Source organism: Lytechinus pictus, chromosome 3, assembly GCF_037042905.1.
Source record: "Lytechinus pictus isolate F3 Inbred chromosome 3, Lp3.0, whole genome shotgun sequence".
Classification (NCBI taxonomy): Eukaryota; Metazoa; Echinodermata; class Echinoidea; order Temnopleuroida; family Toxopneustidae; genus Lytechinus; species Lytechinus pictus.
Genome location: NC_087247.1, coordinates 32281689 through 32353777, shown reverse-complemented (window position 1 = coordinate 32353777; position 72089 = coordinate 32281689). Strand labels below are relative to the sequence as shown.

The following is a 72089-nucleotide window of genomic DNA, read 5'->3' as shown; positions in this document are numbered from 1 at the left end:
ATATAAAATGTGAACGTCAAAGTCCAGTCATACCTTCCAAACATACTGTACATGTACAGCTTAGTATTGCAGTTATCATTTGTTACAAATGTACAGATGGGGAGGCTTGTGGCGCTCGCCCCCTCCCCACCCCCCCCCTCAAAAAAAAAATCACGACAAAGAAAAAGATAGAGACAAGGATATAATATGATCTTATTTTCTGGATATCATGTCAAAATCTATCACAAAAATTGATATTTGTAACAAAATTTCGAAATTTTTGCTCGCTCATTCCGCTGGCTCGCAGCTTTTTAATAGATTTTGCCCGATACGCCATATCTAGCCCCCTCAAAATGTTTGGCTCATTACGCAACAGCTCCAAACCAGCAGATGATTATGACACAGAGGCGGATCCAGGATTTTCGAAAAGGGGGGGCACATTTTTCCGGGGGAAAAAATTGACAAGCAAAAAAAAAGGTTTTTAAACCAAAATTAAGGATATTTCGTCCATGGAAAAATTTGACAAGCAAAAAAAAAAGGTTTTCATTTTCAAAGGGGGGGGGGGGGGTGGGCACAATTCTGTTTTAACGGCATTTTTACATTACAAATTTCAATTGTGCTTCTCAAAAGTGGGGGCACGGGCCGGCTTTGCCCCCCCCCCCCCCTGGACTCGCCAGTGATATGATTCTTAAAATAATGCAAAATCTCATACCGGTTTGGACTCGTGTGACTTTGGCATAAAAACCCGTTCGATGCCTGATTATACGTGCACTTCTGTGTCGCCAGAATCGCAACGAATACATGCAATCTCTCGGGCTGACATACATGTAGGTATATCATCCCACATAAGCCCTTTTTTGGCAACCAGATTCATTTTAATTAAAATCCCGTGAAAAGGGCAGACAGCAAGAAGCAGGTGCGAGGCGAGGGAAAGGTATAATTTCACGATATGCAGATTTGCCATTTTCTATCTCTCTCTTTTTTTTTACCTCTTTGACATGTTGAGGCAAAAAGTCACAGAGGAAAGAGGAGACTTGGAGAGTGTCAAAATGGTAGCCTGGGATTGGAAAGAAGATTCCATTATTAATGCCGGTGACTGATTCCATTAGCAAAAGGCTGAATACATGCTTAAAGCCCCCCCCCCCCATTCTCCCTCTCTCTCTCTCTCCTTTCGTCACGGCCAAGCAACATTCCCCTATGTATCTTCCAATGCTATACTGTTACACGTTAAATCGCCTTTACATGTTAATAATGTTTCCGCATTAAAACCACAAATAAACAACATGTATCATTTCTATACATCCTAGGTTACTGCTATGTGAGCTTTCAACTGTTCTTTGAGAGTTTATGAGAGTTAAAAAACTAAAAAACGAAACACCAATTTTGAAGCAATAGATATACAAATTAAAAATTGATGTATGAACTTCTCACATTTTATTCAATATTTCAACAGTACCTTATCAGTGGTATACAGGGGGGGGGGCGGAGCGAATTTAAAAGTAGGGGGCACAAGGAAAAGGGCACATTTTTTTCGAAAGGGGCACTATCTTAAAACAAAGAAAACAAATGACTTATTTACAGAGCGTAATGAGCAAAAAAATTTGAGGCGGCTACATATGTCGTATCACGTAAAATTTATAGAAAAGTTGCGAGCGAGCAAAATTTTTGACATTTTTATAACGAAAATCCAATTTTGTGATAGATTTTGACATAATATTCAGAAAATAACATCATATTTCACCCATCTCTCTTTCTTTTTCTTCCCTTTCTCTGTTTTTTCTTGGTCGTGATTTTTTTTTTGGGGGGGGCAAGAACCCCTAAGCCCCCCCCCCCAATCTGTACTCCACTGCTTATCTACCCCTCTCACATGACTCATGAAACTTAAGGCACGTATGAGTATTACAATTTTTTTTCTTCATAAGTAGTAACATATAAATATTTAACATATAATTTTTTTTTCTTGATCTAAAGGGGTGGAAGGGGGTACAGAACACGTTCGTGAGGGCACTTTTCTTGGGTAAAAAGGGGCACTGGTACGAGGGAGGTCGCCTATTAGAAGGCAAAAGGACACTTGCTAACGACATAAAACAGGTCATTCTCAGGTATGAAAGGGGCAAAGAACATGTTCGTGAGGGGCACTTTCCGGGGGTAAAAAGGGGCACTGATTCGAGAAAGGACACTTACAAGAAGGCAAGGGGCACTTGTTCACACATAAAACGGGTCCTTCTCAGGTGAAAAGGGGCACAGTACACGATCGTGAGGGGGCATTTTTCTTGCGTTAAAGGGGGCATTTTTCAGTGCTTCAAAAAGTTGGGGGCACTATGCCCTCCGCCCCGCCCCCAGGATCGCCGCCCCTGGTGGTATAGTAAACCGCTATATAAAGTGTTTTAGTGATAATTAATCTGTGCGTATGTTGATCATTGATTATGGATTAAAAAACATTGATATTATTATCTTTTAAATCTATAATTTCTTTTTTACTGTCAATTTGTACATTTTTCTCTAGAAAATCTATTTGTTTTGATTTTTTTCCCATTTCAGTATAATTTTCTATAATTTACTAACCTGATGTGATCATTCTATATGGTACTATCATGATTGTTAGACAACTGAGAATAAACATACTAAGTGGTGTTTTTTTTTAAGTACATAATTTTGAGCAAGTTTTATCCGTATTTTGCACATTACAGTACAACATAGGGAATAATAAAACAATAACTGATATTTCTGCGTATCAATACATCGCTTTAGAGAAATATGTTATTTGCCGATATGCTTGTGGCATAACATAATCACGATTCAGACTTATAACTACATTTTTTATGATAAAGCCGGTGCAGGCCAGGGGTGCAGGGGGCGACCGACCATATTTGAAAAAAAAACAAGCAAAAGTTTGAAAAATAATGAAGGTTGGGCCACACATGACTCCATAATTATTATTCAATTTTTTAGCCACCTTGCCCCCCCCCCTTCATAAATAACTCAGAGCCTCCCCTGTGATCACGGAGTCAGAGTTGACAAGTTGACTTTTTGCTATACTCAGATGCGGCGGATTCCGTCGAAAGTAACTGAAGAAAAGCTATCCAGTAGTTATCTTTTAAGTATGTGGTATTTCCCGAGTGTTTTGCTGATCGTTTTGCTAAAAAGAAGTGGCTCAAAACCATCAACATTCCATGCAATTCTTTTAAGAATGAGTAGAGAGAACAAGTTGGATGGATGTTAAGTGTTTTGATTATTTGTGAAAAGGAATGCAGCAAGACTATTTTAATGGTGTTAAGCAGATCAGGGATTAGTGTCAGGAAAAAGGACGTACACTGAAAAGTCTTGGATGAAACCAACTTCTCCAAAAACATAATAAACATGCTTGGAACCAACGTAATTTACAATTTCTTGGTGAATATTTTTATTTTAATGTATTTTGTACCTTGCATTGACATTGTGACTCCGTAAATCATGTACAATTTAGTTTTGCAAGACATGTCTTTTGATAAACCATGAATTTAATCGAAATGGATCGATTAATAAAAATAGGGCCGGTAGCAATCATTCTCACATTCAGGGTTACTTCGCATATAGGCCTACGTGCGGACATTAATCAGCTATTATATGACGATATTATTATTGGAGGTTTGCCGACTTATTTCACTTGTAGAATCTTGCAAATGACAAGGTGTCAATTATTCGGCATGATTGCATACTGATGACCGAATGAATATGGTCTTATCTGATGCTGACAAACAGTGCTCCGGTATACAGATGCATATCAGTATACATGAGATGCATCATATCATGCTCCAAACCGCGTGCTTGAGCTCATTATACGACACTCTATAATAATAATAATAATAATATTCCGCATTTATATAGCGCTTAACACATCTGAACGATGTCTCTAAGCGCTTTACAGATATATTATTACCCCGGTCATCGGATCCTTGCATGCCCGCATACAATGTATGCACCTTCTCCACTCACTGGGGAGCATTCCAACAAGAGTTCCAAGGCTCAATTGCTAGGCATACTACATAGGCTTTCGCATCCTATCGGGTACCCATTTAACACCTGGGTGGAGAGTGGCAAATTGTGGATTGACGCCTTGCCAAAGGACGCTAGGCCATGGTGGGATTCGAACACACGACCCTCTGATTACAAGGCGAGAGTCAGAACCGCTACACCACGGCGCTTCCGCATTGATTCATACAGAGGGGCAGCGCACCACCCCAATAGGTCGGGAGTGGGGGTGCGGGGAGGGGAGGTCGTCCCTATGATTTTGAAGAAATCCAAACATGACCGGGGTGCAGAGATGAAGGGAAGAAAAAAAAATATTGGGAAAAGAAGGCTGAGCGGAATAAGGAATAATTACACCCATCCACTGCAAAAAAAAAATAGTGGGTGAAATTTTAACCAGCACGAGGGTAATGATGTGTCCAACCAATTTTGGGCAGTATTTTACCCAATGCGGGAAACATTATTGTCCAGTAAGGTTACAAAATAAGCAGAAATTACTTTAGAATGGGCAAAAGTTTAATCACACTGGATAAATAAAAATTCCCAAAAGAAATGCCCAATGTTGGTTGGACACATGATTACTCTCATGGAGCATTTTTACCCAATATTTTTTAGAGTGCATACATTCGTAAAAATGATTGGTCAAAGTATTGAATCTGTATACAGTTTTTTATACTGATTCATTGACAAAAAAGAACTTGAATGGAATTTTAAAAAATTATTTTAAAACAATGGTGAATGTGATTGTGTCCGACTAAAATATCGAACTCACCAAGAAAAATCAAGAGATTCTAATCAATGAATTGATTAATTTTGACATTTTTTTCGGAAAGATTTTGCAAACACATTGGTTATTCTGTCCAATTCATAACATTGTATCTATTTTGATTGACAAAAATGGCATCATCTTTAGGCCCCGTGTCCCCCAACGAAATACTGTGGCACTCCCGTCGTGACAAAACAGCATCAGTAAATACAATGTTGTTGTCATATTTACATAGTTTTGAATATAGGCAAAAAGAAGCTGCTGAAAACTGCTTATCTAATAAAAGAGAGCCAATGGAGTAAATTAGAAAGTCAAAAAGGGGCCTAAGCTTTCGATCCTAGCAGAATCTTCGTCGGAGGCAAAATGACAAACATATAAAGTGGAACAACCATAATATAGACCACAAACAAGCTACAGCAACACTAGAAACAAGGAGACAAAGGGGCATTAGTGAGTAGAGAAGACCAATCAGGTTAGTGAAGGGGATGAAAGAAAAGGAGTAGGCAGACACAAAGGGAAGTTAGTGTAAGTAAGGCCAGTAAAAGACCTCAAGCCAAGAGGGATTAAGATAATGAGGCAGGCAACATCAAACAGGATCTGGAACAAAACAGTGATAATGGGATGAATAACAAGATAATTAGTGAGAGGAGGGTCAAACAGGTTACAAAGAAAGGCATAATTAACTGGTGCATAAGAGTGGGGGAAAAAGGAAAAGAATGGGGAACAACTGATAATGTGCAAAAGACATATAAGTATATATGATAAAGCATTAAACAAACTAAGAGAAGAAGGTAAGTGTAAATATGTATCTATAAGTGAAATGTATATAAATATATCCAAAAAAGAAATGTATATGAAAAAATATAAATACACAAATGGTGTAACTGATATTGTAATCCGCTAGGTGTGTCGGGAAAAAAACATAAGACTATATAGTAGGAAAAAAAAACCTGTATATGTGAAAAAGAGGAAGCAAATTGCCTAAAAAGGTAAAAGCAAATATAGAAGAGAGGGGGTGTATTATGAAGAAACCATAGTATACATGTAAATAAGCAAATGTGGTAAATCTAAAAGAGGTGAGTGGAGAAAAAACAAATATATATATATAATAATTATTATATCGCCTGCATAAGGAAGGAAAAATTGGAGCTGAGCTTGTATGAGATATGGGAGGAAAGTAGAGGAAGAAACTATAATGTAACTATTCAAAAGAGCTGAGGGGAAAAATTATATGTAAATTGAAAGTGGATAGGAAAGAATAATCAGTCGTTCCCCTCTTGGATGTTCAGGCCATGAGGTTGGGTGGTGCGAAGTCGTCTCATCCAGAGCTTCTCCCTGCTAGTACGGACTGAGTCAAGACGGGTACCTAATGATTCGATGCCCTGTAGCATCATGTCAGTGATGGAGTGGTTGGGGAGGTTAAAATGGCGGCCAACTGGAGTGTCCAGCTTTGCTGTGTTGACGGTGGATCTGTGCCCGTAGAATCGTTTCTTGAGTGTGGTCTTGGTTTCCCCTATGTATTGTACCCTACAAACTCTGCAAGTGATGAGATATACAACATTAGTGGTAGTGCATGTGATGTTGCTCTTGATTTGGTGAGACAGGCTGGTAGAGTTGCTGGTGAAAGTATCGCCCTCGTGAAGGTGTATTTCACATATGATGCACCTGTTGCTGGTGCATTTGAAGGTGCCATGCTGTATGGGAGAAGAATGGTTAGTGAGGGAGGGCACTTCAGCACGAACAACGAGGTCCCTGAGATTCGGTGGGCGTCGGTATGCTAGAAGGGGAGTATCGGGAACGGCCTGTTGGAGACGATCAGAAGTGTGTAAAATGTGGTGGTTATCACACAGGATTTTGCGGAGAGGGGGTAGATTGGGATGGAAGGTGGTCACAAGCGGTATTCTGTCGGTGGTCTCCTTGTCACTTTTTGGTTTGAGAACTTCAGATCTGGGGAGAGAACGAACTTTGTTAATTGCCAGTTGGACTGCCCTGGCCCCGTGGCCCCTGGCACAGAGATGTCTCTGCAAATTCCTGGCATGGAAGGAAAAATCAGGGTTCTCGGAGCAGATACGGCGAAGTCTGAGGGCTTGACTTGCAGTGACGGGGGTGGCAGCTGGATGAGTGGAGGTACTGGTGGGTATCTGTGGGTTTAGAGTATAGGGTAGTGGTGATACCATTAGACTTTTTGATAATATCAGTTACACCATTTGTGTATTAATATATTTTTTCATATACATTTCTTTTTTGGATATATTTATATACATTTCACTTATAGATACATATTTACACTTACCTTCTTCTCTTAGTTTGTTTAACGCTTTATCATATATACTTATATGTCTTTTGCACATTATCAGTTGTTCCCCATTCTTTTCCTTTTTTCCCCCACTCTTATGCACCAGTTTATTATGCCTTTCTTTGTAACCTGTTTGATCCACCTCTCACTAATTCTCTTGTTATTCATCCCATAATCACTGTTTTGTTCCAGATCCTGTTTGATGTTGCCTGCCTCATTATCTTAATCCCTCTTGGCTTGAGGTCTTTTACTGGCCTTACTTACACTAACTTCCATTTGTGTCTGCCTACTCCTTTTCTTTCATCCCCTTCACTAACCTGATTGGTCTTCTCTAATCACTAATGCCCCTTTTGTCTCCTTGTTTCTAGTGTTGCTGTAGCTTGTTTGTGGTCTATATTATGGTTGTTCCACTTTATATGTTTGTCATTTTGCCCCGACGAAGATTCTGCTAGGATCGAAAGCTTAGGCCCCTTTTTGACTTTCTAGTATTGAATATAGACAGTTATTTTTGTTGCTCTTTTCTCATTTTCAATTGTCAATACTTAATCTACTTAAAGCAGTTACAACAAATTTCCTTTTAATTCTTCTTTAAACCCATATTACATCACAATAATGTTATATTTAGGAGTGAATCATTTTTCCAACATATGTACTTTTTCAAAGCTTTCCAAAACTAAGATCACTTCTTCATTATTATCATGATTATACCGTATTTTTTTTTTAATTTCTTGATTGTTTTGTAACATTGCTTTTGTGTTGATTTTATGTGTATTTTTATGTTTTTTGGTAAAACATTTGCCAATTCAGCTGTAACAAGCTGCGATCATTTTTTTTTAATATAAATCTTGAATCTTGAATCTATAAATATGATACTGAAATCATAAGCACGGCATATTTATCACATTTGATTGGTCATGCATGAAAACCGTCTTCAATGAATAAATATAATAAATGGCATGGTTATAGAATAAAGATGCGATAATTTTTGTTTAGTTAAGAGCTTTTTGTACCAGCATAAGTATGAATATTTTTTTGGCGATTTTATTTGGTTTGTCTAGCAGATTAGACATTCGCGCGAGCCTGGGTAAGAGCATGAGCGTTTAAAACTATCATACGCGCTATTCAGTGTAAATGTTGCATATTATTGGAATTAACGTGATTATTATTATTTCATATAATTATGCTAGCTCTTAAGATTCATTTAGAGATGAATTAAAAATAGAAAAGTATTGCAGAGTCCTGATCTCTGCATGACTTATTCACAACCTAATTCTATTTCATAATATTTAGTATATGGTTTTCATATCAACCATATTAAGCAATAAATGACAACATGGAATTTCAGAATGACCTTTAAAATAACCTCAATCTTAACGACACAATTTAAGCTCGCACTAGTGATTTAAGAAATCTATATTTTTAAATGGACTACTGTCGCATTGCATTGAATGTATGGCGTAATCCAAAATTGTCAGGTATAGTACTTAAATTCAGAAGAAAGGGGGAAAGATATTCATGCGCGGTTCCATGGCGTAAGTAAAATGAAAAAGAAAAACCCATGCACATCACAAATGCTAAAATGTCACGAAATATCGATACATCGCTTTGTCCCAAGGTCACTTGAGTGATGTATTTCGTGTAAAGCTTAGCGCAAAGCGATATCGATACATGTATCTCGAGTGGCGGCGGTGGTGTGGTGGGGGAGGGGGCATTTTCCCCTTGAGATCGTTTGTCCCCAATAACCACCACGATTTTTTTAAACTAAAACAAAATTATTTAGTAATTAGTAAATATTAAGTAATAGCAGTCATACTCATTCCATTCAAGCTGCAAAGATTTTTATCTAAAATAAATTTCTTCACTCTACAATACATGATATTTTTCTCACTCGTTCGCACTATTCTCTTGCGCTTAAAATTGTATCAAACGCGATTTTTTCTTGACAGGCCCCGCCTACAGAACATTTTCATTTAATACCCTCTACTCCCCCCCCCCCCCCCCTCTAAAAAAAAAACAGTTGCCACCCTGTGCATATATCGCAATAATCCATTTCCAACAAGAATTTCTGCGCGGGTGTAGTTTTTTTTCCAGTCTCTCCCTGGAGGAAATAACAGTCATACCAACGATCCTTATACACCAAATCGACCGATGATGTGTCATTGAAGATAACATCATAGTTTTTATCGGTCTTGCGTCGGTTTCATTAGTGGGACAATCCCGTTAGCAGTGTATGGTAGGTGTCGGGGGAAGTCTGCAGCAGATTGCGAGTAAGTCAGTCATGAACAAGATGTATTTTAAAATAAAAGACTTGCTACAGGCTAATCATTACATACACTCCAAGACATTTTCTTCCAATTTTGCCACAATAATAATAATGACATAAATACCGATGGATTTTCTGCAGTCACCGAGGCCCGTTTAGACTCAAGAACCCGGCCCATAATCATACTCGACAGTGTTGCTCTACATGACCCCTTTAATTTAAATAAGAGAAAGTATGATGTCACATTTTATAGGTCATCTTGCCCCCTTATCAAACTACCCCGGTGCCGCCCCTTATATAAGAATAACAACAGAAGGATTATTGATTAGATAAAAAAGTAAATGTTACGAATCAATCGGAGACTTATATGAGTGATATTATTTCTTTAACCTTTCTTCTTTGCTTTGCACTTTTTCGTTCACACTTTTTCATATGAGTGGCAATGCGACAGTCACACCCTCGAAACCTACTCCAAATCGACCGATAATATTCCAATGAAAATAACGTATTAGCTCCGGTTGTTCTGAAGGCAGATTAGTCGGTGTGACCTGGCAAGCATTGAGGAGACAGTCAACAAGTTTCTTTAGGAGCGGAATTTTCGCCTCGTGATGCGATCAGGGAAATGTCTCTCCCGTTAAGGGGTTTATGCACCCGAGTTTAAGAAGCTTAGGCGAGGGGAAATCGGTCAAGCAATCGATACTCGGAGGGACAGGTTGGTTGGAGCAATTGATTATTCCGATTTAATGCCCTTTTGGGAGAAATTTCCTCCACGTACATGACGTACAGATGACAGCGAATTAATTTTTTTCACTCTTTTCACCCATATCAGTCAGTTTGATGTGCAATAATATTACACCAACGCAAAATTTACATTCAAATTCACATTTATTTCCCCAACTCATTCACATTAAACAAATTCACATGTGGAGGGGTCAAAGAAAGCACAACTGCTTGTATAAGTTGGCCCCATACTGATAACAAAAATCATGTTGATACATATTAGCACATGAACAACACACATTTTAATTTTAAAATGATTTTCAACATGTTCATTATACACGTATAGGCTTACACGCAATCATATTAGCCACACGTTATTATGCCTAAGTCACACACACCAACGAAACCGACTCCAAACCGACCTGTTGTATGGCATTGGAAATAACGTAATATTTAATCGGTCTAGAATCGGTTACGCGGGTTTGATCTATGTACTCCGAATGCGGTAAATCACAGTGTCCGCTGTCAATGCAACGCATGCATCGTTCATAATCTTAATAAGATATGAACGTAGCTTGGCTCTGCATGCATTCCTGTGGAGCGTTTCATCAACACTTTCATCTGACAACTTTCCTTGGTTTTGATTTGCTGAGAAGCACTGTAACTATGGTAACTATCGGATACCATAAAACGGGACTTGTCGGATAAATGGTCCGACAAGTCCTTTCATGAAAAAACGTTCCCCAGGGGATCGTTTCGTTTACATTTTCATAGGACAGGTTGTCAGATCCGACAAGTGACCTTAATTTAGTGGATGAAAAGCACTGACAAGTCCTTTCATGAAAAGCTCCCCTGGTAATGTGCATTTTATTTAGCTCATATATTTATATATAGAACTATTTAATTAAAAATTCGATTTGCAAATGAATGATTTAACAAGGGCCTTGTAACCAGAGAAGGTGGCGCTGCCGGGGGAGGGGGGGGGGTAGTATTTTATTTTCATTTATCCATAGGCCTATTCAGCTCCCCCCCCCCCCCCCCCCCCCGTTTAGGCTCGCCCCCTTTTTTTTTATATAAATCGTTCCATTGCCCTTGGTGAGCTTCAAGCTGGTGTATTATTTTGTTTTTTTGTGAAAAGCTCATGAGACGAGATGAAGAGAGCTTAGTATACATAGTCAAAAATTTCGAAGGAATGTGGCCTTTATGTCATGTCATTGTCCTTCAAATCGATAGTTGGTTTCGATATCGGGCATCGTATGTCTGTGTATCTTGTCATCCAGGCAATGCGATCGATATTTCTAAAACGGGGTTATCCTTACAGACCTGGCACGCTACTAATATGAAAGCTCGACTTTTTTTTCTAAGATTTGTATTACGAAAATGGAACATAGTTTACATGTAAAAGAAAATACGGGTTATTGATGATACAAAACACACTTTCGATTTCATGTTGGCCGATTGGGGGCACGACCCCCCCCCCCCCCGCTGCTGATACGCCACTGTGATTCTAAAAAATGGCCATGTTAAGCCAACCATAATCATAACAAAACGCAACTCGGATAAGTAAATAATATGTTTTGTTTCTAGGTATATTAAGTGCTCAAATGTCCTTTGCCTTATTGGAAATGTCGTCTTTGCGAATTAACGCAGAGTGAACCCACAGATCATGGGTTTGGCTGAACACACTGAGACATATGAGGTTTCGATGATCTCCTTTTCCCTCTTTCCCTTTTCATCATACTTCCTTCATAGATGGCAGCCAATGACGGAAAGAATCTCCCTGCAGACATTCCCAGGGCCGTGATTGCTTCATGGTGGCGCCCGCCATGAAAGGGTCATCGCTTATTAAAAGGTCAAACCCACCCCAACAGGTTGGTGGCTCGAGGTAGTAACGCAAGAAGTCGCGGTCGAGAAGCATGGGATTTGAATGAGCAAGGCAAGTTTAAGTGGGGGTAAGAAAAAAAATTCACTTGTCCACGACCATGTCTCTTTTGCCCACGAATACCAAGATACTTATGCTGAACATGCTGAAAGCATTCTTAATAAACCACTAATGGTAAATTATTTAATGTTGGGATATATATAAATCTAATGCAAGTGAAAAACAAAATATGTTGGTCTATACGCTAGGGAAAACCCATAAATACGAAATTATACAGTATAGTAAAATGGTTGAATTTTACGTTATCACCGATCGATTCGCTACTTTCAAATAACAGGAAATATTAAGAGAAATTAGATTAAGTTCTTTCTTAGAACTGAAAGAGTTACATTGTTATATATATGTATTTTGATATGGTTCATCAAAGAGAAGACAAAACGACACTCTTTGTCTCATTATATAACAGAAACGAGACAAAGTCACCTTTTCCGACGGTGGTTGCGGCGTCGATGGCGATGTTTTCAATGTCAAACCTTAACCATAGGTTGGGTATAGGTTGGGTTAACGCTATCTTTTGTAAATTAGACATGAGCCTAATTAGGTTTTACCGATCATTTAGTGGTGAAAATGTAAATTTCGTTCAACTTAGTTCATCTCAGTTTCCATATATCCAATCTCAAACATTTTCAAACTTCACCCTTTGGTGAGTAAACTTTTTTATGATTCTGTTTATAGATTAAAGGATATCTTCGTTAGGAGATTTAGATTGTATTTTTGTAGGTAGCAGATAAAAAAATAATGTTTGACACACGTAACATTTTCACATCTAACGCAGATTCAATACTTTTAGTCAATTCAATAATAAATTTAGTCAAACAACGAGGAAAATCACCTTTTTATCATAACGATTTCTTAAATAAGAAAACCATCTAATTGTATCATCACAATAATTTGCAATAAAGTTATAATGGCTGATACGTTCCTCTGCCACTAAGTGGTCCACCAGACTTGTTCATAATTATCACTTCATGGCGACCGCATGAAAAAGATTGCAAAACAAGCATTTACACTATATCATGTTTATAAAGGACAACTTTTATTTAAAATTATATTTATGGATTAAGGTTTAATAACCATAGGCATATTGCCAACATCTAGATAAATACCCCCAGCAAATGATATTTTTAGAAAGTGGGTAATTCAAAGCGCCACACTTGAAGCTTGTATCGATAGCACTACTAGATGTTAATGATGATTATCGTGCAATTAAAACAACGATAGAACACTTATTACGACCCATGCAAACGTCGATATTGATTTAAGCAAGTGAAGTGTATTTATTGACACAAGGGCTCGACCATTGTCTAACCATATGGTACGAATACGATGAAATGACCCGATTTGATTTTAACCGGAGCGTCTGTTTTATTAACCACTGTCTCCTGCCGAAAAATGATCTATTACTAACGGTTCGTTAAATGATAATGCATGGGATCGCAAACCTAAGATGACTTATATCTCTCGCCCACTTTATAATGACTAATTTTTCCAGGACGAAGTGCGCATGCGTTCTTGTTCTGCTCCGCAAGGAGTTAGAAATATAGAGAGAGAGAGAGAGAAAGAGAGAGTTAAATTTGGTTATACAGCTCCAACGTATACGCTCGGTAAGTATACGATCGTGCTGCAAAACGCTAACAATCAGTTTTAAGCGAAGAGTGGTAGCGGGTAGGAGCGAAATGCTCTTTCGTCTGTGCCCCATGCAAATCATGTTCGTAATAATATAATGAGAAGCCTTTCGGAGATTTTCTCGCCTTTCCGACCTCACCACTAATATGGGTTACTTTGAAGGATATTTTGGATCTTAAGTAGCTATCGCGTAAACAAGTGTTGAATAATATCAAATAATTTCAGAAGGCTCGTTGGCCACCTGAGTTCCGTGTTGTTGAGTGGAAGCAGTTAAACTTCGGATAGCTATCAGGATATATTGGTAGGTAATCACTTTTGTTCGATCTGTTTTGGTGCAAACGAAAACCAACTTCAAATAGGATTGATTTTAGTTGTTGGTGTTTGGATTATCCCATTTAATTCTTTGATTATGATTATGTTAGAGCTTTCGTCTATTTGTACAAGAGTGTATGAAAATATCCATGACAAAAAGAAATAGCAAAAGAACCATTTTTCGATTCAGACATTTTTTTTCTAATTCTATATTTTTGGTTGTCTCTTTCTTTTTTTTAAAGGCACGTTTATCGAACCTGCAATAAAATTGATAAAATATTAGCAATGCCTTTTAAGCTTCGCTTTTTAATCAGTCTGAAATTTTGTCATGTAAAATTATTCTTAAATTGAATGTGTAATGTTTTGTAAATTTGTATGGTTACGTCTAAGGGCGGTAAAGAGAAGCTCGTCTTATGAGGAAAGCACATGTTTAGAGAAGGGTATCTTCCTACCACTAATCTCGGTGACGATAAACATGCTAGATGTGTGCGCTCATCCCGAGTGCATATTTCGGGGAGCAAATTGGGGGAAACTGGAGACAAAACGCCTGAAAATGTGCGTGTTGATTACGTGGATCTCTGAAAGATCAAGTTTCGCAATGCTTCTGGATTCGACCAGAGTCTAATGTACTTAGCTGGTGTGATCATGCATACAGTTAGCCTGATTCCTCACCTCATACATTATTGGCGTAGAGCTAGAGCGGGTTCCTTCAGGGAATGTCTTGGCACTCCTACAGGGAAGGGTTGGTGGGCGGTGGTTGGGGCGAGAGGGGATGGGAAAACAGATTGCGTCGAACCATGCGAAAGGGAGGTAGAAAGGGACATGCTTACGGCATTGCGACCCAACCACACTGATGGTGACAGTTAGATGTCTTTGTATGAAGGCCGAGCGGTGCTACTGGACACGTAAAAAGGACTTCTCGTTCTCCTTCTCTTGTTTATGATATAATTTCATTGATTGAACCTCATTTACTATTGTTTATAAATATTTTCATTGAAATTGTCTTAAGACTGGTAATTGTAAAATTATCGAAAAGGATGTTTGATGTTTTTAATTTGCTGTTGACCTAAAAGAAATGACCGATCAAGATTAAGTTTACACGCGCATTTGGCGAAAAATCCTTACCAGGAACCAATCAGAAGTGTTCTTTCATAATTGCTATTCATCGCTAAGCTTTGTGTTACGGGGCCCAGAAGAGCTACAACTCAAGCTACTGAAAGCCTACCTATAATGGACAGCGTATCATGTTTTTACTATCTATGCGTTCCTATCTTTATGCAGACAAGCACTCTTGTCACCGAAGTTGGCGCCTAATCTTTCTTTCAATGATCCTTTAAAGAATTATTTTGTTAGATTACAAAATTTATATTTATTTCAAAATCATTAAGTTATATCTTAAAGCATTGACACAGGAGACATTAAGGAAGGGGGGGGGGCAATTAAAATACAAATACAGCAAAACGTCTACAAAGTTTATGTGGTTTCAGTTTGTTAACATTCAGGTTTCAAAGTATTTATGATGGTAAGAGCCTGCTTTATTGAAGCTTTCATTTTGTCAGTATGCCAACTGAATCACATAATTTGACTATAAATTTATTCAATAGAGATATTTTGAATGTTCAAATTATTAATTCATCTCATCATCGGTCATGTGGGAAAGGAGGAGGGTGGAGATGTTCATTATTTGAATGTATTTTTATTTCCGTGATGTAAATCGTTAATCGTTTTCAACGGCTTGTGTCATTTATGCCGTCACTATATGCATCTTTCCTTTCCTTCGTTTCTCCAGATTTGCAGAGACCTCGTAACAGATTGATGCCACGATCGGATTATGCCAAAGGAATTATTTATGGAAATGATACATACCTGATCATTACGAATAATCTTGTGTCTTCGGAAGTTCAATAGCATAGTGAATCAGTCTCCTTTATCTTGGAAATAATTGTCTGGAATATACCCGCACTGTATGTGCTGATTTGACCGGGAACCGTTCGCCATTGCCATAAGTGAGCGCGTTATTGATTTCTTCTGAGTTCGCTTCATTACAGATGCTCTTTCTCATCAGAGGAGGACCCCTCGAATGGACTCATTCTGGGCACGTGCCTACACACTGCCACCACCTTTATAGATCCATAAAACCATCTCGGTATATAACCATTCCGATCGATACCAACTAATTATATCGCGCGTGAGAAACGTGTGTTCGCAGCTGCCTACAGGCCACCCCAGCAAGTCAAAATTTGCTTGGGATGTCGTTTGGAGTCGCACCATCGGAGTAAATACTGAGATGATGATCGTATCTTAAATATCATATCGCTATTGAGACACGCTAGTTGTGATCGATTGATTTTTTTTATTAATGGAATGTGAGTCTTCAAGGTCTTCTGGTTCCTGATCTTCAAGATTGTTCGCGTTTATTTAAATCATTTTTGTGGATGATTCAAGGTGTTGTTATTTCATCACTTCAGCTTTTTCTTGCGCACCTGTAATGTTAATATGACACTTGATGAATTTCTTTTACTGCGTACCGTGGAGGTTTCTTCGCAACGTGTATGATACCGTGCGAATCTGTATGCTAGATGTGGCTCAAGTTGACCTGAGAACCCAAAGCCTCGCAGAGAAATCTGAAACAGACATGGAGGTCAAAAAGTCCGAAGACGACTTGGAGGTCATGAAACCAAAACAGATTGAAGTATGGCTTGATGAACATCGTGATTGGTTCGAAGACTACTTCTTGAAGGGCACAAACAGAGACTTGGTTGAGAGGTGGCTGGACTTACACAAAAACGAAGATACATCTTCGCCACCTAGCTCGTCTAGTCCGACGAATACACCAAGTCCAAACTCTCCAGGCCCGATTACCAATCAACCAATACAACCAATACATCCACTCTCTCCTCACACTAAGAGAAGAGTGACATTGTCCGAACCAGAAGATAAATCCGAGAGCAATTCATCGGATGAAGGGATTGCGAACATTCCTGTGAGACCCCGATCAGGGTCAAGGCAATACCTAAGACAGGACTTTGCAAAAGCGCGCTCTAAGACTGTATTTAGCACGTGGGCTGCTGGAACTGGTGCGCGTGAAAGTTCTATGCAATTAGATTCGGAGCCGTTGTCGCCGAAAGAGAGAGCCATGGGTGAAGGCCCTGGCAAAGGCTTCACAGGCCGGAGGAGGTTACGCCGAGCTTCGACGGTGCCACCACCTCAAAACTTTGCAAGTACTCTGAGTTCTTTGCTGGAACCTCGGGTACGGTTACCGCATCGTACTAGCATAACACACGAGGCCAAGCTTCAGCTACGATCAGCAAACGAACGCGAGTTTTTCCTGGCCCTCGTCAAAGACATCTCGCATGATCTAGACTTGAACAGCCTCCGTGGTAAGATTCTCTCTAACGTGACTATTCTCGTGGACGCCGAACGCGTGGAACTGTTCTTGTTAGAAGGACCTAAAGGGAAAGAAGTACTAGTATCAAAGAAACGTGATCTCTCGCCGGGAGCTCCTACACATCGTCCTACAGATTGGCTACTTGGATTTGGAAAGACAGATCAAGAAGGATCTATTACTGTCAAGGTTGGCGAGAGCTTGGTTGGAAAGGTTGCAGAGACCGGCCGCGCGGTCAAGATATCGAGTCCTGTTGAGGTAAGTTTCATGAAGGGTTTTCTCAGCAAAAATGAAGACCGGACATTCCTTTAAAGACAAATTTATTCCATTCTATTTTTAGTAATCAACCATTTCCAGAAACTTTATGTCCAACTGGTATGAAACATATATTATACGATAAACAATAGAACTATAAAGTAAGATTTGCGGTGCTATATCACTATATACAATCATCTGGGTTCGCTTAACAGTGGATTTGGTGTCCCTTTTTGTGACATCACTTATCCTTATCAAATTCCAGCTAGATGCCCTGATAAAAACCTACTGCTAGTGACTATGATTACATGTTGCACATTAATATGACGTTTCCATTGTGTCGTAGGCTTCTTTAGTATTAAACTTTATTTTTCTTCCGTAAATTTATTTCATTTACCAATTAAACAAACAATATCATATATTTGTAGACCTTTATGAAGCCCCGTAAAAGCTGAAGAAAGTTAGAGTAAATCGATGATGGACTAGATATTTAGGCAGTCGAGTTCATTAAATGTCAAACTTTGTTAAACATCCATCTTCATGACAACGGAAATGGTACTAAAGAATTAATATCTTAATACAACATTCCATTTTACTAAATCAATATGTTGATCTAAGATAGGTCGTGGGTGTCATACGCAAAGTTAAGAAAAGCACCAGCAGGAGTTGTATGATATTTTACTCGTTAAATATCATTGCTGAGACATCGGATGTGATCTATGATATTGACAGGCTTTCTGCTAAATTTCATATCAACCGAAAATAGTTCGAACTGTCTGATAGCACTACCTAGTTTCTTAAGACTTTTGTTTTATGTCAACCTTGGTTTTATTTGTCTTGTCCAAGTGACATGGCTCACATTGTCTAAAGATCTAGTTATATATGTATATATATATATATATATATATAGCATGGGCACTGCCCAGTTTGCAATGGCTTAAGTATATTTATATTTCCCCCTGACACTGGTCCCATTTGTGTAAAATTGAATAATATGGGGAATAAAATGGGAAAATTCCCTTTCTAATCATCGCAAATCCCAACCGTCTGTAATTTGTCATCCTCCTCCAATCTTGATCTCATGATCGCAGATAGGACAGCGATTTAAGATTTAGGTCACAGGGGTCTTCTAAATGCTCGTTAAGACTCAACATGAGCAAACAGGAAGCATACGTCTGGCACAGTTGCATCGTGGCCCTCTCCGAATAAATCATTTGATGTTTTCTGTTGGTAATAATTCATGACAGATATCGTATATACAGGGAAAATGATATGTCATTCCTGACAAGATAACGATTGTCACAAGGAACATTGTGGAATATCCATAGCAAATGAAAATCTTTGTTCTTCGTTTTTCCCCTGGGGAATACAAAAAACTCTATCATGCGTATACGAATATGTATATACTTTCTGTAATCTGTAAATAGCAGCTATTAATTCTCACCAAACAGTAGGCCTACTTGTAGCTCAACGTACATTTTACACAGTGAGTGTAATCATTATTTAACATCGGAGAACACGATCCTATAATATAACTACATACAAAGTAGAAGATCAACAATGATTACAGCATACATGTACATTTACCATTTTGTCATTCTTTATTTGAAAGATTGACATGCTTTGAAAGTCTAGAAGAGTAAATACCAAAGTCACATAAAGTCTTCTTTTTCCGTTTGTAGTGTTGAATACTTATACCTATCTAACGCCGAGTTGGGATAGAGATGATGAAATCTCTTACACCATTACTTTAGCCAGCATCTCCACGACAAGGGGTACGACTTCAGATAATAAATGCTCTTTTAGTACTTAGGTCCTCCATACGCATTTATTGAGTTGTACTCCAAGAACAATTTGAAGGCATAGCTAATTACCTTGACAGTGATAATATACATCAATACTATTATACCAAGGGTGTATATATATATCTATGGTAGATCGTGTTGATATAGGAAGTTGTACGGAAAGAGAATCATAGTTCGCTCGATATCCTCCAGAACAAAAGCGGGTGTCTTGTCAAAGTACAATGTCCAGATCGGCGCCAGAGGATCGTTCGTTTTTCGAAAAGTCAAAAGTGATTCATGGACATCGTTACAAAGACTTGACAGTTTATTCTCGTTGCTATTCTTGGAATGTTAAACCTACGATTTCAAGACACAGTTTCTATTTGTACTAACAAAGCAACACTGATACCTGATGGAATGCTATTATCACATCTTGTTCTTGAGTTTGTTTGTTTTCTACTGTGTGGATTCCGAGTATTAATGAATTTGAGATAATTTTTCGTTCTAGTGTAAAATAAAATATTTCTACCAAGTTATCCTAGGTGCAGATAATTCTGTTTCCAATTTCTTCATTTTTTATTAGGAAAAGGAGAAAAGGCAATCTCTTTGCTATGATATTTGCGACTGTTCTTTTCGTGTCCCACCATTGCTCTCATTCCAGTTCTGATCAAGTTTCACGTGGTCCTTCGCCATCCCGCTGATCTTTATAAGAGCGTAATCCAACGCGACGTTATTCTATTAACTTGCGAAAACCCCGTCGGCCAACTTTTCTTACCATGCCCAATAATGCTAATCAATTCATTTATGAGGATTCTACGAGTCCCAATTCCAGCCTTCAGATCCTTTGTAAAACCATAAAAGACAAATTCCCCTACGGCAAAGAAAATTCCTGAAAGCGACTGACAAATTTTCCAAATTAAATTCATCATAAGGCAGATGTTAAAGTGCGTTGGTTCCTTAGTCCCACTTACCAAATTTCATATCACCATCCCATTTGAAGTTCGTTGCTACGTATTTTTGCTTCTAATGGTAACATTTTGGAAAGGGGGAAAGGCTATGATGATTCGCACGCAAAACATTTTCTTTTGTAATCAGCTTATATTATCATTATAAAGAGGAAAAAGTCAGCGAAAATGTAATCATATCGATATTGATAATATAATATGATAATATAATATAGTATAGAATGTACAATACATTCTCCTCTCCCTGTTGAATATTGGAAAATTTTGACTACTTTTCCTATGTACAAATCTAAAACGAACAAGATCACTCATACCAAATTTTATTTGGGGTCAAGTTCACCTTATTCTGCAATTACAGCCTCCATAATTCCTTTCACTTAACTAAAGTAATATAAGATTGTACTCAAGCTATATGTCATTTTTGGCATTCAGTTGGAAATTATCTTTCATGGGATTCCACAGTGGCATCAAGCTGATTTGGATAAAAGCAAAAAAGTGTGGGAAATCTGCCCATAAATGTTTGACGAAAATCATGAATCTTTTAAGTTTTGATTTTGTGACGTCACAAACGAGCAGCGTCCCAATATATACACGAAAAAGCTATTTCATTCACAGTAAAATTCGGCATTTCATTGATTTTTTTAAAAATCACATTACAAAGAATAGCTGCTCGTGTGTGAAGTCGCATTAATAAACCTTGGAAAATCTGTAAATTTATCATTTTAAAGGTTTTTTGCCAAAGCATCATACATAATGCGTCAGGACAAACTTTCGTTTCATATGCTCGTTATGTTGCTTTCAAGTTTCATCAATCAAATAACATGGAATGGGTCCTAGTATAATTAACTGCGAACAGATATTGTTGAAGATTATTACAGTTTCGGAAAGGGTTTATTTGCAATATCTACGTGTCTGATCGGACACTTTAATATAAAATCCATATATCTTTCTGACATTTAAACAAATCCTTATTCATAGTTAATAAAAACCTGTGCATGAATAACAGGATACACATTACTATTTCGAGGGTGATATTTCTACGTACCACGATACGATACATTACACATTCAATAGAGATGCTTGGTGTTGACGTCATAATGGTGAAACAATAAAACACTCCACATAATTCATAATTCACTTGAATATCGAACCAGGTCTATGATAAGTGGAATATCTTCATAATTATGTAGAAGAGGAAGCCTCTTATATAATACTTGCATAAGACTGGGGCAAGATCAGGGTCACAAAGGAGGAGGGGGCAAGGGGAAAATGTCCCCTATGATTTTTTTTTAAACAGTGAAAGAAAAGAAAGATGATGAGAAGAGTGAGAAATGGGGGAAAAGAAGACTTTACAAAAGAGATATCTGTGTCATTTTAACTCCATAAAATCCCTGTATTGTAATTCAATTTTAAAATTTCTCGCATCCCACCATCGAAATATTCCGGCGCTGCCCCTGGACTGCATGGAACAGAAAAAGGGGGCTAGACAAAACTCATTCAAATTGTGATTAACATGATCAACCTTACAATTTTTTTGCTATCGAGTGTATTCATGCTCATTAAATCTCAACCGTTTGAGTCAAATAATAATCATACTGAGATGACCATTATTCTTTCATCACACCACTGAATCATGGAGAAGTAATCAGATAAGAATAATGATTATGTGCAAAACCGGTGGGAGCTTTATAAAGATGTTCGTTAGATAATTTTGAAGGACTGTACGCACGATTGGTGACCCAGTTATGATTTCTTTTCTTGTGCTAAAATGATATATCCCTATTCAATTGTAATGGACCTAGCACCTAAGTTTAATGTTCCAGTCGCAAAGTCGTGTGTAACTTTACGAACATCTTTATGAAGCACCCGCCCGGTCAAAGCCATGTATACATGTTGTTCTTATTCAGATTCTATACATGAAATACGTCATATTTAAAGGTCATGTCCACCCCAGAGAAATGTTGATTTGAATCAATAGAGAAAAATCAAACAAGCATAATGCTGAAAATTTCATCAAAATCGGATGTAAAATAAGAAACTTATGACATTTTAAAATTTTGCTTACTTTTCACAAAACAGTTATATGCACAATTCAGTGACATACAGTTTAGAGATTTGATGATGTCCCTCACTCACTATTTCTTTTGTCTTTTATCGTTTGAATTATACAATATTTCAATTTTTACAGATTTGGCAATAATGACCATCTTGACTGAACCATTAAGTGTTTAAACAATGGTAATTACACATGTTCAGGGAGGAATAAAGAGTTGTTTCACAGGACAAAGAGGGAAAAAATAGAATTGTCCTTATTTCAGATAATAAAATACTAACATGACAAAAGAAATATTGATCATCAGTCCCCTCATTTGCATACAGACCAGGATGTGCAGATAACTGTTTTGTGAAAATAAGGGAAACTTAAAAATGTCATAACTTTCTTATTTTACATCCGATTTTGATGAAATTTTCAGTGTTTTGCTTGTTCGAATTTTCTCTTTTTATTCATATCAAATTTTTGTTGGGATGGACTTGTCATTCAAATCTTCACTACTTTCTTTATTATCATTATCACTATCAAAACACGAGATGCAATCATTTTTCATGCATTTGATATATATTACGAATATAACTTATTTAAAATCGTTTTTCACTTTAAAAAAAAGCAACAAAAAAATTAACTAGAGGAAATTCCCACTGGGGCTACTGTTATTTTAATCATTTTTGACAATTGTCAGTCACCATGGTCACATTTGTCAAGAAAACAGTAATTTCCGACGACAAAACCTGAGGAAACTTTATTTTTCAAACAAAAAAAATGTACCTGTTGAAATTAACAGGTTTTAATTACATAAATGAAGTAATAGGTGAATAAAGAATAAATAAACAAATATCAAATGAATTAATTCAAAATAATAATTTATCTATATCTATAATGATCTAGAAATTCGTTATTTAGAGTATGAGATTTTATTGTTTTAATAGTGAAACTATCTCACTGAACAGCAAGAGTTAATTGGAAGCGCATCAACACTTTTGTCGGTGCTCAATACAAAATCAATTTTTTTCCAATTAAGTCTTAGAAACTTTTCACTTGTTATATTGCAACATCTGAAAATAAATGGAATAAATCGAATTAAAGAATTGAAATGAAATAAGATGGTTCTGATTTGAAATTGCTTGAGTTTGGTTTAGTTTTTATGTTACAGACATAAAGTAGTGAGAGTGGTTTTTGAAAATAACAACACTACCAGATTCATGACGAAAATCTGTATTACGTAGAAACGGGTGACTCATCATCACAATATGATATATGAACGGAAGAATCCGGTGCATGGGGGTGTGTATACAGGTTTAATATCAATATTATATAAACTGCGTCACTGTTAGTATTATCTTCAAACGCAAGCACAAGCACAATGCAGGTGCATTGTTAGATATATGAATTTCGAAGAATTGCGTTATAGAAAAGGTTTTGTTACTTTTTATAAGGATGCTGTGCGGACACAAGAGTTAGTTTGCATATAATGTTGCAGTTGCGTGAAACTTTGTATTTCCAAGAGAAGATTTCCGGTTTCGTGTATTGGATATCTTCGAGGATATAGAAAATATAGAATTGATTGATTGCTGGTGTAAGCCAGTGTAATCATGACATTTCAATCTTCGAGCCAAAATGGTAGAAGTCTAGAAAATATGGAAATATCTGTCTAAAGGAACTGCCACACCTAAACGTTTTAGCCATACGTATGCAGGAGGACGTAAGGAAAACCATTTCTTCATATCATCAAACGTCTTGGCATACAGGTGTCGGCTCACACTGACTAAACAATTCAATGTGTGACTACTCCTCTACATGGGTCATGGACCTACAAGTTGATCACCCGAATGTCATTGTGAAATAAAACAAGAGTGGGTGTCCATTTTCACCAATCAATAGAGTCTGCGATGGAGACATTCTTGCAAATTGATTGAAATTGTCATTTAAACATGGTTGTATATCATTAAAATCCCTGGGGTTGACATCATACGTAATCAAAGAATTATCGTTGAAATTGTCCATGATCTCCATCCTAAGCACCGAGTCGTAAAATAAGAATGTTTCTTCTCGTTTCCATGTATCATCTCATGTATTACAACCTATTTCCTTATTACTCCGTAATGACCTTTATGCAAAATTCCTCAAATTTCCAGTATAGTTATGACGGGGAAACTATTTGTACTTGGCTCTTACATTTTAGAAGCGCTAAGTCTGCAAAAGGAAGCGATAACAAAAAAACACATAGTTATCCCAAAAGTTTGTTGATGCAATCGTTTTTAAACTATCGGCCCATTATGCCCCCCCCCCCGAACTAAATGGGTCAAACCCTGGGAGTGAAGATAGGGACAAATGAACAGGTCACTCTCTCTCTCTCTCTCTGTAGGTTCATTCAAAATTTATGGCACATTTATCAGTTTCTAGAATTACGACGAAAAGAATACTTAAAATGAAATTATTATTTCAAAATTGGCACAACTGGGCGTTGTGGTGCATGTGCTCCTGTACACAACTAAACTACATTTGGGGAGTTAGGGATTGGTGCTTGGGATCGAGCCCTAGTCACGTCTTTCGGATGGTGACGGCAAACGTCGGTCCTGAACGTAAATTATAATTTTGATTGATACACGTTTGTAAGAACTCAATCTCTCTCACAAACACGCACGCACGCACCCACTCATATACAACACATCCCTTTTCACTGATTTTTCTATGATCCAATCAGCATTTAGAATGCAGACTACAAAAATGTTATAATCAATCAGCTTCCAGTCAACAAGAGTATAGATCAGGATGCGCCAAACATTATCTGCAGAACGTCTGCGTTTCATCCGCATTGTAAACTGACTTTTTTCTCAAGAAAGAAATTTCGAAAATTACATCCATTTATTTACAACGGAATCCCTCCTCCGCTTACTCCTGCGACAAACGAGATAATAATTTTATTCAGATATTGATTGATGGCGGCCCATTTTTCCATTAGAATACCTTAAAATCGGCCTCCCAAATGAGAAAATCTGAGCGTGCAAACCATGTTAATGTTCACTCGGTTTCCCCATAACCACTCATGCACGTGATGGGCCAGATCAATTACTTGAATGCTTTCATGTCTTCTTTGCCCTTTTTTCGTGCCCCCCCCTGACTGATGCTAATGAGGCGAACGGAGATTTACGCATTTCGATTAAACTAATTTACCTTCCTCTCGAATAACAGATCTATTAATAATCTTTCATGAAATTTTGAAAGCCCAAGATTAGCCATTGCATTTAAAGAGAATGTTCCCTAATAATCTTTTCATGCATGTATATTCGAGCATTCTGATTATTGTGATTAATCCTGAAATAATAATTTCTAACGTGATTTGTTTTGTGATGTAATGGACGGAAGCCAACGTAGGTCGTCTTCGTGCAAAGAATCTTGAGAGGCTGGCTAAAGTTCCAGTGTGCATGGTGAATTGTGATCATTGAACATGTTTATGGACGAGGTATGTGGGAGAGAAAGGGGGGCGGGTCGGGGAGCCGGGGGAGAGAAGGGAAAGGAATAGGTATATGGTCATCATAATTGTGGGCGGGTGTGTGAAAAGGAGTGGTGTGTGGGTGTGGGTGAATATCTGGGGGATACTAACCTGTGGGGGTGCCGTAGCTGAGGCTAGACACAAAATCTAGTCAGGCGTTATATTCAGGCCTCGCAACCTTGAACAAAGCAGCATTTGAACAAAAAACAAATAGCCAAGAGAATATAATCAATAATGAAAGACAGATTAATGACAGACCGTTATACAGAATAGAGATGTGTGGGATGTACCTTGGTTCCATTAAGAAACAAAAAACATAGACCTTGTCACATGAAGATGCTAACGTATCGTTACACATCTGAAGGATTACCAGGAAATATAATGTATACGTAATAGATAGAAGGAAAAAGGAAAGGGAAATATAGAAAGGTGAGAAAGAAAATGAAGAAATACAAAAAGTAATCAATCAAGGTACCATCTCTTCTTCCTACCTTGATTAAGCCAAAGATGAGTTGATTGACCTTTATAGTCACTCTCAGGTTGCTTCGCTTATCATCCAGCGTAAGTGATCCGACCAGTTATATGTTTGCTCAGCTTGCTGGTACAATCCTTGTTAAATAGAGATTTTTATTTCACGTTATTTTGGCGAGAGAATCTCCTCGTCCGATCCTATCTTTTAGGTGTTGGTGCTAAACTAAAGTTCATTTTGATAGGACCTGTCTCAAGCAGCCCGTCCTTACATTTTCTCTCTTCAAACGTATATTGCAACAAATGCTAAATTAACTGAAGGTTTTAATACTGTCAATGCGAATACGACTGTTCCCTCATGCTGTCTACAAAAGCAGTATCTTATTGGACGAAGGGAAAACAAGATAAATACTTTAACTTCATGTATAGTTGTGTATGATATCAAGAACAAGCAATACATAATTTAGGAAAAGATAAGGCGGTCCTAGTCTTTAATAGGAAAATGGACTAGCACCTATTCTTTTACATAATCAGTTCCTAATCTAATTCATGTCAGAATAGTTTTCCTTTTCATCATGTTTGCACATATTTAAAAGACATACACAGTTCCAACCATACAATTGCATTTCTTTTGGTAGAATGTTTTGGTCCTAGATTCGTGCACTCAATTTCATATTCTTCACTCAGTTACCCCTTCCCCTTTATACATTCAACACGTTCCCCAAAGTTAGTCATCTGAGCGAGCGTGACATACAATTAGGTTCAACTACGCCTTTCATTCCTCATTAATCACTTGGATCTGTTTATATCTTCCTAGCTTCCACCATGCTAAATTCCTCAAAGTGCTCTCCAATATTACGCTGAAAGTCGTGTGGGTAATTTCGGAGCCACCTTTATCATTCTGACAAACTGTCTTCGAGTATAGACAAATAGGGTCGCTTTCGTAGACAATCCATCGCAAATAGCAGCGAAAGCACGTTAAACTAATAATAGCCTCACCTCGATTTATGTGGTATCACATACCTATCATTTCCACCTTAGTTGTCAAGTAATAGAGCAATAAAATTATATAGTTACGACGAGTTGAGTATAAGCATTTCAAGCACAAATGTGGTAGAGGGATATTTTTGGCGAGTTCGTTGAAGAAGATGGGAACCATTAGCATGAATAAGAGAGAAGAGGTGTGGAAAACATATCTACGAAATGTTTAACTGGATAACCACGAATTCAAGCCCATTAGAGGATAGATGATAAGATAATAAATCTGTATCAGAAACCTACCCCGTACAGGCATGACAGGCGTATTCTGCAACAGTAGGTCAGTGCATTTCCTGTGAAATCATGTACCTTCATATACCAGCCCTGCACATACCTGCAATGAAAAGAAGCAATGTTTTTCTGGGTGGATAAAGACCAACGACACATGGAATAAAATTTCATCAGGAAAGCTCCCCATGTGGCAAGCTTATAGGACCAGGTGAAAAGACATTAGTGAGACTGTGTGGACGGGATCGACATAGGATCCTAAATATTGATCCAACGGGGTTTGAACAGGGTCAACAAGTCTGGAAGGCTTTTTGAAATTGGGACGTTTAGAATTTAATGAAGAACTGAAGTATCCGATCGAACGGACAAACTTTAAAGACAGCATCGATAGCCAATATACATCATTGGAAAAGATATTATAAAGCAGCTTTTGTATTTTGCCTTGGAACAACTCAAATTCGAGACCCTTGAAAATAGGTTTTTTTGCGCTTAATGCCTAATTCTATGACGTCATCATACATGAATGGAGTTGTGACTACTTGCATTTTAATGTAAGAAAGTTCGATTACTGTATTTCATTGTTTTTCAGATTAAAAATACAAATCATTTTAAGAACAAATTGAAGTGAAAAATAACTTAAGTTGAAGAGAGTCTGGCTTTGCAATTGATAGATATGCTGATATAATGGAATCAGTTGATTATTGTTTGTACCGTATTTATTTTTGCGATTACGCTTTACCCCGTGTACAGTTTCACAGTTATTTGTGAGTGAGATGGACCAAAATCTTTGTCCTCGTTTATTCTCGATTAAAAGGTTCTCATAAGCAGATCCTTTGTAATCATTGAAGCATTAGAAATGAAAAAGGGTATTAAATGATTCCGTAATACTACCATTGCCCCGCACATCTTTTTATTCCATGAACAACCGTACTTCTAGAGGACACCGGTAAAGACTTAATAGATGGTGTTACATCAAGGAGTTTTAACATCGAATGAAAACAGAAAGAAATTGATCACTGTGGCAAGTATGAAGTGATCTATGCCAGAACATGAACATATATAAGCACAGGGTGCAAAGAAAATCTTAAAACTTTCATTCATGTGGGGAATAAAATGATTATCTTCAGTCAATCTTCGTACAATGCCATTTCCTTAGTCATATCTAATACAATGTTAATGATAATATTCCATTATAAGAATTAAAATGGCCATTTGAACGATGATAAATCAAAATGGCGCGAATTTATTTTATGAAAGTTTCTATCACTCTTTCTATTTTTTCATCCTCGAACGGTTTTCAGGAAATTCTTCATTCCAATGTCATAAACATTATTTTCTTAATTGAAAAGTCAACATTTTACATCAAATAACAAAAATGATGACCCATCTAAAACTCAAATTCGAAAGAAATTAGCTTTAGTTCCAAGAAGATGATTGCCGCAAGTGGGACGTTGGAGGAGATTTAGCCACTAAAGGAAGTTCCTGCAAATCGATGATTTACCTCTCGGGAGAGCCAATCGCAATAATAAGTCGTCTTTAGATTGATGGCATTGTATAAAGTGAAGACTTGCTTCTTCCACCCGAGGGCACACGTGCTCTTTTGATATTGTCCTCGGCACTTTAATCTCGAATTCATGAACTGTGTAGGGGCTGACGAAATGTCACAAAATGCCATTCGAAAGAGAGAAAGAGCATAGAAAGTAACAGCATTCATAAACATTTTGATTAAACCATACATTTTTACCTCTACATAGGAATCCTCTTGTCGTGAGGGTGCCGTGGACTTTTAAAGGATGTCATTCTTGTTTCGATAATAAAAAGAATGAAGATATAAAATGACGACACTCGGGAGACATGCAACATCCGCTTAATACTTGAAACGATTCAGTCTTGTTCCGATATTAAAGATCTGAAAATACAAAATAAGCTATCATTTGTTGGAGAAAATCAACATGATTATTCTATCCAATATTGTACAAGTAACAACTTTTCCCCTCGCTATATGCTAATGACTAGTATTATCACATTAAAAAAGTATTGATGCGACATATTATTCTATGATAAACTAATATGATATGCAGCACTTTGGTAGTCATCATTTGTTAATGTAATGTTTATTAGTTTTACAACAGAATACGATATTTGATTATCCAAAATAGTAGCAAAAGCTCGTCGCCTCTCCGTTGTTCAATATCACAGCCCCCCCCCCACACACACACACACCCTCACCCTCCCTCCCTCTCTCTCTCTCTCTCTCTCTCGCACACACACACACACACACCGGGTACACAACCTACAAATTCAATCATTCAGTCTTGCTATAGTTTTATTTATTGAAGTAAATTCTAGTAACAAACATGCACCCAGTCAAGAATGCCGTGAGAGAATTCCGCCATGCTTGGAACACTCTGTCGCATTCTTGTCACGAGTTTAAGCAGAGAATTGCAAGCTTCAGCTGAGGTGTCAAATTCAACGGGGCGTCGCTGTACCCGTCTTTGGAATTATTTCGCCAAAATTCATTCGCTGTATAATCAATAGTCCATATCACTTAACCCATCCTACCAGATATACATCTTTCCTTCCAGATATACAGTGCTATTGCCCCGCTATTGCGAAGATTGTGCCCATTGCTTGTGCATATGGAGGAAATGACGTCATTAGTTTACATACCAGTGGTTTGATTGTTATCATTACACTAACCTATAAGATTTTCACCAGGTCCCTGGGAATGATTTTTAAATAGGGGGCGGCGGGGTGCTGAGGGTCTTGTTTAGCGGGTTGTCGTCAGAAAAAAATAACGGGCCTCCCCCTAAAAAAATCAAACAAACAATGGCCTACTATTTTTTCGCTATTGTTAACCTCACTTCAAAGGGGTGCTGCCTGTATGGTTAATATAATACGTAGCACCCCCTGAAAAATCATTGGGATGCTTCAGCGACCCCAGTACCACCGCTTCCCAGTGTCATGATTTTCATAAATACGGTGCATTATACAACTTTGTCAACATGTGTTTGTTTCCTTTCCTTTTGATACTTTCACATTGGAGTGTTTTATGAGACGACTCCTGGTACTCTTGATACTGTCTTCACTGTTCCAAGGATAGCCGTATACAGTCATGATAATAAGGACTTTTCGAAACGCTACGGGTGCATTCGTGACTATGGGTGGCAGAACTTTTAAAATAGAATAAAGCAAATCAATTGAGCCTAAAATCCTAGCCAAAAACATTTCCCGTAGCCCATAAACGAGGTATGCCTGCAGTTATGCCAAAGCCAAAACCAAAACTACTTTAAGGCTTTAGGGAATTTCCCCCAGCAAGAACGGGACCCGAGTTGGTAGCGTTCCCGAGTGCGCAGCAAGAAGATTTGTTTGGGATGGTCATTTTTTCAATTGCTTTCTGGCCCCAGTCAGGAAACGTTCCATTCTGTCGAATATTTTGGAAAAGCCCTACAATAGTTTGTTAAGGACTTCCGTTCTGGTACACTTATAGAACTGACACCCACTACGCGGGCGAACATCTAACCGCCTCTTACGTCATCATTATCATCATCATCATTGGAAACTATACCGCAAGAAAAGATTTTGTATTTTTTCTTTTTTTTTAATACCGTCTTGAAAGACTTAAAAAAAATCATTATTTGAAAGTTGGAGAAAAAACATTTTTTGTTGATGCAACATAGAGATAAAAAAACACGGGTAATAAGATACAAATTCTACAGTCTTACTATCTAATCAGGAACTAACTTTTATGCCTTCTCCCTTGTTTATTTTCGTATGCGGTAAGAATGTTTATGTATATTTTGTTTGTGTTTTGTAAGTTGAGTAGTTCGTGTACATAAAGTAGATTCAATTTTAGAAAAACAAATCAACCTCATAGCATTTGCACTTTCAACAGTACTGATTCCAATTTTAGTCATATTAGATTTCAGATGCCTGTATTCAACTAAGCTTCTCGTAAACTCTACAAAGAAATCCAGCCTTGGTCCTAAACTGTTGTGTTGGAAAGGAGAAAAATAAGAAAAAACAGACTAGTGAAAGTTTGGTAGAAATTGGAAGCAATACGAATGTTATGGCTGCTTCAAACTTGTGATCCCTAATATTATGTAGATTTTAAATTGGCAACTGGGTAAGTAAATTATGACAAGGGCAAGTACAACTTTCCCATAGGCCATGTACTTAATTTGAGCAGTAATATCAATATAACCCAGGTAGCATATTGTTTTATGTCCTCATAAAAGAAAAATCTAATTTGAAGTATTTTTAATGACATTTTAGCCTTACTATGTATTGGTGTACATCAAAGAGTAGTCCCTGCCTTACATCACTATGATATCACAATTTGAAATCTCCATGGGTATAGTAATTACCAATGATTACGACTTTAAAAAAATCATAACTTTCTTATTGTTTGTCCGTTATTGTTCAAACTTGAACCGATCAACTTGTCTGATGTTTTTCCCTCTAAAACAAGTTTTAATTTGGGTAGGATTCCCCTTCAAAGGAACTTTCACTTTCTGTGTTTTCAGATTGATAAAGAGGCAAATCATTAAATTTGGGACATAAAATCTGTGACGAACTAAACTGGCTAAAAATATAAAAAAGAACACTGCATGCGTAACAATATTTTTGCAAAATAATCGCTCCACAGATGTTGTATCGCAATAAAGCTGTCTAATGTAAGAGTCACACCAACGAAACCGATTCCAAAACGTCCGATAGTACGTCGTTGCAAATTATGTAATCGTTTTGATCAGTCATTTGTTTGTTTGGTTTGTGTGTCTGCGACATAATTGCAGCAGGCACACAAAAGAAACAGAGTCGAGACCGACCAAAGCCATTAAGGTATATTCAATGACATATCATCTATCGGTTTGGAATCGGTTTCGTTGTTGTGACTGTTGCACAATGATGCAGATATCAAACGGCTACGTCTAATTTAGATATTAACATATTCCCAGTGCGTTTTCTTGCATTTCAGTCTGAAACCAACTTCAGATCAAGATCACATTGTATAAATATAGTTGAAACAGTACAATCACCGTGTGTTTTAATGGTGATGCTCAGTCATACCAACACAGCCGACTCGAACTGACCGATTATAATTATGTTGTTCGCAATTACGTAATAGCTTTGATCGATATGGAGTCTGCATCGTTGGTGTGACTGTATAGCATCAGGCTCAATCCACGTTTTAGTATAGAAAACCATTTGAATGTCATACACCTCATTTTTATGCAACTTTGTTTATCAAATCTTTACTATAAATAGAAAAATAATCGTTAAATGTTTAGTATCATTGAGTTCTCAATGAAGGAATGAGTCATTTTTGTGTATGTGTGCATGTTTCATCTAGTCTGCTGCATGTTTCTACATTGTGTTTTCTGTTTGCTGTACCTCCATCTTGTTTTTTAGGCTCGTCCCACAACTTGTGAAAACTGTGCAAACTTCTCCCCAAACTGTCACGTGCGAATCATGAAATACGGCTCATATCTTCCGGTAAGAAATACTTCATATTTTTATTCGTATTTCAGACCTGTTTCTTGAAATGAAGTCATTGTTCCGAAATAATGAATTAATCTATTCGAAATAGTTTGGAAGAGTTGACTACGGAAAAATTGGAATATTGAAACTTAAAACAAGAGTAAAAAAAAAACATCCGTCAAATTAGTGGGAATCGTCCTCAGTGGCGGATTTTGGCAGGGCCCAAAGGACGGGCACCGTTATACTATTTATTAGAATCACCTAGTGAATATACATATTAATACATTCTTTATAAAAAATTAAAAATGAATTGCCATCTGCCCCCCCCCCCCCTTATTTTCGAATTTTCTCTGTGCGTCCCCTGTAGTTTGAATTCCTGAATCCGCCACTGTTTTTTGTTCAGATGGATTAAAAATATCACTGATTTTTGTTAATCTTCATATTTCAAGATAACAGGTCACTTCATTCTTTGCATGTATTGATATGAGTTTCCCACTTGGATGTTTGATGTTAGTTCTCGATAGCAATATCTTTTGACAATGCACTCATTTTGCTTTGAATCCCATTATTGTATGAATTTTGAATTGAAACGATCTGATAGCTTTATGCATTCACGGTAAAAAAAAATAGAGGTGAGGGTGTGTGTGTGAGAAGGGTAATAAATGGTCACAAATGACGCAGAGTAACACGAGTTTCGACACCTGGCCTTTCGCCAAGGGTTTATTTGCTAAATAAAACAAATAAAGCAAATTATAGAATAAGCAAAAGAACAGAAGGAACATAATGGAGAATAAGAACAAATTAAAACAAAACAAACAACAGAAGTAAGATATTCATATATTAATCAGACGGAAAGGTGGAATCATCACAGACCATATAACATAAATAATAGTGATAATAATAATGAACAAAGCAAACATATATCAAACAGAAGTACCTGACAAAAGTCGAAGCAAACCTTGTCATGTCGGCCTATGATGTATGTCGTGCACCTTGTGTGTTCTGTACAGATTGTAAGGTATAAGCATGGAGTGTGTGTGGGTGTGTGTGTGTGTGTGTGTGTGTATTTGAGTTTTGTCAGACGTGTATCAATCAGATATGATTATTTACGTCTGGGACCGACCTTTAACGTCACCATCCGAAAGACGTAAAAGATGGAGCTATTATGGTATAAGCGAGTCAAGAGGGCGCACAAAGAAAATCGGTGTAAAATGAATGCACTTGAGCTGAACGATGAACAATAGAAAGCCTAAAGTTTTGGGTAAAACCGAATAGCTTTTTTATATTCTGTTGTTCATCGCTTTTACCTTATAATCGGTACAGAACACACACAGTACACGACATACATCACAAGGTTTGCTTCAAATTTTGTCAGGTACTCCTGTTTGAAATTTGTTTGCTCTTTTCATTATTATTATTATCATGTCTGTTGAGCATGGTCTGTGGTTATTCCACTCTTATGTCTAATTACTATATGAATACTTTACTTTTGTTTTGTGTTTTGCTTTAATTTGTACTTATTCTCCATTATGTTCCTTCAGTTCTGTTGCTTATTCTATAATTTACTTTATATATTTTATTTAGCAAATAAATTGAGAAAGGCCACGCCTCGAAAGCTTTACTTACTCGTGTTACACCGCGTCATTTGTTACAATTTAATACCCTTCACAAGATATCATACGAAAATGATAAAAGTAATTACATGTAGTAACAATATCCACGCCTCTCTCGCTGTATTCGATTTGGATATAGAAATAGCCCATGTGATGTAAAATAATTCAGGATTCTAGATATTATCTATGTATTTTTGTACAGTATTTTGAAAGAAAAGTGTAACTAATAGGTAATAAAATGAATTATAGATATAGTACGTACATTTCAAGGTCAATGCACATTTATGATATTATAAGGTACAATTATAAAAGTATTCAGACTGATACTTCAAATTCGGCATGGCATGTTTGGCGAATTCAGTATATATTAATCTATTATACTGTGTAAACTAAATATGTATTAAACATTCAGTAAGACGGTAAAATAAGACGGCTTTGCAAGTTATATCGAAAATCGATTTTGATATGTCTACTGTTACGAACTGCGTCCTGTAAAATAAAACACGGACCCAGTATAAATGACACATGCTTTGATTGATGATTTGCACATCCTTTTTGTCATATCAATTACGAGACTTCCAAATACACAAAATATAGAGATTCACTTTGAAAATTCAAGGTCATGTGGTCCTGCGTAATAATAATGATAACAACAACAAAAATAATAATAATGGCAATAATAGTAATAATGTTAATAATAATAATATAAATAATAGTGAGTACAGGGACCGCGGAACGGTTTTTAAAGTGGAGGGGGTGACCATGCCAAAAAAAAACGTTCGGATGGTCATTTTTACATTTTTGTACACGGTTTTGGAAAAAAGGCATCCCCCTGATTATTACTCCGGCGTTAGCTCGTGCTGCCGCGTTTACTTTTCTATTTAATGAAGAAAAAAATCGCTGATAGAAAACTTGCACCTTGCCTTGCATCATCACTCGTCGTATTTTAAGTTCGAATTGATCGAATTTCGACTCTTATACTAGCAGACAAGTTGTGAAAGTCATTGTAGCTGGTCCAACATTGCGAGCGCCTCATATGGCGTCTATCATATCTAGAATACTCTACAGGGAGTGGAGGATGTACATACTGATGACTGACAATGACTGAATGAATCAGCATTACCGACGTAATAATAAAGACTATAGGCGCTCAGATACGTAGGCCTACCATGTCATAAACGGCTTATTAAAAAACAGATTGTTATCATTATTATTTTTAAACAATACAAAGCGAACAGTATTTACGCACATGCACATTCACGCATATACCACCCGACCTGGTTTATTGGAATCGTCTTCTGAGCGATTAAGGTATTCACTTGTAATCACTCTCAAACGTGTGGTCCGTTTGAAGGAACCCAGAATAAATCATGTCACGAAGCTTATCACTTGAAATTGGCATGCACAATAATCATAATGAATGGATAGCAGCCCTTACAGATCATCATAATTTTAATGCGCCAGCAAATTGTCTTACTTTGGTAATAGTAAGCCTTGGAGTAGTAAAACTAGATCTTGTCGTAAAGATGATCTCCTGAAAATGTCACAACGTACAATAAACACGATGAATGCTTAGCAACCCATACCTAGCATCATCAATTTAATGTACTAAGTTTTTTTCTTTGATAGTAGTAAGATTAATCGTACACTATACAAAATGAGGTGTTAAAAATTACACCAGTTTGTGTCCCAAAAGAGGAACACATAATGAGGTGCCAATTATTCACCCTAGAGTTTTATTGAGGAGGTTTCCTCATTTACTATGGAGAAACTCTCTACAACTCATCGATTCCTCTGAAAATGCAATTAAAATGACAATGGAGAGCCGAGAGGCTTTTGTCGAAAGTTGGCGGACTGGGACAGCAGATCATCCGAAGATTTGCACCAGACGAACCATTGCAAATATGCCGTTGTCCAGAAGTCAAGAGATTCCGATTCTGCTGTTCCGGTCCACCAACTTCCAAAAAAAGCCTCTCAGCTCTCCATTGTGATTAGACTTGAATTTTCAAAGGAATGTGAACGTTGTAGAGAGTGTCTTCGTGGTAAATGCGAAAGGTCCGAAATATTACACGCAGGAGCGAGTGTCAAGTGACAACCGAAGGAGTCGTGATAATACACAGAGACGTTGAATTAACACCACCATTGACCACCAATTTGACACCGGTGTAAAAGACTGGTGTGGTCATATACGTACATCGGCTAACACTTCACCTTTTGCTTAGTGGTTACAAAAAAAAAACCTCAGGTAGCACGCGTAAAAAAAAATATGATTTAGATAAATCCATCTAAATTCGAGTTGTATTAATATATAGGAAAGCGTATCCAATACGAGTCAACCTACACCTGTCCTTATTATCAATAAGAGAACCCACTCAAAACTCACAATTATTATCTACGCAAGACGCAAGGGTCTTCTGAAATCTAGTCCTTTCGATGAAAAAAAAATCTTCAGTATGGTGTAATCCTCGGATAAAACTCAGATCCTACAAAGCCCACAATTATCATTGTTACAGTCGATAAGATTTTTTTGACAGAAGTAGCTAAACTAAGTCTCACGGTTTCTTTTGCAGAAAATTATATTTATTTCAAAGCAAACTATGTAAATGAGTTTCAGGTCTATCCAGTTGTGTATAAACCTTTTTTAAAGCTAGGAATGATGATATGTAATACCTTAAAGACATTCGTTGACATTACAATTTCTTATATGATAAAAAAAAATCTTGAACGTTGATGTGTAACTGAATATACATGTATTGTTGTTCATTTGGATAAAGTAAACATCTAAAATATATACAAATTCATTCAGATATCTTCAAGATATCTGTAACCAAAAAGGGATTATTCAGTTTTACTGCTGGGGAGCAGTGGCGTATCTAGGATTTTCCACAGGGGGGGGGGGGGCAAAACCGTCCGCCAAAAAATTTGAAAAGAAAAAAAAAAAGAAAAAAAAAAGGTCTTCAATCACAAATAAAGGATTTTGTACCAGAAAATAAATTACGAGATTGTCATGAATGCATATTCCCAAAACAGCTTTGATGATTATATGAAACAAACAATTTTTGTTTGGATAGATTTATTGATTTTGAACATTTTACATGAAATATTTGAGTTTTATAGACAGAACACACAAAATACGGAGTGGCCTGAAATGATGTTCATCTGTATATAGATTTATAGCCGTTTACAAAATGTGTAGAACATGTTCTCAAAATTGAAATTTCTAAAGAAAAATAAGAAAAACATTCCCAAGAGAAGGGGTTTGAAAACTGTTTAATATTCAAATATTTACAAGGAATCAACGGTTGGAAAAAGATTCAATTGCCCCTAACCTGTGTAAGATTGTTATGTAGATGGTAAAGAATGAACACATTTTTGGTGTCATGATTTCAATCGGTTTACATGCCACAATAAACATATCTGGGGGGCGTTTCATCAACATTTTTGTCCGACAAGTTGTCAGATCTGACATCTTTCCTTGATGTTAATTGGCTGAGAAGCACTGTTACTATGGTAACTGTCGGATAAAATGGGACTTGTCGGATAAAACATCTGACATGTCCTTTCATGAAATGCTCCCCTGATTTCACATCATAAACTTTTGTGTCCCGTGTGTTCTTTTGTATCTTAAAGACAAGTACCTCAATATATAGTGTTATACAAAAAAAAAGGAAAGAAATCGTAGTGACCGTATCAGATCGGTCGTGCCAATTGTACTGATCGTAGAAAATTTTGGACGGGTTAATTTTTTCACGACCAGCTACGGAAAGCCAATCGTGGCGTTCGTAACGGAATCTTACGTCGATTCCATGACGCGACACCCGCAAGACAGTGGAACGAGGTGCAAAACTAGGTTTATAATCTATATTCGTAACCTTCTTTAAAAAAATTGCCTTCATAACAAATATGGTGCCTAATATCGAATTTTATAAAACTTACTCCCCACCATGTTTTGTACTAAAACTTTAATACCTTGTTTAAATCTTAAACCTATATCTACCAATAAAGTGATCCCCATTATTTGTTTCTGAAATTAACAGACGTCACTCGTTAAACGTTTAAACGTTCGCATAGCGAAGCCTTTTCCGTTCATTCTATGTAAACGATACTTTTGATGTCAAACTTTCATCCTATATAAAACCATATTCGCCATGGTTAATCAAATTTTGTTCATATTTACATCATTGTCAAATGCGGATATCTACTTTACATACTACTTACTCATAGAGTGATCGAGTCTTGCAACAAATCACAATTTGAGGGAGAACTTCCGCCCTCAAATCAACGAACCACTTCGTCGTCGGAATATCGTGGCTGCGCTGCGCTGCTTCAGGGTGCTTCCTGGGGAAAATTTATGGTGTCTGTAAAAGTGAAGTTATGGTGTTCTTTAGAATTCAATGAAAATGAACTGTTTCATGCAAGCAATAAGTTATTAAATGACGAATAAAATTGTTTAAAGACAAAGCTGGATTTATTCTATTTTATTACAGTGAATATTATTTACATCACCGCCACGCTAAAACAAATTTATAGTACTGACTGCTAGTAGAATTCACACTTATAACTTCACGAATAATCTAGTCAAAACTTGAACTTCAGCTCTGTCTCCTAAATAATTCAAACATCGTTTAATTTTATTGAGGTTCGAACAGGGAATAACAGTAATTGCCGCCCGATCAAGATATCTTTTAGTCATCCCCCCCCCAAAAAAAAAAAGCAAGAAGAAAATAAAACAACGAATGAAGCTAGTATATAAAACGATTCAGGCAATTTCATTTAGTCCATTTGTATAAACCAGTTTCGTTCTAATAATCAATCGCAATGTGAGATGTTTGACATCAACATAAACATATCTCAACCGGCTCTAGTCTGGAAATATATAAAAGTTAAACTGTATGAAACCATGAAATGGATAGAGTATAATGTATTATTACATACTGGAGGGAGATATTAATAATTTCGTGCGAGATTTTCATAATAATAAATAAACAGCGGTAAAATCGTAACATTTTATAATTTCTCACTTGGGATAGAAACTGATAAGTGAAATCGTGTTTATTATGATGTTATTACGCTTCATGTTTTATCTTTGAATCTTTCATAAGAGAAATAAGATCAGCATTTGATTAGGTGTGGACGTTTTGTTACTGCAGGACTTTTGATTTTCACTCGACTTTTTCCTTTATTTACATGGTTTTTGTTTGTTCATTTCATTAAAGAGCATGGCAGTCCCATTTGATGCACGCAGATTAAAGCTAGCGTTTTAATAGTCATGCACTTACATAAAGGAAATTGAATTTGAAAATGAATACCATTGAAACACAAACATGATATAATGACGATAACTATAAGGAGTTGATATTTCATTATAAAGGTACACTCTAAAATAATATTGGGTAAAAATGCTCCATGAAGGTAATAATGTGTCCAACGGTTGGCTCCAACCAACATCAGGCATTTCTTTCGGGTATTTTTATTTATCCAGTGTGATGACATTTTTGCCCATTCTAAAGTAATTGCTGCTTTTTTTTTTTTACCTTACTGGACAATGTGCTTCCCGCATCGGGTAAAATACTGCCCAAAATGGTTGGACACATATTACCCTCGTGCTGGTTAAAATGTTACTTTTTTTACAGTGTATAAGAGCAAAAAATAAAAAGCTATATTATTTGAGATTCAATTTAAATATTTTTTTAGGAAATTTAGTCTCAGTCATAGCTTTAATCTTTTAAATTTCAAAAGTAATGGGCTCATTGAAGAGGAAGATAGATATTATTTAGGCCGCTTTTTTATTTCCTGTTTGCTAGGGTCGAAAGAAAGAACATGTCTTGGTGGTTTTTTTTTTCATTTCGTAGTTCTTGAATTACACTACTTCAGAAAGGGTTTTTATCCAGTCCTCGTTCGCGGAGCGTGGGTGGAATAAGGATGCACTGCATGGCTGCACCCTTTCGAGACAAGGAGGGGAGGGGATTTTCCCAAGGGTGGGTTAAGGACGGGAGTCAAATTAACGCACCCTTTTCAGACAGAATCCCCTCTCACACAAACACACACCCACACACACCCTAACTTACACTGACACATAAGAGAGAGGTATAAAGGACACTTCTCAGCACAGCCTTTTGTGAAAAATCCCCACCCACCCCATTTATTTTTACTTCCCTCCTTCAACCTTAGATAAGGAATAATAGAATAACGAGGTCCAAAATACTGTGGTGTTCCAGCTACAATGCATGGTTCTTATGCTACTCATCTTTATGGAGGTTGCTGGCTACTGTAAGCTATGTCTGTTGCAATGTACAACTAAGCTTTTCCAGGACCTCCACTTGTCTTTCCATTGGTTTTCAATTCCGGGCGAGACATCGAATACGAAATTCGTCCTCATGACGGAAGACTTCTTCTTCGAAATGCAATATCCTCCACCGTCTACAGGTCTATACGAGTCAGTGGCGGATCCAGGGGGGTGGCGCAGGGGGCGCGCGCCCCCCCCCCTAATATTTGAGCGGCGCCGAAGGCGCCGCTCAAAAAAAAATAAAGAAAAGTAAAAGAAAGAAAAGGCGCTGCTTGAAAAAATAAAGATAAAGGAAAGAAAAGAAAAGAAAAGAAAAGACAAGGCGCCGCTTAAAAAAATTATACACTGATATAATATTAGCAACAGTAAGGAAAGACTATCCCCCAGCAAAGCACAATAATAACATCTTCCTTATCTTTTCTTTTAACTACCCTTTTCCCAACAACTGATCGCCGGTTAAAAATAATCAGCAGTGCACTGCCTGCATATAACTGGCGCCAATCAAGAATAATCAGCGCCACCTTAATCTAAATCGGCGCCGGTACAGAAAAGTCGACGCTGCCTGAGTTCTTAACCGGCGCCGATCAAGGATAATCAGCGCCACCTAAATCTAAATCGGGGCCGCGGACAAGAATAATCAGCGCCATCTGGTTATAAATCGACGCTGCCAGAGTCTTAACCGGCGCCGATCAAGGATAATCTGTGCCACCTAAATCTAAATCGGCACCAGATAAAAATAATCGGCGCCATCTGGTTATAAATCGGCGCCGGTACAGAAAAGTCGACGCTGCCTGAGTTCTTAACCGGCGCCGATCAAGGATAATCAGCGCCACCTAAATCTAAATCGGGGCCGCGGACAAGAATAATCAGCGCCATCTGGTTATAAATCGACGCTGCCAGAGTCTTAACCGGCGCCGATCAAGAATAATCAGCTCCACCTAAATCTAAATCGGTGCCGGGCAAGAATAAACGGCGCCATCTGGTTATAACTCGGCGCCGGTTAAGAAAAATCGGCGCTGCCTGAGTTCGTAACCGGCGCCGATCAAGGATAATCAGCGCCACCTATATCTAAATCGGGGCTGGTCAAGAATAATCAGCGCCAATTGGTTATAAATCGGCGCTGCCTGAGTCTTAACCGGCGCCGATCAAGAATAATCAGCTCCATCTGGTTAAAAATCGGCGCCAGTCAAGAATAATCGGCGCCTCCTGGTTCTAAATCGGCGCCAGTCAATTATGAATTGCCGCTGCCTGAATCTTACGTGACGTCGGTAAAAATGATCAGCACTACTTGTTCTAAATCAGCGCCGGTCAAGAATAATCAGCGTCCCCTGGTTCCAATAAATAGGCGCCGGTAGAATAATGAAGAAGGGCCTATTGCCAACCAAATCTAGATCGGCGCCGGTCAAGAATGATCAGCGGCACCTAGCTGGTTATACATTTTATTGTTGAATGGTCATAACAAAGCTTATCGCATGCCCTTACAGAGTGGACTGGGGCGGGGCAGTTGCCCACAGAATGACAGATGTCATGAAATCTTTAATTTATTTAAAAAATCCCAGAATCATACAAAAGCGTAGAGCAAATCCTTTAATTTTGATCTTATTTTCCAATGCTTTAATAAAAAGAAGGTCAGTCACTTTTCTTCTTTACACATTCCACATTGTGGAACCTCTATGGCCTTTAGTTTAAGACAGCTTCTATATAGTGTTTTATGAAGATGATTCGATATTTTAGCCCAAAACTTTGCTAAAACCCGTTGCTAGTACCGGGAGTGTATAATTACGCAACCAGTCGTATATTGAGATTGAGCTACACAACTCGTTCTTTATTTAAAATCGTGCTTAAATTATCCGCTTCTCAGATTGAAATATAAAAATTCTCAGCTCACGCTTCGCGCTCGCATCATTTCTGTAGCAAAACCCCATACTTTTCATGATTAAATAGGTGAACAGAATGTCCCTTTTTCAGGACTAAACGTCAAAAGAACTCGAATTGCAATAATCTTTTGCTGGATATAATCTTGTTCTTTATTACAAACGTCCATTAAACTGTCATTTTTTTTCAGATCGAAATATCAAAATTTTAAACTCGCGCTTCGCTCTCGCATCTATTGTTTTTTTAGATACCCATCTTAATCATTGGTACCAAAAATGCATAGAATATCAAGCTTTCTGGTCAGAATATAAAGAAATTTCAGCTCGCCCTCGGCACTCGCATTATCTGTGTAGTGAGATATGTATCCTCCTCACGAGTTACTACAAACAGTCCTAAACAGGCACCTTTTTCCTGTTTTCAGGTCAGTATACTAAAAAATTTCAGCTCGCGCTTCGCGCTCGCATTAATTTGTTGGTGAGATATGTGTTTCTATCTCATGAGTCATATAAATGTATATATATATATATATATATATATATGCATATGTGTGTGTGTGTTTGTGTGAGTTTGTTTGTTTTGTGTGATATCGAGCGCATTTGGAAAGTTGATTCATGACTTTGCCCCCCAAATCTTAAAAAAGGATCGACGCCCCTGTGTATATATATATATACATATAGTAAAAAAACTTGTATCTCTATTAATATACAAAAGTATTGGCCTCATCGCAATAAAAGGGTTAATACACGATATTTTGAAATCGCACATAACATGCATAATTTTGTGTTACTTTTTGCTTGTTTCTTTCTTTAATAAGTTTTTCAATCTCTCTCTATATATATGTTTTAGAAAGATTATATGTTTAAATTGATGTATATTTTCTGTTATAATAAGATATGAAGTGGACTTCAGGGAATGGTCTTACGCAGCAAGGGGGAAGGGGGGGCACATTCGCGATCTGCTGTTGTGAAAAACAATTTGTTTTCCTTAACATTTCATGAAAACTATGAAAAATGTGCAAATGTGAGATGTGCACAAAATTTTCGAGTCTTGCCCCCCCCCCCCCCGGAAATATTATCTGCGTGTGGTCATGCAAAATGGCATGACTGGAAATCCTACATTTTGAAAAGAGCATTTGACAGGGTCAGACTTTACCCCTTTTTTAACATTTTCTTTTATGGCGCCGGTGAAGTGCAAAAATATGTGCGCCGCTCGGTAGTGCGCCCCCCCCCCCCCTTTCGCCAAAAGCTGGATCCGCCTATGCGAGTGGTTGAGGGGCGGTCGTGCTTTCCACAGAGTACCATGCCCCCAGGATTAATTTTTGCTTTGGATGTGATCAGTTCAACATTTTCCTGTATGTTGCAAAATGAAGGGTGGCGATACAGGGGGAGGGGGGGGGCAGGAGAGCGATTGGCCCTATGAGTTTTCAGGTAATGAATAGGCCTATATTTGACTTTTTTCGATGTAAAAGAGCGGGAAACAAAATAAAGAAAATATTAAGATGAGTGTTGAGAAGACAGCGGAGTGGTAGAAATATGTAATATAATGTCCATCATTTTTTTAAAAAGAATTTACGTCATCTTTGAGTTATCAAAATACCTAGCGCCACCCATGTACTGTATGTAATTTTATATCTATTTTATGTATTGTAATGAGCGGAGAGGACGAAGATTGTGGGTATGATTATGGATTAAAGATGCAAATCTTGTGGCGACGATCGCCAACTGAATTCAATCATAATCCCCCAAAATTTGAATTTTCTACATAAATTCTCCACTGCTTAAACAATAAATAGGCCTATCCTCTTCCAGCACAGATTAACAGACGAATTAAGATCAAGATCTTAGCAATCGACCTTTAGTTCAGTTCAGTTTGGTTTATGTTTGTATCTCATAAAACGCAAATAAAGCATTAAGGATAAATACAACAGTACAATACAATAAAATAAGACAGTGGTATAATAAAATGATCGGAGACACATGAGAATGAGAATATGAAGGGAAAACAATAAAAATAAGAACTTGCAACTTACAACTTCTCTATGAATGAAAGATCAGTAGGCCCTATCGTGTCAAAGACTTTTTTTATTGCACTTTTGTGCGTTATCATTGGAAATGTTTATATAGACGTTTTAGGGTAGTACGTTGTCTTGAAAGGGATATAAAAGGTGAGTGAACGGTTGGTTTGATACGTTTAAAATTGAATGTCATATTCGTTAAATTAAAGGCTTTAAGTTTATATCGTACTCTCTAAAAACATACGCATTAATGTGGTCCCTAATTGTGAGTGAGATTTCAATCTCTTGAGAATGGATTTTGCCTCTTTTTAAAAGTGAAAATGTCTAAATGATGCACAGTTCATTCCAGAAGAAGCTATAATGCACTCTGTAAGGATTTACCTTTCACTCCAAATTAATGGGTTCCTTTCACCCCGAATGGGGATTACATTAATTATTTTACATTTAAAGAGTACTTCGGCCGGATTATAATGAATATGACACAATAACCGCAAATTTCGTCTCTTGGGCGATGAAGTATAATATATACATACTTTCATTGCTTTCCAGGAACCGCCATGTTTGAATGACGTACAACCAAATCTTGGGTCCAGGGCGGAATCGCTGCTATGTCTGCCTATTAGGAACAGTGAGGATGACGTCATTGGTGTAGCATTGGTGATCAATAAAGTTACAGGAGCAACGTTTTCTCCAGATGACGAAAAGGTAAGGATATCGGACTTTTTTCCTAGTTTCAAAAGGCCTTCTTTTATTAACAAGAGGAAGGTTGGTTGTTAACTTTCACTATATCCCCTAAGACTGAGACGAGTTTGTACTAGGAATGCATTTAAATGAACTATTCCCCGATGTGTCGTGCGTAAGATAAAAATAACGAATGGTCATGTCTTAATATTCTGCTCACTGTTTGAAATAAAAGATGGACAGGGAGGGAAGTTACGGTAGGTAGACCTTGGGAGTAAATTGCTTTTTATTATATATACCCGCATCCTTGTCTGCAGTCATACCAACGACTCCGACTCCACACCATCTGATCATATGCCTTCGATATAACGCATTAGCTTTGATCTGTCTGGAGTCAGTTTCAGCGATGTTACTGTCGTCGAACTTATTCTAAAGTGGCGTTTCTAAATCTCTTTCCCTTTGTCACATTTTCTATCATTTTTTTTTATTATTTCACTCTCTTTTATTTCCACTTCTCCTTTATCTTAGATACTTATTTTCTGTTTCCACTTTTTATCCTACTTTGTTTGGATAAACAGGATATAGACAGAATATAAAGTCAATAGCCTTATTATAAAATTATTTGTAAAAGTATGTATTTTCGTTTTTATTTCCAATTGTATTTTAAATAAACCTTCTAAATACCTTTGTAATCCATACAGTACAATGCTTCCAAGTATTTTTCAGTCGTCTGACTTTTTTATCTGGTATTTTTCTTAGAAATAATTGAAATTGATTTTTGTTTTGAAGGACTATTAAACATGAATCATTAATTCAATATTCGAGTGTAAGACTCACGTCAAAAGAGTACAGTACACTTCTCCATTAAAAAGGAGAAAAAGCACGAAAACGAGACTGTTCAATACGTTCAAAATTCCGAATTCATTGACGAAGACATCTAGGTCGGGTTTAATAAACCAAGAATCCGGCTAAGAATGCCTCGGCTAATTAGATATTATGCAGTTAGAATGAGACATGGAGATTTAAAATTTCCGGGAGGATTATTTATTATTGCTCCGCAAATTAAGATAGTTTGCATGAAGCATATGTAATGAATTCATGTCATGGTTTTCTGCCGCATTTTGACAAGAGAACATGATCAAGCGTACAGTGCCTCCGTTGAGGTTTAAAAATAGTAAACGAAAAGCAAGGCTGGCGTTTATTCCAGGAGGGGGGGTGGGGGGCGCAGGAGGTAATTGCCTCATTTTAGAAGTGAGGATGAAAATGGTACTCTTTTGGGGGAAAACTTTTTTTCATGGATCTAAACCTGCTTAGGAGAGTTAGTATTTTTTATGATTCTATAATTCCTAAAGCCTAGAATGTAAAACTGTAAAGATTGAAATACATCTGCATTTTAGAGAAACACTGTAGTACTTTGTTTTATTGCCAGGGGATAGTGAAAACGGGCTACGAAGTTTCCTGAAGCAATTTGTGATATAGAAGCGTTTTTTTTATACAAAAGTAAAATCGTCACCTCCTTCCTTGGATTCGCCATTTTAAATTTGCTGGGGAAAAACTTTTTATACATCTCTAAGATTTGGATATTAAAAAAAATAATTTTAACTCTGACTACGCGAGCAATACATGAAGAAATTTTTATCTGAAAATTTATTACTGTGAATCGAGTGACTGAAATTGTAGCCTTTACTTTTATTCATCTTTGTTAACATGCCTTTTTTTCTTCTCTTCTAATAACATGGTATTTAATATTTCTGCGAAAAATGCGTGCGTCATTCGTTTTGCTGACTGGAATAAAAAAAAATATATAATCTTAACTTTCCGTCATGCAATATTAATATTTCCATATATACAGACAAAAAGCGTTATGCTTTTATGATTCATGAGTATTTAAGCACTCTTCACGATCTCTCATCATTTCCCCTCGAGAGCGCGTCAATATGAACATGACATTTCTCAGAAGATTGGTAATTGTGCCATTATTACAACATCGAATCTATATATTCACCTGTATTCATAAAGCTATGTGATTGATATTCAACTACGTGGAAGGTAGTTAGAAAGTGAAATGTACAGTAAGGATGTGCATGAGGATACACCTTCCAAAAAGACAATAAGGGGGTAGATATATTAGGTTATTTCTGTAGGTAAAATCACGATTCAAATGTATTGATTTATTAAAAAGAAACCAGGGGTTACGCATTAAGCAATGGTTGTCTATGAAGACACATGATTAACTGATTACAATTTATTTATTTATATGCATGCTTTACCGTAAGTTAACAACAAATCCATTATACGATTTAATCACACAAAAATAGAAAGGCTGAGTTTCTTTTTTTTTTTTTCATATAGTTTCTTTTTATTAAATTGACGTTGTTCAAGAGCTATAAAGTATGGCCCCCCCCCCCAAAAAAAAAAACCACACACACAAACACACACACAAGACAAGGGCTTTGACTAAGATCTGGATACATTTGATTATTGAATCTCAAGATTAGCTGACAAATTAATGCATTCTGAGTTACTCATTGCCCTTTTGTCCGATATAAAAATATGTCTTTATCTTTCCATCTTTGTAGTATAGTCTCTCTCTCCATAGCCTTAGCTCATAATCAAGAATCTGATTTCATTCAAGCTATAAGCAGACAAACGTATCGGTTTTATTATCGTCTTTGGTCAAACTTCTTTCCCTCAATGATTACACAAGCAGCTGTATATGTAGCCCATCTTTAATCCACGCTATCATCTCATGTATGAATCTGCAATTTTTTTATAATGCCTGGACCCGTGGCAGAAAATTTTTTAACCAATCAAAAGGGTGTATTCTTGACTTGCGCTTGTTCCATTTTAATTACGTTTTAATAAAACTCTATGCAGTGGGCCACTGGACCCGTTGCAGTATAAGTTATTATTAAATGCAACTAAAAAAAAAACCATTCACAAAATCCTAAATACGCACTTCCGCATTGGCTGAGAATAAAGTTACGCTCAAAGGTTGGAGTTACGTTTAAAAGCAGTTCTCTGTGCAACCGACCCACTATAATTCCCGCCGAGTGACATCGAAGCCAGTATGCTTGACAACCGAAGGACCCTTAGCTTCCGTCGGGAAAATGGCGCCGGAAATGTTCATGTAGAGTTTCGGCTACATCCCCTTCTTTTTCAGGAACGGCTTAAATTGCTTCAGATGCTATATTCGATTACAGCCTTGATTGTAATTGTGATTCATAACTTGATTAGTAAAATTGCATTCCTTACGTATTTTTTTTGTCGCATTGGCGGATTTGATGATGAGCAATTTCACATTTTTTTTCGTTTCATGAAAATATGGGGAGGGAGTGTCAATAAATGAATGCATTCAATTTTCGGCTGAAAATATCATTGATAAGGTCAAGCCGTTTGATTGTTTTTCACATAATTTTCAACTCGAATAGTGTTTAATCGTAAATTTACTTTTTAGTTAATATTTAAATACCTTTTGTACAATCTGTTCAAGTTCCTTTTCAACGATTTAACATTTATTTAATATCTGAGTGGGGGTAGAGGAGAGAAAAGGTGCATTGCCCTTATCTATTGCAATGTCTTCAATAATTTGATATCTCGAATAATGAATCCTGATAAATAGAACTAACGCTCAAAATGAAACTTTCAAGCCAAATGCCGTCATGCATACATCTCATCTCGGGACTATTTCATGAAGCAAAAAAGCAATTTTACTGACTAATTTGTTCTGAGCCAATTAGATGCAAGAAATTCGGTAGCTTTTAACAGTTGTAGGTGAAAGTCACTGACCATATTGCTTCTTGAAATGCTCCCCGTATAGCATTCAATTATTCATTTCAACCAGAGCCTGACCAAATATGTTCGTTATAAATGCGCTGTCTTAATCAAATTATGTCTTCCCCTCCAATCCTCAATCAATGCAAGATATTCGACATGTTGGGGAAAAAATGAAAAACAGGACAAACAAACAAAATGTCGCGAGGTTATAGCTCAATTGGAAGTACTAGTATATAAGTTGCTCACATAATCCAGTACAATCCCATGTTTAGTTATTGAATGGGGGGGGGGGGGGGAGGGGTAGATCGATGAGTTTGAAAATATTTTTTTTAAGGAATGTAACCCCTTTGCTCTTAAGGAATTAATTCCTTCAGATGTGATGTATCCTGCGATGCTACAGTCATACCAGAGAAGCTGGACCCAGGCCGGCCAAAGCTTTTACGTTGTTTAGAATAGATTACCATCGGTCAGTCTGGGTCGATTTTCCTTAGTGTAACTGCACTTGAAATATGAAAATATGACGAAAATAAGATGGTCCACTAAACGAAAGACAGATAGACCTGCACAGAATGAGATAGGGGAAAATTGAGGTCAAGAGGAAGAAAGAAGATAAAACAAAGAAAAAGAGGCGCTCTGGGACGGAAAGCGGTTTGGAGAATGAGAGAAAGAATGAGAGAGAAAGAGGGAAAGAGAGAGAATGCAGGAAGACATATGGAATATGAAGTTCTCTTGAACTCTTTCCCGCGGCACATACACCAACATTCTAACCGAAATGGCGGGTAATCTATCGTATGAGACTCACTCGATGTCATCGGGACAGGAAGACGGACATCAACCACGGGATCGTTTAGCGCCAGCCAGACATAGGACGGATCAGTTTGTCATTACAATATCGACTTTCCTCTTCCTAAATCCTTTATCTACGTCTCCTATCTTTCATCGTATGGATAATATTATATCTGCATAAATTATTAAGAACAAGAAAAGAGCAAATATCCAGTCAACACTATCTACAAGTATTTATTCGACGAATAAGCTACTATAATAGTGCTGCTGTTGCTACTACTTAATACTGCCGCCGCTACTTTTCTTGATGGCCGACACGACGATGACTTTATTCCTATGAAAGCTATATTCAGTCATCTTTTTATAACTGAGAACATGTATAAACTGGAGCTGAAGAAAAAAATACACCCGTACAGAACATAAATGTTTCTTTTCTCCAGACATTGAGACAGATCTTCGAGTTCAAACCAAATATTGATACCGGTACTATAGTGTTTCCGTTATTCGTGTCAACGATTTGACATTGTATCGTATCTCACTTCTTAGGATACATGTATATTGTTCGTTTTTACGTGCAAGCTCGGTGCTACGAGCTGAGATGCATTTATGAATTATTCAAAGACTTAAATGTAAAATTTAGAAAAAGATATTAACAAAATGATTGAAGGTTTACGAAAGAAAAATTAGAAAAAGACAATTTCTGTCATAGGCTATACAGTAGGCTATCACCTATCGTAATTCAGAATATACGTTGTGTGTGGGTGTGTATGAATGTGTAATAATCACTCCATAATAGTTATATTAATGGATTATGCATTTTCATACGCCGAATACTATTTTAAGCTGCATGCTCACAGCTAGGGGGATTCGTGTCAATCCTCTTATAAAATTAAGTTTTTAATTAAGTGGAATATACCTCTATTTTAAGAACTACTCCCTTTTTGAAGCCTGGTTGGAATTTGTTGGCAGAAAATTAGCTTGCAGTCCTAAATTAATCATGTCAAAATCGTTTTGACATTCTCATTGATTTCTCTTTTTACAAAGGCTGATGTTGTTGCATGTGTAGTGAACTGATGATAAGCATTCATTTTATCAATATCTTGCAATTTCGCAACGGGTAAGTGAATAAAAGAAGATGAAGTGAAAAACAAGTATATCCCCGAAAGACTTCACTTAATGCGCGGCTATCCAATGACCTGACATTCAATTTGCAACTCTTGCTTTATAGTCCATTTCAAGTGCAAGTTCATGTCCCCTCCGTGAAAAATAGTCACACTTGATAATTATCCCTGGCGTTTTTTAACAATATAAACCAAAGCATAAGTTTTACTGGACTCTGTACACTCTACATCTGTTGCTAGGCGACACGTCATAGTGACGTCATTTGGGTTGGATTTGACATTTAAAGTCCTCGTTATGTTACACACGGGACCTGTCAAGGGATAATGTCCCCTTGATAACGAATATCTCGAGAAATTACTTCGACAGACTTTATCATCTACACCAGCGCTAATGGGATAAGGGCTGGACTCCACCAGGGGTGCGATTTTCTTTCCGTCTTTTTAGCGATGACATCCTCAGAATTGTTCTTTCAAAATCTGATTTATTATGTAGTATATATTTTTTTAATGTAGTTGGTACTGGATTTCATTTGCAATAAGCAAAAACGTTTTAAATAATTTCGAAACACTTAAACTTAAAACATTATGTTTTGAGATTAAAACAATTCAATTATTTATTACATTTCCAGGGTTTTTCAGGGCAATGGACAAACCATTGTTTCCGGGGCGGTCTGGATGTATCTATCTTTCTGAAACAAGGAAACAAGGAATGTGTATACATTCATATCGTCGAGGAAGGGATTGTTTGTATCTGTAACTGAAATGAAGAGGTGATTATTTGCTTTATATTCCACATCTGAAACTTCCCCCTATAAAAGGAAGAAAATAGTAATTATTATATTCTACAAATACACTTAGGTAGAAAGCCAAGGCTTTCCCTCTTGGAAAGATGCACTCCAGTCGATGCCGGTCACTGAATTTGAATAGAAAAATGGACACCCCCCCCAAAAAAAAAAAATCAGATGGCAATTTTCATTTTTATTTTATAGATAACGCAATATAATTCGATTTATAGCCCGAACTAATCAGCGAAAAAAGCTTGAATTATGTAATAATTACGCTTTATCACGTGATAAAAGTTTGACCAACCATGCACAATATGATTCTTATTATGTACAATAGGGCCTATAAACAACAAATATACATTTTTTCTTTATTCTAATTTCCTTTTTGCTCCCGTTCCAATATTGGACATTATGTTATTTACTTGTACAATTACAATAGTAAATGGTTTAGCAAGTTAGCTGCCTATTTTTATCTATCAATGAAACGGAGTGGAGTATTGTGACTGTGATAGATGCTATTGAATATAAAATTGTTATTATTTGAATTTCTATCAATTTATCATTATCACCATTATCAATATCATTATTATTATTTTTTCATTAATGTACTAATTATACTGTCATTGATATTCATTTTTTTATTCTTAAAAAAAAAAATTATAATTCCAATTTTCGACAAAACTGGAGGAATAAACTGTATCAAATATACTAGTTGAGGTTTACCTTTAGCTTTTGAATAAATTCACAGTCAGGCTATTTGTTTCAGAATCATTAATAGCATGTCTTTCTTTGAAAAGAACACCTTTGCTATGGCATTGTACCTATGCACAATCTCTGTTTAGCACTTAGCTGTGAAAATGTGAACCACTTGTCCTATCGATCACCCCGTGAACGATCAATATCGGAAATCAAGTCAGCTGCATTTTATTATCGCGTCGTACTCCCTTCCTCCGAATTTAGCCACGTGTAAATAAAATATGATTCCAACTTACGCTCGTCCCGTCCCAATATGGGGATGAAAGTAAACTCCCCCTTTTGACAGTATACATGTCTGCTCCATCCGACGAGAAAGAAAGAAAAAAACTGAATTAGCTGCAACGATTCACAGACATATTTATCTTTTAGGAGATATCTTTGCACCTTAATGGCGCCGAAAACACGTTTTTGAGATTGATTGCCTGGATGTGAATAGATATAGACAGACAATAATGCGCAAACACGTTTCTATTCTATATTTATGTGAGAGTTAGGGTAAAGCAAGTATTAGCAAACAGTCTGAAGGTCGCACTTTTGTAAGGGGAGCCATATGATCGAGGAATAAAGCACACATGAGCTCTTTATTATTATTATTTTTAAATAAAAGAAACATTATTACCTACAACTCAACATTATTAAATACAGCAAAGATGTTGTGATTATTGTTGAAACCGAACTAGCATTCTAGAAAGCATTCTACTACATTCTATAGTGGGGGAAATCTGTGCGTTGACCCCCCCCACACACACACACACAACTTTTGCGGGGCGAAAACTGATGTCGCGAAAGAATATCTACGAAGCAAATTACAATAGACTATTTGTTGGTAGTAAAATGAATATTGGCGACAGGCGTTTGATGAAATTTGATATTTGTAGTCCTATTCTTCAACATTGTTCCTTCTATCAAACGCTAAGTAAGAGTTTCTTAACGTTGTTATGCCTTACAATCTCACCCATTTCAGCTGCATGCTGACTCATAAATCGGCCTCTTTAAGTGCCTGGAATAATTATGCCTAACGATAATCACCTTTCCTGTGCGTGCTAGACCTAATGCCCTAGCCACCACATCATTTTTCAATAACTCTATATGTTGATGTATAGGGTGTCCTCTGTTTACATTATATTTTGAAAACTTGGATATATATCTTGGTTTTGAGCGTCTGGTGATCAGGCATCCACGACTATGGATCTCTGGGGAAATTCACCGCGTCATTTCTCCCGATAAATAAGCAAATGATTGATTCTCGGTTTCACTGGCTGAGACGCCATCAGAGGAGTTGGCAAAGGCAAGCAAAACGCTTTACAGGACAAACTGGAATGGAATCATCTTGGTTTGGGGTGGGATGTATGTGTACGTAGGAGGGTACAATGTGGTGATATGACCATGTAACCTTAAATAGAGCAAAAAATAAAAATAAACGCCGTGTATTCTATTTTAATCTAGATCATCTTCGGGAACCTAGTTGTCAAATAAATCTAGCCAAATCAATATAATAAACGTAAATGACCCATAAAACTAAGCACATGCAATCAAACTGAAATTGACAGTAAGAATGCATTAAATTGAATCGCATAAATGAAGTTGATAGGTTATTTCAATAGTAACCACATTTTGGCTAATGCATCTCTCGTTTCTATCGTCTTCCTCAATCCGCTATATCTCACTCCACCCCCCCCCCCTCCTCTCCTTCCACACTAGAACTAAAATCATCTTCTTGTCTCCCATGTAAACAATTTTCCCTTTTTTTTTTATTCATACCTGTTCAGCTCTTAGAGACATATCTGACGTTCTGTGGAATCGGGATCAGCAATGCGATGCTCTTTGATACATACATGAAGGAGTATGACAGAAATAGGGTAAGTGAATATGCAAACATTAAAATGAATTATTCATATACATGTATGATTAAAATTGTCGATCAATACACAGTAACCGACATAAGTGAGTACATCCCTTGTGCAAACATCAGCATTACAGTACAGCTCTTCACCAAAGTACCGGTTTTAAAAAAAAAACCTCAACAATTATTGGAAAATAAAGAACACATTGCAGGATTCCTTGTTTATGATCATGTGGAAAATGCATACAAATTCATGCATCTACATATCATATAGGGATGTATTCATTTCTGTTGGCTCATGTATGCATATAGTCAATCCAAGTTAGAGAACAGAGCAGAATAAATTTCTTGGTGCCCGTTTCATAAGGACTTACAACTGTTTGGTAACTTTGCCATTATGGTGACTAACAGTTAAAACTTGATTGTGATTGGCTGCTTAGCCCTAATACCATGGTAGTTACCATAATGTCTAAAAGTTACCATAGTTGTGAGTCTGTATGAGACAGGTGCCTGGTGAGATAATATTTATCTGAAAATGAGCTGTTTTTATTTTAAAAAGCACTCAAATGAGATTCAATTTTATTAAAACATATCACTGTCGAGATCCATATTGATTAAGGCAGATATCGTGGCGTGTTTGAAATGGCTATTTGCGTGTATGAGAACGTACAACACTGTAAAAAAAAAATATGAATCAGTAGTTAATACTTAATGAATATAAGTAGAATTTATAATTTGTAATTATTATTTTTTTTTAGGTAGTTTTAACTTATCTTTTAATTTACTTGATTTATTTGGGTTCAATATACATTAAAGAAAATTCACGTACTGCTGGCTTGCTTTGATTGAGTAAATCTAACTCAATTAGGCTAAGATGATTATTACTTATAAATTCTTGTTGAATGTATTTATATTTTTCAATTAACGCCTAATGCATGAATATTCATTAGACATGTTAGAGCAAGTAAATGTTTTTTTTTTTAAATAACTGTCATATCTATTTGTGTTTGAATTTTTTTCGGATAAGGGTGTGCTAACTTTTTTTATTCTTTTCTTGAATCAAAGAAAGAGCAACATTAAATAGTAATTTAGCAGAAAATTTCAGATGTCTTTTTAGGTTTTCGGAAAATGATTATATTGTTCTCACTGTTTTATCTGTAAGAATGAAACGATCGCGTATAAATATCAATGTAAGTACCTATATATGTAACAGGTAAGTGAAAATGCACAAAGTCTAATACTTGGATAAAAGATGTCTAAGATGAAAATGATGCCACTAAAGTAAAAGTGGGACGATGGGGGAGCGGACTTTCGAATAACGAAAGTCCACTCCCCCATTTGATTTTTTCAAACATTTTAGTGATTGTTTTACTAAATTGAATTAAGTTATTGTAACTTAATTTTCTTGAGTGAAATGGATGCAAAGAAAATAAGCAAAGTTTACTTAAAACTGCCAAACTCATAATACTTTAAAAAATTAAGGCAATCTGTTGAAACAATTTCATTGAGTAATTTCAACTAATTTTTTTTACAGTGAATTGAAATGTAGTTTTCACATAGGTTTCGTATATGAAATAATTCTCACCAAAGATGTTTTTTTTACCTGATATTAGGCCTACACTGTAAAAAAAATATTGGGTAAAATTTTAATCAGCACGAGGGTAATTATCTGTCCAACCAATTTGGGGCAGTATTTTACCCAATGCGAGAAGCACATTGTCCAGTAAGGTTAAAAAGTAAACAGCAATTACTTTAGAATGGGGCAAACTTTTCATCACACTGGATATAAATTAAAAATACCCAAAAGAAATGCCCCATGTTGGTTGGACACATAATTACCCCCACGGAGCATTTTTATCCAATATTTTTAGAGTGTATGAAAGTATTTAAATTATTTTTAGAGTGTATGAAAATATCTAAATTATTTTTAGAGTGTATGAAATATTTCACAGTGTATACAAATATTTAAATTATCAAGCTGTAATATTATAATTATTAAGCTGTCAAATTTCCTTGCAACTTTTCATTGAAGTCACAATGTATCATTTACAAAATCGAGTTCCGTGTCCCCACTTACTGTTATCGATTTTTATACTGAGGTATAATGAAATGAAAAAAAAATGTTTAAAGCAGCATCATGTTCATCAGGGCACCGTCTTACAAAGAGTTACGATTGATTGGATCAATCGTAACTCTATGAAAATCCATCAGTGTCATAATTTTTTCTACATAAATTTTCAAAATGTCCTTTGTAAACAAAGGCGAACACACCAAATTGTCAAGAAAACAATGAATTTATGTAGAAAACAATTTGAACATTCATGCATTTTAGATGTTGACGTTGCTGGCCGTCCATAGTTGTGATTGATCGGATCAATCGCAACTCTTTGTAAGATGGGCCCCAGGAGTGTGGTTCTTTTGAGAAATGTGATTTGAAATGCCAGAATAAATTTACAATATACAGAACAATATATTTCATGTAGTTTTAAAGGTACAAATTAAGTGTAACGTCAAGTTTACAAAGTGGTTACATGAAGTATCACTTCAGTTCTACTTTGGTGCATTTTCAATTTTCACAATCATCATGATACATAGCACAGCTCATTCAACAAATCATTTTTAAGGGGTAGGCCTATATAAAATATGTAGATAAAAAAACAATGAATAAAATCACTAACTAATAACAACCCACCAAGCGACATCAGGTGCTTCAATGGAATACCACAAATAAGAACAGGAAGGTGAAAGTGAGAATGCACCGGAAGAGCATGTCACGTGATATCAGGTAGCCAATCACCCGCAGGCAATTTTGTGTTTTAGCCGACCTCTTTCCCGGACAAGAAGCCACGATTGATTAGGGTCAATCGATATAGTTTATGCTAATAGTCTGTCTGGCCGAACAAAATAGAGAGTAAATCGTTTATTTTAAGTAATGGATATGTGAGGTTTCCGCATATGGCAAACTGTATTAAGGATAATCAAGGATGATATAATTCTTCAAATGGCATTCTTATTTCATTTGTATATTCTGGATTTGGCATAAATGTAGAAGATTCTCAATTCGACGTCAAATTTGTTTCAACTATTTACAAAAGAAGTCATCTTTATTTTCATGATTATTTCATATTTTCCATATTTCAAAATTGTGATGAGCATTATCGAATTCATAAAAATATCCAATGCACCTTGTTTATTTATTGCATTTGGTTAACATCTTTTTACGTAAAAGTGTGAAATATATTAGGTTATTCTGTAGCGATACACAAGTCTTTTGCCACTTATATTTTTCATATGAAGAGATAGGCGGCCGTGAGAGAAATATAATGATAAGTTACGTTCACTTCTCTAAGATGTAATCTCACTGAATTTTTGCATCTCTATAAGATATAAACTCATTGAATTTTAAAGGAGAATGAAACCCTTGAAACCAGCTGAATCCATATCAAAGAGAAAAATCAAAGAAACATATTGTTGAAAGTTTGAGGAAGATTGAATGAATAATAAGAAAGTTATGAGCATTTGAATATTGAGATCACTAATGCCATGTAGTTCCTCCCATTGGCAATGCGACCAAGATCTGTGATGTCACACACGTACAACTCCCTCATTACTTTAGTACTTATTTCACTTATATTATCACTTTTATAGAGTCTATCACAAGGTGAGGTGTTCTCTTTATGAGAGGGCAAGTACAGAGGTTTCACAACATTATATCATTGATGAATCGTTTGTCATATGATTGGAATGAGCAAAAAGAGATGTTCTGGGGTATATTTTCAGTGTCCAAAAGGGGAGAGTTGTTCATCTGTGACATCATAGATCTTGGTCGCATTGCCAATGGGAGGATCTCCATAGCATTAGTGATCTCGACATTCAAATGCTCATAACTCTTCTATTGCTAGTCCTATTTTACTCAAACTTTTGTTGATCTTATTCTTTGACTTTTCTGCTTTCACAAAAGCTAACTTGCTCCAAGTGTTTCATTCTCCTTTAACATCTCTATAAGATGTAAACTCATTAAATTCAAACATCTCTATAAGATGTAAACTCATTGAATTCTAACATCTCTTTAAGATGTAAACTCATTGAATTCATACATCTCTATAAGATGTAAACTCATTGATTTCATACATCTCTATAAGATGTTAAGTCATTGAATTCATACATCTCTATAGTATGTAACCTCATTGAATTCATACATCTCTTTAAGATTTAGACTCACTGAATTCATACATCTCTATAAGATGTAGACTCACTGAATTCATACATCTCTGTAAGATGTAAACTCATTGAATTCATACATCTCTATAAGATGTTAACTCATTGAATTCATACTTCTCTATAAGATGTTAAATCATTGAATTCATACATCTCTATATGATGTAAACTCATTGAATTCATTCATTTCTGTCAGATGTAAACTTATCGAATTCATACATCTCTATAAGATGTAAACTCATTGAATTCGTTCATTTCTGTCAGATGTAAACTTATCGAATTCATACATCTCTATAAGATGTAGACTCATTGAATTCATACATCTCTGTAAGATGTAATCTCATTGAATTCATACATTTCTGTAAGATGTAAACTTATTGAATTCATTCATCTCTATAAGATTTAAACTCATTGACACTTTTACATCTCTATAAGATATGAACTGATTAGTTTCGTACATTTACACCACTTCATTTTATTTTCGTACAAGATACCATAGCTGCATAGAGTTTGCATCACAATCACGTACCAAAATCTCTGTTACCAAGTCATGACTATATGTATGCTGTTTATTTAAATTGTTCATTATATATATTGACATTGAGCGAAGAATCTATGTGAATAACACCATTAATTTTCTTCACTTAATAGGGGTAACAGAAAATGGAAAACGAGAATTTCTATTACCTGATTTTATTTTACAAGAGTGGGGGATAAGGGAAAAGTAAAAGTGGTAAAACTGCGTTTAAATGTGCTATGGTATCAATAATGCATGACATCACAATTGTATTCAAAGGAGCTTTAAACGATATGGCATTAAGGGATGAGAAGTGACTGGGAATATAGTACATAATGAAGAATAATGTGAGGCATTTGTCGCCAAAATGGAGACGGGTTTATTAGACAGTGTACAAGGAGACTGAGTGGTGTAGGGTGACAAACAAAAGACGATTAATGAAACATTGTAACTAGCGAGGACAGATCTTTGATAATATCTTACCGATTTGTGGAAACAGTCTGGTCGGAATCTGAGGGAAGAGGAAGGGAGGGGGTTCGGGTATGCATGTGGGAAATGTAGAATGTAGGAGGTAAGTGGCGATAGGAAATGGGTGCCACTCTCAGGGACCGCAACAACAACAAAAAAGGAGGAAAACACTTTGATTTTCATTTTGCACAACCTAACAATGATAAGGAGTTAAAGAAGACAAGTATTAGAGATTATTCTAAAAACCCTCTGCTTTTTATAGAAAGTTGGAGGGCCACATGCCTGTCGCAACACAGGCATGACAGGGGTTATGATAGTACCAATAATAACAAAGTGATTGTAATATAAACAACTAACAAGACGTGTTCTAATTCCAATAAAAACCGTCATCTTAGTACACACACACGCATTACAGACTCACCGTAAGACGGTAATGAGTATTAAAGGAAAATATAATCAACCGTTCAATAATCAGATACAGAGGTAGTGGTGGCTTTACATGGATTATCAAAAGGACGCATTTTTGAGCGCCAGCATAATCAAAAGTGTTAATTATCTAAATACATTTTAATAGCAAGGTTTTTTAAATGAACATTGTAATCGGCTACGAAATCGAAAACAAATATGAAATATCAAAATTTAAATGCATTTCGATGAATTAACCTTTTGACATGGATAGCGGTTCATATTAAAAAAAGAACATAATTTATTTTAAGCGTTAGAATGAATCAAAAGCGAAAGTCATTAAAAGTATTTTAATTATCAAGATCTTGATATGGAGATTGTAATGAGCTACGAAACCCAGAACAAAGGTGAAAATCCACATACACACCCACCCTACACACAATGGGTGAATAAGATCTTGAAATCTTCGCTCCTTATAGTTAATGCGTCGACATCTCAAAGCTGCCATTGCCCCCTCCATCGCACCCCTTCAGCTGCTTAGCTCTTGGGATGCGTGATGAAATTCGAGTACGGTAACATTTCCTGCTCTTGGTTCGGGTTTACAACATTTCACACTCCCCGGGATTTTTCTCCATCTACTTGGAGGTGAGAACGTTGAAAACCCCCTGGGACCTGATCAAGGATATACACAGTCTTCTTCAATACGAAGCGGTGCATAGGGATCTACTGTGAATGTTCGTGTAATTGGCATCTCCGTTTATATTTTTGTAACTGTTGGGTACACGCGAATTATTTCGAAAATCTGTACATGAATGAATTCTATACAGAGACGCATCCATATTCTTGTTCCCACCAGATATTACTATTAAATCGAGTTGGTATTGATTTATTAATTATCTGATCGATTGATTGACTGATTGAACATAGTTGAAAAATCGTATATACTTCTAAGTCGTATAAAATCGTGCCGTGGCCGAGTGGTCTAAGGCGCTTGGCTATACATCGAAAGTCCGGGTTCGATCCCCGGCCGCGGCAACTATGCCTGTGAGCAAGGCAGTTATTCTACAATGCTCTTTTATCCTGCTTTCAAATAAATGGAAATGCTATATTAGTAACTAGGTGTGCACTTGTTAAACAAACAAAAATAAGACTGGTATTAATTTGGACAGCAAAAACAATTAAAATATATAAGTAAACTTTGAACAATATATACAAACGGCAAAAAGGAAACTAAAGTGACCGAAATGAGGAAACAAAATACTCATAACGACAATATGAAGAAGATAACAGAGATTTAAAAATGCAATAGAAATTGTAAATTTTTAAAAGACAACAATTAATTACAAGAAACACTTAACTTGTATAGAAAAGTTTTTGAGTATTAATGAAAAAGATTATTAAGACGATTCCAAACGGTAACCAACCGATGGTATGTAGGTCTGGGGCCTGTTGCAGAAAGATTTGGGTTAAAACGCAAGTCATTGGCTGAAAATCAAGTTGCGCAAGATTTTTTTGAGTTGCGTTTGATCGCAACTCTTTCTGCAACGGGCCCCTGGAGTGTCTTTCGTTGATGTGACTGTGATGTAGGGAAAGATAGATGGGTGTGGGAGTGAGTGTGTGTTTGTTTGTTTGTTTTTTGTCTATGAAGCGCCCTCAACGCTAAATGAAATGAAAAAGAATGAAATGAAATGATGAGAATAAGAGCATATGACTAAAATATGTCCCTATTGGTAATTCTACTCTCTTTTTTTGCTGCATATTGAATCGTGTTATTCATCCATATTGGTAGGACCAATAGATTCATCCTCTCTTCCAAATGTTACTTCTTTACCCTAGAAACTCTTGGAGGTTGCCCATGACCTGTTTGAAGAGCAGACAAGCTTAGACAACGTTGTTCAGAAAACGATGCAGAGGGCCCAGTCATTACTCAAGTGTGAACGCTGCTCAGTAATGATCATCAAAGATCCATCAGCTGAGGTGAGTTTATTCACACTGATATTTACTCAAGTGTGAACGATGTGCAATAATAATATAAAGGATCCATCAGCTGAGATGAGTATGTTCACATTGATGTTGCAGTCATTACTCAAGTGTGAATGCTAGTCAGTAATGATATCAAGCATCCTTCAGCAGAGGTGGCTTTATTCACATTGATATACAAGTACCAGTCATTACCTATGTGTGAACGCTGCTAAATAATATCAAATACCAATTATATCATTCGTAAACAGAAGCATTCTTGACACGCTTCTATACAGTTTAGTTAGAAAGGAGGCGTTTAAAATCTCATTTTGGGGAAATCTATTTTAGAAGATCATCTGTACCCACGGAACAATGACTGGAGGATTCTTATTTTTTCTTTTCAATTGTTGCCTATACACATTTATTACTATTTCAAGTTTTGTCAGTGTACTCTGATTGTGTGTGTAATTTGAACTTGACAAGTATACTCATTCCCTATTTCTATGTACTTTTTAGGTACAGTTTCATACATTATCTCCGTTATTGTGGGAAAGAAATGTCTTTTGGCACATATTTCATCCTCATTTCGACTAAGGGTTACACACTTCAGTTTCAAACAAAAAAAATTAATACGCCAAATCATCTCATGTTCATATTTCAATCAGTCCAGTCGACAGTCAAGTTTTTGTATTGGACGAATTTCAGAGCTTCCTAAACTTGTTCAAAATGGCTCCGTGCGTCGGATAAGTGTCACTTATTATGGCGTCGCATACCCTAAAACTTAATGCTCTATGCATTCACACTGATATTTACTCAAGTGTGAACGATGTGCAATAATAATATAAAGGATCCATCAGCTGAGATGAGTATGTTCACATTGATGTTGCAGTCATTACTCAAGTGTGAATGCTAGTCAGTAATGATATCAAGCATCCTTCAGCAGAGGTGGCTTTATTCACATTGATATACAAGTACCAGTCATTACCTATGTGTGAACGCTGCTAAATAATATCAAATACCAATTATATCATTCGTAAACAGAAGCATTCTTGACACGCTTCTATACAGTTTAGTTAGAAAGGAGGCGTTTAAAATCTCATTTTGGGGAAATCTATTTTAGAAGATCATCTGTACCCACGGAACAATGACTGGAGGATTCTTATTTTTTCTTTTCAATTGTTGCCTATACACATTTATTACTATTTCAAGTTTTGTCAGTGTACTCTGATTGTGTGTGTAATTTGAACTTGACAAGTATACTCATTCCCTATTTCTATGTACTTTTTAGGTACAGTTTCATACATTATCTCCGTTATTGTGGGAAAGAAATGTCTTTTGGCACATATTTCATCCTCATTTCGACTAAGGGTTACACACTTCAGTTTCAAACAAAAAAAATTAATACGCCAAATCATCTCATGTTCATATTTCAATCAGTCCAGTCGACAGTCAAGTTTTTGTATTGGACGAATTTCAGAGCTTCCTAAACTTGTTCAAAATGGCTCCGTGCGTCGGATAAGTGTCACTTATTATGGCGTCGCATACCCTAAAACTTAATGCTCTATGCTTACCAAATCCGTCTGCTATTACGGCGAGCGTGTGTGTTATGTAGCAAAGGAAGTGGACGGAACAACAGGTCAATAAACTGCTGTGATGTCACGAGTCGCACTCTGCAGGATGTAATGAGAGCAGCAAAGATTTGTGGGTATTGCAGCTTATTAGACCCCGGTTGGGGTTTCGGTCCCACGCGGTTCCATCCGTGTTGTTTAGTACTCGTGATCTCCCCGTTTCCATATCGGGATGTTATTCCTATACATAATTTACAATAGAGAATAGGGTTGAGCCAGTCTTGGAACGCAATGCATCCATCGCGTCTACAAAGTGATACATTATGTTATGCAATTTGATTTGATTTGCTGTTAGCTTGATGGACATTCAGGCACAAAGTGAGAAAATGCAAGATCCATGTTCTTGATAAGCTAAATTTGATATGGAAATCTGATAGCATAGACGCCCTTGGGCGCAGGGATGCAAACTGCATTATCTCTTTAATACGATCCAAAACACAGATTCGAAAATAAGGACGCTGGCTTTTCTTTGTGAGTGAATAAATTGATACTGACTCAAAGTGGATTTTGGTTCTATTTCTCGTCAACGGTATTCTTTAGAAGTGGAGATTCGTGCAAACCCCATTATATGTTAGTTGCACCATGAGTATATCGTATTTTTTAGAGAATAATAATAATAATAATGTCCATTTATATAGCACTGGTTCTATGTGAATATACTTAACTGCACTTTGATACTTGGTATCATTACCCTGGATGTAGCTGAGCCGCCATATAAATAGGCGCTAAAGCGTTCAAGGAAAAAGTCTTACCGAATACCCATTCACCTCGCCTGGGTCGAGTGCAGCACAATTTGGATAAATTTCTTGCCAAAGGAATTTACGCTATGAAACAATATAAATAATCAAGTATAATATATTCACACATAATTATCTACGGTAAGTCAAAGTTTTACGGGGGAAATACCGTAAAACCCAAAGGTAAAATATTAGTCTCGTAGAAATTCAATGTGTTAACTTTAAACTGTAAAAGTTACGGTGGAATGTCTTACAGCAAGTTGTTGGAGATTAACTATGTTAACGGTAATTCATTTGACGGTATATTTCCGGTAACTTGCTCCACGACTTATCGTAAATGCTTAATACCTTTGAGGTTTTGATTGTACTTCATCGTTAAATTGGGTCTTTGGTAATTTTTACGCTGTTTCACCATAAAATGTTCATTTATACACATCAAAAGAAGATAATAATTTTTGCAAAGTTGACAATTTAAATTGAGAGGATATCGTGAAGGCCTATCCCTTCCATGATAGTCTCCAATAACGTGAAACATAATCTGAAATACATAATAAATTAAGATTTTGGCATATTGCTACCTCTATACCAACGACACGCACAGTAAACCTATTTGATGAGAATGAATTAAATTGTACTAAGTTAAATGCCGCCTTTAGCTGAAAAAAATTTTGATAAAGTATACCTTTAACCGATATTATGATTTAAAAAAAATAGTTTCCAGTCTAATGTATAATGCGTATACCTAAAGTCCCCAATAATATACCCCATTATCTTTAAATCAAAGATCCTAGCAGAATATTAAGGGAATGAGAACAAATCAATATTCACGAAAATATTAATGTATCCTCCTAATTTCACTCCTCATACATATCACCTCTGCTAATATTATTATGATCATATCACTATGGCAAGAGAACTTGACCGGTTTCCCTACTCTCCGTCCATTGATCATGTTTCTCCGATGAGAGTTCGACCCTCTTTCAATCATTGTTTATGTTGCCTGGAGAGCGTGTATTCCTTTCCAGTCCCGGTGGGAATTTAATTCAATAATATTTCATCTGAGCTCAGAACTTTCAAGTTATAATCGCAAACCTGTATATACCGCGGTCCTCGATCGCGGAGTTAGAAGCAAAGACGACGAATGGTGATAATACATCTGTATGCCTGTCCACTCGCTCCAAACCAATATGCAGACCTAGATTTGAAGTGCCTGGCCATTTCTGATCACAACCAAACAAGTGGTGGGCAAACATTCGCCGTGCTGCCGATGTAATGGAGATCATTTCTTACCAAGAATGGAGTTCAGGAGGAGCTATAATGTGCTTGACTAACATTCTCAGAAGCTTGCTTGCCAACGACGAAAAAGGGGAGGTTATTGAATTATGTTGATTGAAATCGAACGATGAATTTATTTATAGTCAGAGTTTAATTTCACTATTCACCCGTTGCCAAATAAATTATGTAACTCCCATTAGCTTTGTTTCAAGGACCGCCAAGTTCCAGGACGAGACTGATTAGATAGTTATTTAAATATAATTTTGTGATTCTAATAAAAAAAAATCAAGAAGTTTAAAGAATTTTGGACCGTGTTAGATATCAGTATAAAATAAGGTGTTAATGGCAGAAAAGAAATAAAAAAATAATAATGTACATGCATATTTCGAAACTAAATGACACATTTTGGTATGTTTCGATGCAATCGTATAGTCATTAAAAATATCATAAGCAACATGTCATGGGCAAGACTTATTTATGATCAAGTGGAAGACTCATTGGGTGGTATTCTGATAATTAAGCCCAGGGTTAACCCTAGATTAAACTATAATTTCAAAGCGCGCTTCTATGGAATGGTAACATCTCTTCCAAATTCGTGAAAATTATAATCTATCAATTAATCATTTAGTAAAAATTCATGATGTTTGTGTATTTTCATATTCTTCCCCTATTCACGACTCAATTGTTTGCCAACGTTATGCAGCAGGATAGGCATGGCCGTATGCAGCAGGGGGGAGAACATTTTGGAAACTTACATTTTTTTACTGAAAATTGTCACGAAATTCATCAAAAGTATGCACAGAATCCTTTAATTTCACTTTACAAAATACAAAAGTGCCCCAATGACAAGCTCGGTCGATTCGCTCCCTCGTTTTCGACCTTTTCCGAAAAAGTTTACGTGTGCTGCCTCCCCCCCCCCCCCAGCGAAAAATTTCTGCGTACGATGAGGATAAGAATAACTTCTAATTGGTGAATGAGTGGACAAATGGTACTCCATAAAAGCGTGGTCTAATTTAACCCAGGTTTAACTAAACCATGGCTGTCAGAATGCCACCCAATAAGTCGAGTGGGTCAAAATGATAAATGATGCCCAAAGTTACACCAACGAAAACGACCCCTGACCGATCAAAATTATAACGTTATTTCCAATGGCGTTCAATTTGGAGTCAGTTTTGTTGGTGTGACTGGCATTAAGGACGTGTAAAGAATACATGCTTGGTCTACCATTCTCCTTTTAAAACTCTGATACCCTCAATTCTGTGACATGCGCTGAAGTACTCTTCAAAAGCAATACTTGTGTGTCAAATTTCAATGCGATATTAATTTGTCTGCGTGCTGTCTGAATGACAGTTGTCATATTTTTTTTTTATCATTTCAAACAGTTGTAATGTCTTTACATAATTTAATCATTATTTGCTATCACGGAGAAATAACGCATAGGTGATTGTTGAAATGCGACGTTTTAAAATAAATTGCGTATTTATGTTAAACATGCATGTTAACCCTGTAGTCAATTGGACGGACATTCTTATATTCTCACTATACTTGGTAAAACTGCGTCGGGATTAAGTCTACATGTATTGCTTATAGATCATCCGATTCGGGGGCAAATTAGCTTTATCGTTTTGCTATTAGTTTGTTAGAATACATATCGAATGGAAATGTGATCATCCGGTGCTATATAACCACTCTGCAAAAGCCAGGCTAATTATGTTGCATTATTTAAGAGCGATTCGAGAATTCTGGCGAAATCATCATTATGGATGACCTTTCCCGACAATGTGTTACGTTTAGTCTAGTTATCAGATGCAGCAATGATGCTTCCGTTGTATTTTTCCCCATTTATTTTCCACGTGCCCTTTCTATCGTTGCCATCTGCAAACACGGATCTGCTGTCCGTAAACCAATGTTTGAGGACACCCGACAAGTAGTTTGAGGGAAATCTTAAGAGTACTAACCTTTACCAGCCTGGGGGTTTCTAGTCCAAGGAGGGCCTAAGAAGAGGAAAGCTAAGCCGTGACCTTGCATAGTGGATCGTGTTTATCTTCTCATCCAATCTTCCTCTGCGTTCGTCGTCGTCCAAGTACCCGCTTTCTTCTCGAACTCGTCTTATAAGTTCAGCTTTCCCCTGTATTATTTCTTATCTATCTCTTTCGCGGCCACTGTACGGTATCGAATATGGTACCCTATCGCAGTCTCCGAAGTCTCTATACCCTTCCTTGCTTTCTCCCTATACCTTTCTGTCCGTTCGTGCCCTTTTTATTGTCATCGTATTCGTGTGTCGAATACGCCATCTTCACCTTGCTATACAGTCACACCAACGAAACCGACTCTAGGGGCCCGTAACACGAAGCTTAGCAATGATCGAAGAACATTTTCTACGATTGATTGCATTGACTAAAATGTGCAATCAATCGTAAAAAATAACGCATACGATTAATTGCTAACTTGTGTGTTACGGGACCCAGACCGATCAAAGCTATATTTCCAATGTCATACTACCAATGCTATCGGTCGGTTTGAAATCGGTTTCGCATGTGTGACTGTGCGTTATTTTCGCCTACACTTAAACCCCCGTCTTAACAGACACTTTTTTTGACTGCCCTGCCCCGGCAAAGGGCAGGGTGAGACAAATCAACCCTTCCTATTAAGACGCTCCCATAGAGTTAAGAGCAGGACTGTGTCGGGAAGGATTTGCTCCAACTAGGGTGGAAGTGGTGTATAAAAACAAATCAACCCCGCCTTCCTCCCCCCCCCCCCCCTCTCTCTCACGCAGTGACTCACACAAATACACACACACAATCCGAAAATCCGCACCCTTGTTTCACTCTAAATCTCAAGATACTGATAAATGCATACCACTTCTACGATCCTTTCCTCTAAGTATTTCCGTCTTTATTTATTTTTTTTGCATCCCCTAATCAATAAGTCTTCCCCTCGATAGCAATCTTGACGCGCTTTCTTCAGCAAACACCGTTTATTGAAAACAAAATGACAGGATATGAAGCTTGAGCTGTCAGGTGAGTTTTAAAGCGTAGCCGCCTCCATGTTCTAATCACCTGCTTTACAAGGTACGTTATCATGTTTAATATTCACCGTCTCTTCGAATCATGCATGTCCCCAGACAGCTTGCGGCACACGTCATAATGTCTTGGAGTCCGTCGAGAATTGGGTTTGATCTTACGATAGGAAATGAAGTATTTGCTGGAATCATAATGTCAGAAACGTTAGGGACCTTAATCAAATATTGATGGAATGATGAATACCGAATTCAATGCGGTAACGGGAGTTTTGAGAGCTGTTATTTGTTCTCCTTCGTTCGATCTCTACTCAGTTCTCTCATACTTTTCACTCTCTCTCTCTCTCTCTCTTTCATTTTCTCTACTTCTCTATCTTTTCCTTCACCCTCCTCTTCTCCCTCTTTCTATCTTCAAGCCATCCACCTCCCATTTATTCAATGCCTTCTAAATATCCCTTCTCCCTCTTTTATTATCTCTCTCTCTCCCTCTCTTTCCCATTTCTCCTCATCTCCCTTTTGTCATCCCCTCTCTCCCCCTCTCTCCTTCTTTCTCTCTTTCACTCTCTTAACATTTACTCTCATATTTCTTTGAAGTTCACAGAACCCTTTCCTGTCTTAGATACCCGTTTCTGCCCCCTTTCTCCTCTACCCCCTCTCCCTGTCTCTCTCTCTCTTTCTATGTCTGTACCTCCCTTTATCTGACTCCGACTCTCTATCCCTTTCTATTTTAGGTGGTCTTACTTCGTCTCTGATCTAAATCTTCCATGACCACAACTCCGTTCGGCTCGTTAGTTGAAGGATATTTTCGTATTTAAGGTTATGTTATTTGTGCTCAAATTCAATTCTTTACTTCATTTCTATAAGGTGCACATTAATGAAACGATTCTACTTTAAACCTCAAATGGCCTTATACATCGTCTAAAGCATGGACCCACCAAAGCTATTCTTGCATAGTTAATTATTATTTTTCAGTCACGTATTTTCTATATAATTATCTTCCATATATAACTCTATCACGTAATCTACAGAAGATGTGAATATGTTACAGTATAGTCAAGTATGATATCACTCTGATTGCGCTGCTTGTATTTAACTTTTTTAAAATCTTTTTGTTGTATTTATTGTTGTAAATAGAAAAATAGCAGTGTTTGAACCTGTCAGTCTAAATACAAGTTGTTAAAACTTGATGGGCTTAAACAACGTGCTTAAAACCTTGAATAGGTATAAATATGTATATACTCGTGTTTTAAAGACTTTTAACTTGGAAATGGCGTAAAAAAGAAAATTCCACTTGATTAAAAAAAATATATTAGTAGTATATCGAGCTACGGGTCTAGGCTGGATCTGTTGGATTTAGCGAGGTGTCAGTTTTAGTTCACTTGCAGATGATGTTCATCAAGCCTTGCAATCTATTTTAATGACTTGTGGTTTTCCATGATGTGATATTTTTGGCACCTTTAGTGACGTAGGGCACTAGCCCATTCGTCTTCAAATGATAAATATAGATGAAGTGTCCCCCTTCGTTTGTTGATATGTATTTTGTCCAATTCTAACGAGTCTACGAAGTGGTTATATCTTATCTAAATTATATACTCTCTTTATCTTATTATGTTATTTTCAAGGGTGGCTTATCACAGGTTGGTCGGGGGAGAGGGTTCAAATAAAGTTTCAGGCGAATTAACTATTCATCCAGTTAACAGTTTAAAGAACGCATTCTTTTCTTGGATTCTCTTCATATATCCATCTGACTCATGCTCTCTTTTCAGAAAGGGAAAATCGGAATTTAAGATGACCATAATTACTGTGATTAGAGATGTCCACCGTTGCACATCGTTTTTCCGCATTTATTTACTTATTTAATTAATCAGTTTCTTTATGAAAATCAGGGTAGTCCCATTCAAGTCAGGGGGCTGCTTTGCAAGGGAGCCCTTAAATTCATTGGTCATTATGTTAAAAATGTAAAAACGTAAAATTTAATTGACCACATTTTCAAAACTCATCGTCTTGGTAAATTTCAAACTATTTAGAATCATGAGTGTAATGATGACGAACCTAAGAATAAAGTATGATCGAAGTATTGAGATCAATCATTTTCAGAAGAAAAAAATTATCTACGAAGCTAAAGAAAACATAAAAGTAAGGGAGAAACTAGTAAAATAGAAGGAGCTATGTGAAAAGATGTCTCTTAATGTAAAAAGAAATAACATTATCTACATAATAACTTAACTTCATTAGGTGCTGACTAATATGAAGAGAAAAATTATAATAAATAATACATAATGTAATAATAAATATAAGAGATTATGAGACACCATTTTAACTAAAAGATATGATTATATGAATATAGATAGATAGATAGATAGATAGATAGATAGATAGATAGATAGATAGATAGATAGATAGATAGATAGATAGATAGACATACAGACAGACAGACAGACAGATAGATAGATAGATAGATAGATAGATAGATAGATAGATAGATAGATAGATAGATAGATAGATAGACAGATAGATAGATAGATACATAGGTCTTTATCGTGGAACCACAGTTTAATGTACATTGTTGTAGTTTAAGGAATGAAAATAATCTCACATAATATATTCGACCTCGCCTTCGAAGCTTGAAATTACTTTAGTGAAAATTCTGACTTTTACACCGGAGCCACAGGCCTTTATCTAAACTCTGCTTATTACTAAAATTTTGTCATAATCACCCACTAATGTAAGCTATGTGGCAAGCCGGGACCGAATAATTAAGTGAAGGGGTCTCAGTACATTAACTTAATAATGCATGCGCTTATGGAGTCCTCCATTTTAAACTAATAGAGACTTCATTTTTCGTTGCAAGAACTTTAATTGCCTATTCTGCTCGTAGGGCATGGAATAATACCAAGATTGTTGGGGAGGAATCAACTCTATTCATGTGACCTAATGAGCACTAATGATGCATATGAGAAATCTTATCCAGACTAACCTCTAAACTTTACTTATTAGTTTTTGATCCGTCTGGCTTAAGAATATTTTATCAGCCAGTGATATACAGAAAAATAAAATGCAAGAGACCTGGGAGTGTTCCGGGAAAAATCGTTTCAGTCTGTAAGACAATAGAAATACCTCATAGGAAATGATAAAATAACAGCTTTCTCTTTCAGGTTCATGCTTCTAAGAGTATCAAAAAAATACACATCGGTACAAAAGTTAATCCTAAAATTTGTATTGTTTGCATCGTTCAGGCTCTGTAACACAATCAGAAAT

The 72089-nt window shown here is 36.6% G+C and overlaps 1 protein-coding gene and 1 long non-coding RNA gene across 2 annotated transcripts; both read left to right on the top strand.

Moving 5' to 3' along the window:
* Positions 1–13614: 13614 nt before the first annotated feature.
* On the top strand, positions 13615–17609 carry LOC135153426 (dual 3',5'-cyclic-AMP and -GMP phosphodiesterase 11A-like). Its single transcript, XM_064095958.1, has 2 exons — positions 13615–13901; positions 15702–17609. The coding sequence occupies exon 2, from the start codon at positions 16419–16421 to the stop codon at positions 17607–17609; it is 1191 nt and encodes a 396-aa protein (XP_063952028.1). The 5' UTR covers positions 13615–13901; positions 15702–16418.
* Positions 17610–45407: 27798 nt separating this feature from the next.
* Positions 45408–63558, top strand: LOC135153747 (uncharacterized). The gene is made up of 3 exons (XR_010293249.1): positions 45408–45558; positions 54529–54618; positions 62047–63558. It is a non-coding gene; the product is annotated as an uncharacterized LOC135153747 (long non-coding RNA).
* Positions 63559–72089: the final 8531 nt, after the last annotated feature.

Coding starts and splice junctions, on each gene's coding strand:
- LOC135153426 (XM_064095958.1), top strand. CDS start 16,419: ATGAATTTCTTTTACTGCGTACCGTGGAGGTTTCTTCGCAACGTGTAT.